The sequence below is a fragment of the Paroedura picta genome, chromosome 9 (assembly GCF_049243985.1).
Source record: "Paroedura picta isolate Pp20150507F chromosome 9, Ppicta_v3.0, whole genome shotgun sequence".
Lineage (NCBI taxonomy): Eukaryota > Metazoa > Chordata > Lepidosauria > Squamata > Gekkonidae > Paroedura > Paroedura picta.
Genome location: NC_135377.1, coordinates 85,133,783 through 85,205,871, shown reverse-complemented (window position 1 = coordinate 85,205,871; position 72,089 = coordinate 85,133,783). Strand labels below are relative to the sequence as shown.

The 72,089-nt window shown below is 44.1% G+C and overlaps 1 long non-coding RNA gene across 1 annotated transcript; it reads left to right on the top strand.

The window, feature by feature from the left end:
- Nucleotides 1–31,616: 31,616 nt before the first annotated feature.
- On the top strand, nt 31,617–38,460 carry LOC143844398 (uncharacterized). The gene is made up of 3 exons (XR_013233968.1): nt 31,617–31,751; nt 32,313–32,477; nt 38,375–38,460. It is a non-coding gene; the product is annotated as an uncharacterized LOC143844398 (long non-coding RNA).
- The last annotated feature ends 33,629 nt before the right edge of the window (nt 38,461–72,089 follow it).

Genomic DNA, 72,089 nt, shown 5'->3' with positions numbered 1-72,089 from the left:
TCCCAGCAGCCGGCTCAAGGTTGACTCAGCCCTCCATCCTTCCGAGGTCGGTAAAATGAGTACCCAGCTTGCTGGGGGGTAAATGGTAATGACTGGGGAAGGCACTGGCAAACCACCCCATATTGAGTCTGTCATGAAAACGCTGGAGGGCGTCACCCCAAGGGTCAGACATGACTCGGTGCTTGCACAGGGGATACCTTTACCTTAACCTTTATATGTAACATATTCAGTAGACCAGGTTATACCTTAAAAAATTAATCAAGGCACCTCTGATTGTCAACAACTGAACCGTAGAGCTTTAAGGTTTTCTATGATATTTAACATTGGTTAATCACTTAGGAGAATTGTAATTAATGACACAAGACTGATTATTTGTTTATGCAGTATTAAGACTGATATTGTTTGACTGTTTAATTAAGTACATTCACAGTTCCATCTTTAGGGTCAAAGATAACCGGTAAGTCCTGAACACAGGGTGATAATAAGAGCCTGTTACTAATAGTGAGCAAAATAAAGCAAGAAAAAAGTAAGCAAAAAGCATAAGGGACACTTACATTCAAGGCCAACTGTTTGCATGTCATATATGTCATATTTCAAAGCAAAACATTTTAAGAAGTCTCCCAAAGGGGGAAGGTTGCAGAGCTAATAGTGCATTTCAAAAGAAGCAGAGATATGGCAGTAGGGAAGGGGGAGAAAAATAAGTCTGCTAAGTTAGACAGTTATGAAGAGGTAGATGACTCCATACAAGCTCAACTCAAACTGGTCTTGGAGAGCCTAGATAAGCTCACTGGAGAAATCCTTGAAACCAAAGCGGAACTACAAAAATATTATCTGTAATCAAAACAGAAGCTGCTAACATATGGAAAGAACTAATGGATGTTAAAAAGGAAGTGCTCAATTCTAAGAAACAACTTACCTCCAGAATCACTGATCACCAAAAAAGTGTCAAAGCAAATGCAAAGCAAATCGAAGATGTGAAGACCAGAGTTAAAGAATCGGTGAAAGAGGTAGCAGAATTACAGGAGTGAAAAATATAGCTAAAGGTAGACTGGAGCTTTTGGAAGTACAAGGAAGGGCAAAGAATTTATACATCAGGGGAGCTCCAGAGGAATTTGGCAAAGAAGTTCTGAAACAAGAATTCAAAGAGTCTGCTCAGGAATTCATACATGAAGCAACTCCAAAGTTGTAGCCTGGAAAGATCTCCCCAGAGATACCTTAGTAACTTTCGAAAACAAACATACAAGAAACATGGTCCTGTATAGGTCTGAACTCTCCGAAGTGCAAGGAAAAGAAATAGCAATTTTCCAGGTTCTACCATTGGATACCCTTTGGAGGAGGGCAGATTTTTACTTCTTGAGGCAAAATTAATACAAAAGGAAATTCAGTATTATTGGGAAATTCCCTTAGCACTAGAGGTAGTACTGCCAGAAGGAAGAAAGACCATATATACTATTCAAGAAGCTCAAATACCAGTTGACAAGTTATCCTCTCCTCAATAACGAATAGAACTCAGTGACACTAAAAGGTAAGTAAAATAGGAAATTAGACCGTTAGACTAACATTATGGCCAAGTTGAAGATTCTTTCACTAAATAAGAATGGCCTCAACGCTCCTGCCAAAAGATCTTTTTTATCACCATCTGAAAAAGGAGGCAGTGGACATCAACTGCTTACAAGAAACTAAAATCAAGAAAGATCATGGACATCTTTTGGATGTCAAAAACCTAGGCCACAGTTACATAGCTTTTGCCAAATAAAGGAAACAAGGAGTGGTGGTCTATATAGTTAACTCTGATTTAATGGCAGACATCTTAGTACAAGACCTCAATTGCTGTTTCATTTTTCTAAAGCTGACTCTACCAGATGGAAAATACTGGACCCTAATCAATATTTACACACCAAACATGAGGAAAGGTTCCTTCTTTACAACTCTCTTTCAACATTATGAAAATCTTGTTGAGAATGAAGCCATGATCATAGGAGACTTTAATGCCATACTGGACCCACGGATGTATAAATCAAACTACATTAAAGGTCCTAGAATACCAAGGAAGGCCCTGCAAACTCTGAGGCAATTTGAGATGGTGGACCTCTGGTGGGAAAGGAATCCACTGAAAAGAAAGTTCTTCTCTGAACAACTCAAGTCTTATTCTAGAATGGATCAATACTGGATCTCAAGGATCGTAATGTTAGGAGTGGAAAATATTGAGATAATGCCAAACTCTTCCACTGATCATGCACCCCCGAAACTAGAAATGGGCTATGGGAGAAAAGGCTTGAGAAGATGGTATATGAATAAATTTCTCCTAGACGACACCTCAAGATAAGAAAAAGTATGAAGCTGAATTAAAAAAATTATTTCCACTTAACTTCAAAGCGGACATTAAACCTACAACAGTCTGGGAAACAAGCAAAGCTTTCATAAGGGACAGGCTAATCAGTTACAACTCCTTTCTAAAAATAAGAAAAGGGAAGAAAAACTGTAAGGTAAAGGTAAAGGTATCCCCTGTGCAAGCACTGGGTCATGTCTGACCCTTGGGGTGACACCCTGCAGCGTTTTCATGGCAGACTCAATACGGGGTGGTTTGCCAGTGCCTTCCCCAGTCATGACCGTTAACCCCCCAGCAAGCTGGGTACTCATTTTACCGACCTCGGAAGGATGGAAGGCTGAGTCAACCTTGAGCCGGCTGCTGGGATTGAACTCCCAGCCTTATGGGCAAAGCTTTCAGACGGCTGCCTTACCACTCTGCGCCACAAGAGGCTCTTTCTGCGCCAAAAGAGGCTCTTAAAAATAAACTGTAGAGCATTCTAAATCAGTTATGGATCCTTGAAGACAGCCATAAAAAACTCCTCCAAGACCTTATTAAGATCAATCAAAAACCGAAAAGTACAAAGGGACATGCTAGAAACAGAAGAAATGAGGGGGGAGGGGACTTTATGTCCTGAAACAGCAAGCCAGGGAAATGACTGGTATCCAGACTAAGACCCATTATGCACGGGGGTTTTAGCGCACATTCGGGGTGGAATGGCGGCGACTAAAATCACGGATAACGCACGGAGCCGGCTGCAACCGGCTGCAGCTTCGGTGCATGCCGCCGAAAAAGCCGCGTCAGTGAAACGCGGAAGAAAGCGCAGCTTCCGGGTGAGCGGGGCGCTACCAGAAGCGGCGCCCGGATCGGCACGTGCATAATCGGTTACTCTGGGTTTTGCCGACGTCGCGCCCCGCCCCGTGCATAACCGGTATGCGTCGCGTCTTCCCCCTCCGCGTTTTCCACGTGACCCGAAATCGCCGTTTCGGCGGCCGTGCATAATGGGCCTTAGAAAGGAAATTGGGAAAAAGACTATCCCTTTCATCAAAACTGGCAATCAGGAATATTGGAAAGAAGGCAAAATTCAACAATGCTTTGTCAACTTCTATTTAAAAAAACGTTATGATGCCCCAGAACAAAAAGATTCAAACCTGGATGAATTTTTTTTCAAAATATACCAATAAGGAAATTTACTTTGGATCATTAAAAAGTTTCAAATCAGAAAATCATGATCCAAAAAGTCACAGAGGCAATATCATCATTGAAATAGGTAACGCGCCAGGCTCAGATTTTACAAAAAAAATGACACATGCTGTTGTAATACCATTGCAATAAACAATTAATGAAATAATCAATCAAGACACCAGGCCTTTCCCTAACTAATGGGAGCAGGCCTACATAATCCTACTTCCAAAGGAAGGGGCAGACTTACTAAATCCACAATCTTATAAACCAATTTCATTGCTCAATGTAGATTTGGTAAAGATATTTACCAAAATTCTAGCAGAAAGACTTTGTGTATAATGGATGTGATTCAGCAAGATCAAACTGGGTTTATACCAAAAAGGCTCATGAAAGACATCTACTTCACGCTAAATGCTATGAAGCTAGCAAACTCTGGAAAAAAACAAACAGCTTTTCCCCCTCTAGATGCAGAGAAGGCCTTTGCTTGGGACTTCCTGCAAGTCACTATTCAGTGGATGAACTATGGCAACAATTTCCTGAAATGAGCACAGCTAATATACTCCAAGCAAGAAGCCAGAATCCTGGTTAATGGGAAGGTAACCGAAGAGTCAATCAAGATAAACAATGGAACAAGGCAAGGTTGCCCACAATCCCCACTCTTATTTAATATAACATTAGAAGTGCTGGGCAACAAAATAAAATAGTAAGCATAGGATTATAAGTGTAAGAACAGATAACCAATAATTTAAAATCAGAAGCTATGTAGACGATGGTGTCTTAATCATAGAAGACCCAGACAGATCAGTCAACAAACTTATGGATTGCTTAATGGAGTTTGGAAGAGTCTCAGGGTACAAGGTCAACAGAAATAAAACAAAATCTTCCTATATACTAATAACAATAAAAAATAAAGGATATGAAGTATTCTACAGGTTGTAAAGTTAACACTGATAAAATCAAATACCAGGAAAGAATCAACATCGGAACATCCCCACTCAAATTACCAGTCGAAGCCAAAATGGATAAGGCACAACAACACAGGCTTGGTATATTGAGATATCAGGACCTGATAACCTCAGAAGGAGGCTTTAAGAAACACACCCAACTGGTCAAAGAACATCAAAATCTAAATGGTTAGTGCATAAGTTTTTAGAATGGGACAACCAAGTAAAGAGCCCATACTGAATTTTAAACACAAGTTAAAGCAAATAAGCTACACAGCCTGAGCTGGATATATTAGGACTTATTGAAACTGGTTACAGAGGATGAAAATGTGAAGAACTGCATGGTCAAATGAATGCAGAACTTTGGGCAGGAAATCCAATTTGATGAATCAGAACAATTATGGTCCAAAAATCTAAAACTTATCAAATATCAACAATTAATAGAAGGTTGGTACAAGATGTTCTATAGGTAGTATATTACCCATAAGATCATAAAGAAAATTTCCCAAAAAACAGATGGTAAGTACTGGGGAACCAAAACAACATTTGGATCCTTCTACCATATGTGGTGGTCAAGTGAGGAAATTCAAAGATTCTGGGCAAAAATTCACACCCAGATGCAAAACGTCATGGAATGTAAATTTTGAATGCTTGCCAGATTCATGCTCTTATGCTTCTTACCTCCGAATATGCCAAGACAGCTGAAAGAACTGTTCTTTTACGCAACAGCAATAGCCAGGATAATAGTAGTATAGCAATAGAAGCAACTGTGTTGGCAAGAAATAGAGGCCTAGAGGAACAAGCTATAGGATCTCATCTCAATGGCAAAGTTGACTAGCCTACTTCATAGAGAATCCTTGGGAAACTTTTCAGAACTTTGGGGGAAAATTTGGAATGCAAGGGAAAATAAGCTATACACATTTTTTAAAAAATGCAAGAATGTGGAGATTTAACAGACTCTGAGGTGACCTAAGTCGGGAAAGTATAAGAATAAAAATATTTATAACTGTTGTTCTCTTTTTCTGCTTTGCTCCTCCCTTACTTTTGGCTCTGTACCCCCTTTCTTTAACAAATCTCTGATCAAATTGATTCTGGCCTGTCCTTCTCTTCCTTCTTTCCAGATATACCAGAGCTGAATCCGCACTGGGCTTTTTATCCCCAGTGACCCAGAATTCTTTTAAAAAGCCATCTACACATTACTCGATTTCCATTTTGATATTTAGGGCTTAAGATTTCCCCCCTGCAATGTTGATGATTGATCTGTGGTGACACTACCTTCCCCCACGATATCCAGGAGCGGATATAACTCGTTACATTTGAGAAAACCTCTCCAAAAGCCCCAGTATTAAGTGTAGATGTCATTGTTTTCCCAGTTTAACTTCCTACCCTATTCTATCAGTTATGATGTAGCAAAGCCCTCTGTCGCTGATTGGTCAGTTCAAAGACTGGTTTCTATCGGGTTATATGCCTGGTTCCCAGTTGCCATTCTCTCACAATACTTATTTTTTGCCCTCACTTCTAAGGTGACTGTGCTCCAAGCCCACACTTCTATGTGCCAAGATTTGCCTTTCAGATTGCTTGTCAGATCGATATGAATTCAGCAGGATCAAGAATGGAAAAAACAAATGTAAGTGCAGAACCAGCCTAGGCAACTCCACTCAATGATCTCAATGATTTCTGTGTGAATAAAGAGGCATGCCAAGCTGGAAAAAGAACTTAGCATGGTTATCCACTTCTTGCAAGGACATACTGAAACTTACAAGCAGCTGAACTGCATTAAAAGAAAATAAATAAGTGTTGAACTGGAAATAATAATAAGAAAAATATATTGAATTAGAAAGGCCGCTTCACACAAGGGCCAGATATTAAATAATGACTCTACCCCTCCCTCCGTTACTAGGCTTTGACACTTATCAAAATGCTATTATCATGTTGTAAATAGGTTAGTGGGTATATCAAATAACCTATACAATAACCTATATCAATAGTCTATTATTTATGTACTATTTGAAGCTGCATAATTACTAAACACATTCCAAATAAAGAAATATCTTTACAAATACTTTTAAACTGGAGAAGCCCAAACAGCTATCTCATGCAATTTTACTTCATAGTCTAGCTATATGCAGTAATTCTGTGCCAGACCCACGGTGGGGACAGGGAGCCCCTGCTACCCAACCTTACCTTTTCCCCGCTGAGCAGCTGATGGGTGGTGGTAGGGAATTGCTTCCAAAGCAAGGGAGGATCTGTTGGAATTCTAGTCAGCAAGTAATTTGTTGAAGTCAGCCTTGACAGTTAGAGGGGTTCCTCAGGGGCACGGGCTTCCTTGAGAGGTGATGGGTTCTCCTTCCTTGAAGGTTTTTAAGCAGATGGTAGATGGCCATCTGACAGCAATGGTGATTCTGTGGATTTAGATCAGATTATGAGAGTAAGGGTAGGAAGGTACGAGGCAGCAAATTGCAGTAAATAAACTGCAACTGATGTGTACCAATGATGTGTACCATATTAGGACCAATGATTCCATCTGAATAAGGAGGAGGAGGAAGATAAGGAGGAGGAGAATTGGTTCTTATGTGCCACTTTTCTCTATCCAAAGGAGTTTCAAAGTGGCTTGCAATCACCTTCCCTTTCCTTTCCCCACCACAGACACCCTGTGAGGGAGGGGAAGCTGAGAGAGCCCTGATATTACTGCTCGGCCAGGACAGCTCTATTAGTGCTGTGGTGAGCCCAGCTGGTTGAATGTGGGGGAGCGGGGAATCAAACCCAACTCACCAGATTAGAAGTCCACACTCTTCACTACTACACCAAGCACACATATTAGTAGGGATCCTGGCATCAGGGACTATCCTCATTGGGCATTGGTGTGGGATGGAGGGGCAGTGTTGCCACATCCAGGCTGGGAAATGTCTGGAGATTTGGGGAGGACAGGGAACTTAGTGGGACATAATGCTACAGAGTCTACCCTTCAGAGCATCCATTTTCCCCAGGAGAACTGATCTCTCTAGTCTGAAGATGAGCTGTAATTCTGGGGGGTTCCCGGTTCCCACCTGTGGAATGATATTCCTGTCAAGGCCCTAAGCCCCACAGTCTAGATGATGAGATTCTCAAGCATGCATATATTTTGCCCATTTTATAGCCCAGTAACGGCAGCAGCTTAAAATGCAAAGGAGCCCAGATTGCCTTAAGTGTAAGAAAATTTCATTAGAAGAAAATGCATGACATTTTAAAGCAGCTAAACACGGGCTGATCATAAAGGGGGGAAAAGAAATTATAGCCTCATTTGAAAGAAAGAATTGCTCTCTGCTTAGGCTCTGCAAAGCTGGAGGCTTCATTGTTATTTAGCATGTGATTCGCTTGTGCTTGCCCCTCTGAGATGATGGAGATCTTCCCATTCCCCTGCAGCACCGACAATTGCCTTTTCTAGCCTTGCCTTTTGTTTAATTAAAACCATTTTATTTCTACTCCGAGCCACTCTGGAGCATGGGACATATCTTCGGAAAAGGTGGGGAAGAATGGGCCATTTGAATAAACTGACTTTGCCCCTTCATTGAATAAATATATACATGCTAGGGGTTAAGCCCATTGTATTCAGGAATACAACGGGGGCTAGAGTGGGGGAGGGGTGGAAGAACTCTGCAGATGGCTTCTCCTTCACCCCAGGACCTGGAAAGGCTGCAGGCAGCTGTTAGGAAACTCACCAGAAGAGGCAGCTCTCACGCAGCAGGGATCTGCAGTCTCTGAGCCTCGGAGGGAAGTGGAAGGAGGAGGGGGTGGTCAGGGGTGGGGGACAGAAGGCGATTGGCTGGCTACTGGACAGACAGGTAAGCCAGTTGGAGGAGGACGCACTCAGGGGTGGGACAGCCAATCTGCATGGGCATTAAGCACTGAGTGGCACTTAAGCCATGAGACACGCTCCTCCTCCAAGCCCTTACCAGAAATATTACATGGAACAGATATTTAAAAAATGCAAGGTGACTTTTGCTTTTACAACTCAATGCAATCAATCCACATAGGATGAAATCATGTTTCATAGGCTGGGCTGGGCATTCACCTTCACCTTTTGTAACGGCCGTATTATGCTTTCACACCAGAAAAAAACAGGGATGAGGATCCCCAGGAATTACAGCTCATCTCCAAATGACAGAAACCAGCCCCCTCCCCCCCGGAGAAGCTGGGTGCTTTGGAGGGTGGACTCTAGGACATTGTACACTACTGAGTCCCCTGTCCTCCCCAGGTTTCATCCAAATGTGTTAGCGGAGCTTAAATATGCACATGAGAATAACAGCTGTTGCTTAAAGAGTCAAATAGTTTTATTAAGAAGAAAAAAACAACTTAAAATAAGGACAACCACTCAATCATTACCTGAGGAATTGCCATGCCCCCAGGCTGGATTCCTGAAGATTTTCTGGTAGGACCAGTGGTAAGTCTTGGGGCCTATCCGCACCAATTAAATTTAGCAAAATCCTTACCTTTCCCCAAAGTTGTGACACAAAGCATGCCTCTCTAAAGTCCCCCCCCCACACACACACACACACAAAAACAGGAACAAGATTTTTTTTTTTAAGTAACAAGAATTGTGATTCTATAAGGGGTGGAAATAAAAAGCATTATGCATTTATGATTAGATGCATAGGGATTTCAACAGAGAAGTATTGAATTAAAAAAAAATAGCAGGCATTGCGGGCACTTTAAAACATTGAGAAAGGGGATTGGCTGCCTGGCTTGATTGACAGATAGAACAGAGTTGTGTATAAAGCATTTTGCTCTCTTCTGCCATTTCCAGCAGGCAATGTGAAGTGTGAGGAGTGTGAAAAGATGGCAGATGGAAGCGAGACAGCAAGAAGGTGAATAATGCCTGTATGCACAATATTATTTAGCACTACGCCATTACGCTGGCGTAACGCTATTTTTTTCAGTGTGCAGAAGTTCCCTGGGTATAGAGTCTGTTGACATACAGGATTAAGACTGGCTTCATTTTAGGTGCCAGATTCTGAATGTGGATGTTAACTATCTGGATTTCCACTGTCTAACCTACCTTGTGTTTTCCCTATTGGCTCCCCAGCCATACTTACATTAAAGAAAATTACTGAATTCACGCAAAGATTAATTAAAAACAAGGGAAGGAACAGTTCAAAGCACTCTTCAACCTAAAGACCTAGAGATCGTCACCTAATGAGTAATGAGTGCTTTTAATGAGCATTCACCAAGTGCAGCCATTTATGAATAAACATAAGGTTTCTGCTATGATTATAGATTTGTTTTCTTCTCTGGACTTTTTCACCTTTGCACATAATGGAGGTCAAGGAACTTGCAAGCCTTTGGGCTTCTTCAGAGCAGAGTGTATTTTTTTAAAAAGCTTCTGAGGGAGAGAGACTTTTGTTGCTTTTTTTTGCTGTTTGACTTAATTGGCTACATTTTACCTCAGAATTTGTCTCTTCCAGTACTTTTTTGAGAGCCGCTTGAATGAGTTTGGAATCTAGAGTTTAATGGGCAGTAGATTCATGATTGTAAGCTGTGACTTCTTCGGGTAGTAAAAAGTTCCATGTAAAAATGAGTCTCAAAATGGGTGACTTTATTGAAAATGGATGCTTGTTAGTTTCTTCTTCCCCATGGGATTCAAATCTCCAACAGGTTCTGCCTTTGGGTTGGTAGAAATACTAATGCACCATGAGATTTTTGTTCAGCTGGAAGTTACAGTGGTGAGTAGAAGGACCAACCTGGGATACATGGTTATGTTTCCAGATAGAATTTCACTATCCTTGAAGGAGCAGTTCCATAGTTATGGGAGATTTCCTGGGACCGGGCTTCCTGATGTCTTTCCTAGGCAGAAAATGTCTGGTCACTGTGGTGCTGTCAGGAATCAGGCAGCAGTCAGCTAGTAAAGTCTGTGATAAAGAAGCTTCCAAGATCTCAGGTGTGGTGAAGATCCAAAAGAAAGTCTTTATTAAACAGAACAATACAAAAGGCTAATATGTGCCAAGACTCGTTGAACCAACATCTTGGCAGAGACAAAGGCACAATAGACATTAGGATGTACCTATAAGCAGGGGAGGGGGCAGGAGGGCCTAGGATGGCGGGAAAGTTGTTTTCACAAATAGATGCAAAGTTCCCAGCCGAGCCAGATGGCTCAGCTTTGATCTGAACTGTTACTTCTCTTGAGTCTCCAGCGAGACAGGCAAGGTTGCAGCCAAGCAAGAGAGTCTGACAAAAATGTCTCTCTGGGAAAATACACACATATATAGATGAACAAATAAGATTCTACTTGATGCGTTGTTATTTTTTGAAAAAAAATCACTTCTGACTCCTCGATTTTCTTCTTTCTTGATAAGGTGGGTAACAATTGCCTTTCTATCACCTAATGAATGTACGATTGGCTCCATCATGGGGATTACAGGACCCCGAGGGACTTTTGAATTGTCCCAATTTAACCTGCATCTTTAACGTCACAGAATCAACTTCCTGGAGCATGTGCAAAAGCCAAAAGCTATCTTAGAACTGGAAGTGATTTTAGGACCTTTTTAATTGTGGCTTCAACGGTGTTGTAAAAGTGACTAGAGGCTTCTTTAATTATGTTATTTTAATGCTGGCAAGTTTTGTGGGCACCAGATCTAAATGGGAGAGGTAAAGATTGTATTGTCTTCAAGCAGAGCTTTTCTCAATTTGTACCTCAACTTCAGTCTTTCCTGTGAAGGAGGCAAAGAAATTCCCAGGAATCCTGCCATCCCAATTAGCTCTTTTCTAGGGGGGAAAAAAACATATCAGACACTTTGTCATTACCGCCGTCTAATAAGAAGAGTCAAGTATCTCACGGGCCTCTTTCCTAAATGACAGTGTGACCTCTATGCTTTTACAGGTAATATGTGCTGCCTCCATTGATGAAGCTAAGACAACCTTTTAGGACCACTCATTTGATAGGATTCAGAGAGGCAATTAAAGATCATAATTAAAATGCACGAGGAGGGTCAGTCCTGCCCTGCTCTGACACCCGCCCTAATTATGTATCAGTCAGCTGTGGACAATTTCCCCAGCATGACTGTCATCCCCATTTATTATCTGGACCTCCCAATCAATTTGATTTTATGGTTTTATAAACATACAGACCCAGCCTTCTCAGGAAAAGAAAAATGTCTCTGTAGATTCCCATGAACAACTCGAGAAAGTTGCTCTCTAGCTTCCATATTGTAGCTTCCTGGTTCATGGCCAGGCTTTCGTACCAGTCCGTTAAACTTCATTGTTACTGGGAGGAGGCACAGTCAAAATGGTCTCTATGATATGAAACTGGGCTCAGCAGCCAGTAAAATGTTCTTGTGGGGGAACAATTGAAGAAGTGACCCCTTTACTGAAGAGCCCTTGACTATTGCCAGTGTGATATCCTGGGGATGTTATATTAAGACTACAATTGCAACCACGGAAGAAGTTATAGAAAGTGGGATTGAATACCTGGGACCCAGTTCTGGTTGCAAAATTATTTAGGACTGCATTTAATAAATCTCAAGAAGCTACAACTTTTTGCCTATTGGTTTCTTTTGCTTTGGGAGTAAAATTTTCTTGGCACATGTAACCCCAAGGAATTCACCCCCCTTCCCCACTTGCACCAGAAGCAACCATCAGTATATCAAAATCAATTGGGCTATGCTGATATAGATGTAGTTTAATAGACAATTAATACTCAGCATGGGTTTTTTGCTAAAAAAAATGCCAGTTCCCATATGTCAGGGTGTGCCAATTTTTACCAGTTTTCCTCTTGGGACTTGAAGGACCCCCTCCCCACAAAAGTGCCAGTACTCAGCACTGCATTTCTCTGTTTACACCACCAATTAGTTCTTCCCAGTGAGGACACAAAGTGGTTTACGAAATCATTCTCCTCTCTTCTGGTTTATGTTCACAACAACCCTGCAAGGTGGGTTAAGATGGGAGAGAGCAGCCAATGCGGTCACTCAGGTGACTTCTATGGCAATGTGGGAATTTGAACCTGAGCCTCCCAGAGCCAGTTTGGTGTAATAGTTAGGAGTGCAGACTTCTAACCTGGCGAGCTGGGTTTGATTCCCCATTCCTCCACATGCAGCCAGCTGGGTGACCTTGGGCCTGTCACAGCACTGGCCCATTATGCACGGAGTGGAAGGTCCGCATTTGGGGTGGAATGGCGGCGGCTAAAATCACCAATTATGCATGCTGCAGGCGGCAACTGGGTGCAGAGTCAACGTATGCCGCCGAAAAAGCCGCGTTAGCGAGATGCGGAAGAAAGTGGAGCTTCCCGGGACCAGGGCGCAACCAGAAGTGGCTCCGGAGTAGCCGAGTGCCTAATCGGATACTCTGGGTTTTGCTGCTGTTGCGTCCCGTCGAGTGCGTAAGAGGTTTGCTTCGCTTCTTCCTCCTCTGCATTCTCCATGCTGCCGTTTCAGAGGCCGTGCATAATAGGCCACTGATAAAACTGTTCTGACCGAGCAGTGATATCAGGGCTCTCTCAGCCTCACCCACCTCACAGGGTGCCTGTTGTGGGGAGAGGAAAGGGGACAAATGTAAGCCACTTTGAGACTCCTTCAGGTAGAGAAAAGCAGCATATAAGAACCAACTCTTCTTCTTCTTCTTACTTTCATGGAATGCTGCCCCTGACTCAACTTGTGGAGGGAATCAACTTTTTCTGGGGTCAGAAGCAAAAAGCACATGAGGGGCCCATTATGCATGGAGTGGAAAGCCTGCATTCGGGGTGGAATGGCAGCGGCTAAAATCACCAATTATGCACGCTGCAGGCGGCAACCGGGTGCAGAGTCAATGTATGCCGCCAAAAAAGCCACATTAGCGAGATGCAGAAGAAAGTGGAGCTTCCTGGGACCAGGGCGCAACCAGAAGCGGCTCCGGAGTATCTGTGTGCATAATCGGATACTCTGGGTTTTGCCGCCGTTGTGTGCATAATGTGTGCATAATCCTGTGCATAATCGGTTTGCTTCGCTTCTTCCTCCTCCTCGTTCTCCATGCCACCGTTTCAGTGGCCGTGCATAATAGGCCTAAGAGAAGCAAAAATCCAAAGAGAATGTAAGGAAGATCTCTGGCTTGTTCATGGATGGATGGATGGATGGATGGATTGAACCCATTGACATGTAAGGTTTATAGTGTGAGGTAGGTAAGGCTGAGAGAGCTCTGAGAGAAACTGCTCTGTGAGAACAGTTTCTAACAGGACAGTGACTAACCCAAGGTCACCCTTGGACCTTGGTAGAGGAGCAGGGAATCAAATCTATCTCACCACATTTGAAACTGCTGCACTTAGCCACTACATCAAGCTTTACAATTTGCTTTTGCCTGAAAGAGATGTCGCTAGCTAGAGCATAGGCAGAAAAAGCTGTTGCAGAAGGGTGGTGTAAGTCTTTTTTTGACTTGCTCTTTGACTTTTATGGAATTCTTTCCCTTTAAATTTGGACCTTCTGGTCAATGGCTTCTCAGAGCAATCCAAGGAGGAAGACACTCAGGTATGTCCTATGTGGAGAGCTGACTGTGTAGTTAATAAGGTTTGCAATTTCAGAAGAAATGACTACTTTTGTCTTCTGTGTTCTCTTTCTTTCTCCCTCTCCCTCCCCTCTCCCTCTTTCTATGTGTGAGTAGAAGGGAGTGCCACACATCCCCCATCCCCGTACCTCCAGGGAAACTGATCTCTGCAATCTGGAGAGGAGCTTTCATTCTGGGGGTTCTCCAGGTTCTACCTGGAAGTTGGCATCCCTGAGCAGGCAAGGGATGCCAGCCTCCAGCTGGGACCTGGAGATCTCACTTCTCGGATTTCTTGAAGCTTAAAGGGGTTTCTCAATGGTAAAAACATATATATAGAAAAGCTGTCATGGGGGCAGTAATTGTGAAACTCACTGTAAGTTCTTTCCATCCAATGTTTTCAATGCCACAGAGACCTTCTCCCCACAAGCGGTCCTTTTTCCTCCCCATCCCCATCCCAAGCAGCCCTTTCTTCAGGGGAAATGATCTCTGCAGTCTGGTTAAGAGCTTTCATTTTGGGGGTTCTCCAGCTCTCATCTGGAGGCTGGCATTCCTGAACATTCCTAATCTGAAGTTTCTTGAAGCCTGAAGAATGTTTCAAGGTTTTCTGATTGTTAAATATTTGAGAAAAGCTGACAATAGAGGCAATAACTGAGAAACCCACTGGGAGTTCTTTGCCAAACAATGTTTTCATGTTTGTTTGTAACATACAAGTGTTTTTTATTTACTTTGATATCGCACTGAATTGAAGAATATTTACTTTGATATTGCACAGAACTGAAGAACGCAAATTTTGCTATCCGTTAAACATTTTCATCTTAGGAAGAAACTGTGACAAGTTGATGAATTATTTGATGCTTACTGTTATTCGCAATTACTGCCACACAGTATTTCTCTTTATTTCCCACTTGGAGCCTGGCATCCCTGCACCTCCAGAGGTCAAAAGCCAGAGAGTCCCCCCCTCCCAAGCAGTCCTTTTCTCCAGGAGGACTGATCTCAGCAGCCTGGAAATGACCTGCAATTCCAGGAGATCTCCAGGTCCCAACTGGGATTGGCATCCCAAAATCCCTTTGGGGCATAGTGCCACAGAGTCCCCCCTCCAAAACAGCCATTTTCCCCTTGGGAGCTGATCTCTATACTCTGCAGATGACCTCTAATTCCAGGCCACACCTTAAGGTGGTGACCCCTGGGTGGGGACTGTTTCTCAAGTTTTGAAGGTGGGATCTCAAGGGTCTGGGGGGCAGGAGGAGTAAAGGCTGCCCACGAGTCCCATGGGACCCAGCATGGCCTCTACCTGCCTGCCTGCCTTTCTTCTCCCTCCTATAATTTACATTTTTGCCAAGTTGCCAGCCCCCAGGAAGGCCACTGTGAAAGTGTGAATCCTATTGTCCATTGTTTCTCTGGGTGCAACGGGCTTTGCCTCTAGTACATTAATAATTTCTGTTTTGCAAGTGACAGAAGAAGCAGGACATCAGAGTAAGCACTTCTCTTCTGAGACCCTTCTGGAAACATTGTCTGTATTTCCCTTTCAGTAAATCTCAACCACTCATCCTTTTAGCCCAGCACTGTGTATTTTGATTGGCAGTAGCTCTCTGAAACACAGGTGGAAATTTAGCTCAACAGCCTGATACATGAGCTCCTTTAACAAGTATTGTCAGGGATTGACCCAGGACCTTCTGCATGTGAAGCACAGACTCTTGAAGCCAATTGCAAATTGTAATGCCTGTGGGTGGCAACCCTCTCCACCTTGAGATTCTCAAAAACATTCTCCACTCTCGTCCTCGGCAAAGTTATATAATTTCCTTAGTCATTTCTTAGATGGAACTTTGACTTTAAAGGAAAAAAGAGTGCCAGCGAAGTAAATTGTCTCAGTGGTTTCTCTTATTTTGCTGACACATTTAAAGAATTCCAGTGGAGTTCTGAGACTCAGATTTCCTTTACAGAAGCCTTATCAAAATAGGCTGTGTGATAGGGAGGTTAGATTCCGTTTGTCAAGAGACATTCCTAATTGGTTTCTTGTTTAAAAAAAAAAAAGCAGAAAGGAAGGGGGAGAAGGAGCTGCTCTCTGGAGATTTGGGAGGAAGGGGAAATAACCATCCTCTCTGCATCTTCTGCCACCCCCTTCTGTGTCGTGGAAAAGATCTTTCCTTTTTTTCTTCCTTCCCTTTCACAATAAAAGCCTTGTTAAGTTACAGCCATTGGGAACTGGGGATGCCAATTAGTCAAATATGTCAGTTAACAAAGCTTTTATTCCACTGTATGCAAACAAATCAGGCAGACCCCACAGTCACCTGGCCAGTATGATGGCCAGCCAGATTTCAAGTTACCCTGCTGGCAGTTAACACAGCTTTTAATGTTTAATCTTTTTCTATATTAATATATTTTTACTCAGCTCTTCATCAGCCTTCGGGGCAAGCAGGGTCCTTGCCTAGTGTGAATTATCCAAAAGACATGCCAGACTGGAAAACCTGATTTATGTTGTTGTTGTTTAAGCCACAGCAAAAACAAAAGTCATTGGACGTCCATCATACCTGTGTGCACAGCAGAGGGTGGCATAGAATTGATCTCTTACTTAAGCGGCCCTATCTGTAACCATTAGCTTTATAATAAAGACTAGGAGGAAAGACCGTTGTATCCAGGACTAGAGCTTAACAGACACTAGAGCTTCACAGTGGGAAGAGGAAGGGGAGGAGCTGTCCAGGCTGTAAGGCAGTGGTTCTCAACCTGGGGGTCGGGACCCCTTTGGGGATCAAATGACCCTTTCAAAGGGACCACGGCAGGGCAAGCAACCCTTCTCTCCAAGGGGGTCCCAAAGTGACTGACATTGCTCCTCTTCTATTTCAACCACACAACAGCCTTGCAGGGTAGATTGAGATAGAGCTTTCATCTGTCTGGAGCAGTGGAAAACTGCAAGATTGGAATGGTGGGACAAGAGGTAGAACAAAACTGAGAAACCCTGGAAAGAAACCCAATTTATATACAATTATGAACAATGGGTCTTCACACCATTGGTCAGTTTTGGTTTAATTTCTGTGAATGAACACTTGCATAATTTTATGTTTGGGGGGTCACCACAACATGGGGAACTGTATTAAAGAGTTATGGTATTAGGAAGGTTGAGATCCACTGTTCTACCTACACCTGTGGACTGATAACTTTCATGCCAATGTATCTGAAGAAGTGCTAGTGCATATGGAAAACTTATACTAGGCTTTCTCAGCCAGAGTTCCTTGACAGCCCTGGAAGGGTCTCCCAAGTGGGTGGGACTTAATGAATGCTTAAACATATATGTGATATGAAGAGCCTCTTGTGGCGCAGAGTGGTAAGGCAGCTGTCTGAAAGCTTTGCCCATGAGGCTGGGAGTTCAATCCCAGCAGCCGGCTCAAGGCAGACTCAGCCCTCCATCCTTCTGAGGTTGGTAAAATGAGTACCCAGCTTGCTGGGGGGTAAACAGTAATGACTGGGGAAGGCACTGGCAAACCACCCCGTATTGAGTCTGCCATGAAAACGCTAGAGGGCATCACCCCAAGGGTCAGACATGACTCGGTAATTGCACAGGGGATACCTTTACCTTTATATGTGATATGACCATATATGGTCATGTGTGGCCGCCCGTCCCAAAATGGGCAGTGATAGGCCTGGAGGGGATGGGAAGGGGAGGAGTCCCGGGTGGGTGTGTCCACAGCTAGGCTTCCCAACCATATTCTGCATGCTTGCGCCACTTCTAGAATTTGTTGAAGCCTGAAGAATGTTTCGGGGGTTTCTCAATTTTAAAAATGTTGAGAAAGGCTGCTGTAGGGTTTTCAAGGCAGTTAACATGCAAAAGTGGTTTGCCATTGCCTGCCACTGAGTTGCAACCCTGGCCTTCCACGGTGGACTCCCATCCAAATTCTAACCACGGCCAACCCTGCTTAGTTACCGAGATCTGATGAGATCCATGTAACCTGGTCTATCCAGATCAGGACATTGAAGTGGATTATGAGTGAGGAAAAATGTTGGTATTGATGTGATAGAAGGGATTAGAGCAGCCTTTCTCAACTTTTTTTGCCTTTGAGAAACCCTTGAAACATTCTTCGGGCTTTGAAAAAACCCAGAAGTGGCGTAAACATGCAGAATATCATTGGGAAGTATAGCTGTGTACATGCCCACCTGAGCCCCTTCCAGGCCCATCTTTGGCATTTTGGGAGGAGTGGGAAAGTGAAGCAACATGGCCATATTGTCAAGCGCTGACAAAACTCACAAACAAAACTTCTATAAGAAGAAAGCTTTAATTGGAAGCAGATCAGTTCACTATAACATTCGAAGTCAAGTCTGTTCGATACAAGAACAGTAAGCACTTATCAATACTTTTCTCCTGCCCAAAACTTGAAGTTTCCCAAGGGAGGGAGGGAGCCCCTCACCCAGGTGCCATCCTAGGCTTCTTGCCAAGCTGTTGAAGTTAGCGCGGCCTTGGTCAGGCTGGCGCCTCAGGCTAGCTGATAAGATGTTTACAAGAACCGGGCAACATTGTTTCACAGTGGGGAGAATATGCAGTGTGAAAATGCAAGGATCAATGAAGGGGGGAATCAAAGGAAAACTACCGGCATGGGCTTTGGTTACATGGGAACGTTTCAGCAAAGACATAGCATTCAAGATGGAGTCAGACAGGTTCACTGAACAGTGATCATGGCAGAGAGCAGGGACTGTATATGTATATGGTCATATCACCCAATAAATGTTTAACCAATTTAATATATCTATAAAATATGAATTAACTCTCACCCATTCCAGGGCCCACAAGAAAGCCCAGGGCTTCACAAAATCCTGGTGGAGAATGACAGGATTAGAGGCTTTCTATGAAGAATGTGACTCACATAGAGAAAGAAAGAGTTCTCCTTTGAGGACTAGATTGTTTCTGGGTTACTATCCCGTGCCTTTCTAAAGAATAACATACTTAACCTTGGCCTTTCTGCTCTCACATCTCCTGCCCACAGCTTCCCTCCACAGCCAAGATTAACCTCCTTTCCACACTGTGATTGTCCAGGTCTCTTCTCTAGCCCACTGTGATAATCCCAAGTGTAGAAACCACCCACATGTTCCATGGGGAGAAGATTTGAATGGTCCCAGCGTGCCGAAGGTGAAAGGCATCACAGTGGAATTCGTTCCTGTCCTGAATTCCTGATAGATTCTCTCCCCCTCCCCAGTCAGACTTCTTTCAGGGACACAATTGATCAACCAAGCATGGAATGTGGTTATCAACCTTCAGCTGAGGCCTGGAGATCTCTCAAAATTACCACTGATCTTCACACGAAAGAGCTCAGTTTCCCTGGAGAAAGCAGCTTTCCAGAGGGTGGATTCGATGACATCACATACCGCCTAAGCCCTGTCCCCTCCCCAGACTCTGCCCTCCAAATGCTTTACCCTCAAACCTCCAGGAATTTTCCAGCCAGGATTTGGCATGCTATGTTCATCTGTCAGGCCTCTGTTCTGTCTTCTTTCTCGCACATCAGGGTGTTAAGTTGAATAAATGTGCTGCGTGAAAATGGAACCCCATTGGACAGGACAAAACTTTGAGTGCCACCGTCTTCCGTGTGTCACCTTTTCATGCCTAACATCATTTCCCACTGAGCTGTCCCTTTTCCATTCCTCTTATTGCTCTCGCAAATGCAAATGAAGTAATTATCCCGTTAAATTCCGAACAGGCGTTATTCATTTGAGAAATCTACACTTTGTAGTGCAAAGGAAGCATTCTCCCCACCTTTGGCACTTTCCAATAAACTCATTTTGATTTAAATTGATTGCTGTGGGATTATCTGGGATTCATTAAAATATTGCTGTATTGACATTCACTAATGTCTTTAATTAGGATTTTCGAATTCCAGAGTTTGGTATTAAACAAGTACAGATATGACTTCCAATGGTACAATGGCACTGCTTTGTTTTCTTATATATTTCTGTTGATCAAATTAATTGTTCATTGCTGGGAAAAGGATCGTGGAGGCATGTCCAAGCATTGCTTCCTGGCTGTCTTAGTTTCTCTGGGGATTGAACTGTTGCCCAGTTCTTCCCCCCATCCAGCTGACACTAGAGAAAATACCATGCTGTAGTCAGATGTATCGTTTTTTTAAAGGAAAAAGAAATCCAGATAATGCCTTTGCATTGCAGTAAGGCGTGATTACACAGAGTGCCTACCCACCCTCTAAAATCTCTCTCTCTCTCTCTCTCTCTCTCTCTCTCTCTCTCTCTCTCTCTCTCTCTCTCTCTCTCTCTCTCTCTCTCTCTCTCTCTGATTCAGGACTACCAGTGCAGACCATCAATTGCCCTACCGTTCTCATCTCTAGAGAGCCATGACCATTTCACCTGTCAGGTCCTCACAGAGATATCACCAGATAGTTTCCCCTTTTAATTCCAATCCCTCACTTTGGCCAATTTTGCATGTCAGGACGCCAGCAGTGCTACGCTGTGGAAGTTTATGATATGCAGCTTTTTGTGTCTCGAAGACCGTTTACGCACTGGAGGTTTCATGCTGGGATGCGGGCTGGAGTTTTAGTCATGGCAGGTTACCCCACCTCTTCCTGTACCTACATGGGGGAGCATTTTGCCTGGTGTGCCTCATCCGCCCTTGATTTGTGCTCCTGCACGGGAGCTGGGGCACTGAAGTTCCCAGTGCATAAATGGTCCAAGGGGGGCACATTTCAGCACCAGAACTGTTTTGATACTGAAATGTGTCCCCCCCACAGGGGGACACATTTCAGCAGGGCACCTGGTCTCCCATTGAAATATGTCCCCTCAGGAAATGCAGTGGCGGTGGACAGGTTCCGCCATGCAGAGGGATGGGGGGTGGGTGGGAAGATCATTTTGCAGGAAGGTGGAATTGTGTGGAATGCAATCCAACTTTCCTACAAAAATAAAAATAGCCCTGGCCTATCTCACAGCATGGCAAAGCACCACAAAGCTGACTGGGACATTTTTTGCCTCCTCTGTGAGGAGCTGGGCCTGGAAAGCCTTCAATGCCCAGGAAACAGAGAAGCCAAGACATCATGGCTGTTTTGAAGCATCATGCAATGGTTATCCATGACAATGCCTCCTTTTAGACTACATGGGAGTTAAAAAGTTTGAAAGGTAAGTCACCTGTGTTTTGTTCTTCACATACAATGGTAGGTTCTATCCTAAAACACTACAACAGGAATTTCAAGTCAGGCTGAGAAGATGGTTTTGTTGTAGCTGAGTGATTCTGCAGATGAAAACATTTCCACCCTTGGAGAGCAAATTTCATGCCTTTTTTCCCTCCTGCTAGGTGAACTGATTGACTTGGATTTGATAGAACATGTCAATGGATCGAAGGATTTTCACCTGCAGAGAATTATTCCCTCTTCCTGGTGCAGCCCTATATGCCCCTGATATGCTCTTCCTGAGGCCTCCTGTTCCTATTAGTCCCCTGTTCTCCAAGAAATGTGTTTCAGAGATAATCTAGGGCTTCAGTAGAAGGAGACATGTAAGAAAGGAAACATTCCCCACCCAGGGATCACCAATCTGTGGAACTGGTCTGTTGGATCCAGCCTGCTAGTTCACTTAGCATGGTGACCACCAATGGTTGTCAGGAGAAGCTGGCTGGAGTCAGAGTGGGGAGATAAGCAGAAAAGCAGAAAACTCATATGTATTACCTTGGGCTCCCGCTGGAAGGAGGGCAGGATAAAAATAGAAAACCCCGAGTCCACCTGAGTCCCCCACCCCATAAGTTCCATGGCAGAATGGGGACTTGAACCTAATCCCCACCATCCCAGCCATTATGTCTTGAACCTTACCATTGAATTATATCTAGTTGCATCCTCTCATCTGTTTGTGTTTTCCCACAAACTGATGAGAGGGTACAACTATACATAATTCATACCCATTCACAAGCAAAATGGGAAGTGATGTGTAGATGAAAAGGGAGGGGGCTGTAGACTACAGGAACCCTGGAGGATATGTAATACAGCTTCTTTGCAAAGTATTTTTTGATGGGGACCACTTATATTGATGGGAAATGTTAACCTCATTGTTCCATTAGAAAGACCTTTTGAACAAAGTTTGGGTGCCGTGGTACCTTGAAGACCAATAAAGTTAAATTCTGGGTATAAGCTTTCATGTGCATGTAAACTTGAGATCCATAAAATGACCTTGTTTACACTGGCTATTGTGGGTGGTTGGATGGAGGGTTTCATTTCATGATAAACTTGTTGATTGGGTTCAGATAAGTTTCTATACACTTTAACCCCACAAGGATTGATATCCTGTCTTTTTTCCATATTGCTCAGGCTACTGCTAATGTTCCCATATGTCTGCAAAGCTTTAATTTCTCCATATAATTACAAAACCAAACTAGTCATAAGCATTTGTTCTGTCCCTTGCTTGTTACACCAATGTACCATTTATGATTGTGAATTACATCAAAACATGGTATGTCCCATGCTTAACTTTTATGTCAGAGTCACTCATGCAGCCTTACTTGGTGTTTTATTTAGAACAGTAGGACTTACTCCTAAATGAAGTATGCTAAGGATTCACCTGTAGGGTTGGGTCATTATTCTTAAGCCTTCTGGTCAGTTCTATAAATTTATGCTGGATTTAAACCAATATAGAGAGGATATATTTGATTGGACATATTTATTCTCCGCTTAAAAAAAGACTTTAGATTGCAGAATATTCAGCAAAGGCTGAGAAATCAAACATGTGAAGGGCTTATTTGTAATGTATTGTTAAGCATGAGAGATCACAGTCTGAAAGAGAAAGGCTGCTATTTCCGTTCATTAATGCATTTCAATAAAATGAAAATTACCAGGTACAATTCATTGAGTGAGATAATGCATATAAATTGACCCAGTAATTGTTCTTCATCTTTTCCACTGAGGGGGAGGAGTCACTTTTAACTCTCTGTGTGTGTTTAGTTTAAAACCCAGTCCGATGAATTAACATGACAGGCACACATACAGAACAGTAATCAAAGTGTAAACCATTAGATGTAGTATTCTATATGTGTATACTATTAAAGACGTAGTATATTTATTTGTGCACTGTACTTGCCCATCACATGGGATGAAGTAGAAACTAGAAGTGATGTCAAATACTGATGTCAAACACTGAGTTTCGAAAATTTCACTTTCTTCAGTGACATTATTTACAAACTAGGATCAAAACCCATTTTAAAAATGGGCTTTGAAAGAGGTCCAACGGGTAAGGGAAAGCCCAATGGGTAAGGGAAAGCAGCCCCCTGCTGGTCCCCCCCCCCCACTGGCTCCCCCACCAGCGTCCTGTTGGGCTGCAAAGCCCTCTCGCAGCCTCTGCCTTGGACAGGCCATGCCCACTCTCCGCCCACTTAGCCCTTAGCAAGTTATTATAACAGTGAGCCTGCTGTTACAGATAGTTACTGTAAAGGTGTCTACATGGTAAAAATACGGCTGAGGACATAGGTACACCCATCTTCTGAATCCAGATTTCTTCCATTTTCAACCCCACTCTGAAGTGAAGTAAGCAGTGTCCCTTCAGATTTTTCGCATCCCAGGTAAAAACCAGCCTAGTGTAGTGGTTAAGAATGGCAGCTTCCAATCTCAAGGTTTGATTCCCCGCTCTTCTACATTATTATTATTATTATTATTATTATTATTATTATTATTATTATTATTATTATTATTATTATTATTATTATTATTATTATTATTAATTATTATTATTATTAATTATTATTATTATTATTATTATTAATCTCTCAGCCCCACCTATCTCACAGGCTGTCTGTTGTTGGCAGAGGAAAGGAAGGTGATTGTAAGCTCCTTTCAAACTCCTATGGGTAATGAAACACGGGGTAGAAAAAACAACTCTTCTTCATCTTGTTAAACATTTTCCAGGAAAATCCTGAAGTTGAATGAATGGTTATCATACTGGTCTTTCTGGATCCAGCCCCAGATAGCTAAAGGATCATGGCTGCCTGCTGTTCCCAAAGGTATTTCTTCAAGAGGGACATCTTGCAGAAGCCATTGTTTGATGAGTCCTATGTGCTTGAGCGATATACTCACCTTAATTCTGAGATTGTATCCATGCAGTCCATTGAATATACAGCTTCATATTCATGAAGAATCCGGAGAACAAAACTGATCTATATGGCAATTCAGCTGTGACTTGGATGGTCCAGGCGAGTTCAATCTCATCAGAACTCAGAATTTAAGCAGAGTCTGTCCCTGTTAGTATGTGGGTTGGAGACCGCTAAGGAAGTCTTGGGCTGATTCTTCACTTACTTTGTTTTTTTTGCGTTCAGATTGATTTGAACTCAGGTCTTCCTCTATCCTCCCCAATGAAACAGAAAGTGTTCTGCACTCGATTGGGAAAGCTCAGAACGGGGGAGGGGGGAGCCAAGCAAAGCAGGAGACTCTATCTTTTCTTGAACAAGGGGGGGGGAGGATTGGAGATAGCAGAGGAGGGGAAAAAACAAGAGGCTAATCTGCAGAGAGAAGTTAGGGTATCTGGAGCACAGTCACTTTAAGTGGAGCCTTGCAATCAGGAACCAGGAAGACTATGAACTAATGCCCTGAACTAATCAGAAAAGACTCCTTTGCTACCAGGCACAGAAGTTAATTTGGAAATAGCAGAGAGCTGCACATTTACTCATGGTAGTTTCTACTCCAGGTTATTGTAGGGGAATACCCACGAATCAATCATGCTTGCTGCAGAGGGAAAATTTAAAGTTCCCAAAATTAAAGTGGAAATCAAATTCAGTGTAGACGGGAGGGATTCATTCGAACTTGGACTGGGTAAAAACCCTATGCAGACTACACCCTGGTTTCTATTCAGAGACAGCAATGGCAAACGATCCCTCTTCATCTCTTGCTCTGAAAGCCGTACAGCAGTGGTCCCCAACCCGCGGGCTGCCGCCCGCTGCCGGGCCGCGAAGGCCTCAGCACCGGGCTGCGGCTCCTTCTTCCCTCCCCCCCCAAAGCGAGAAGCTCACCAGGCTGCAAGCAAATCGGTCACCAAAGCAGGAGGGGAGGGGGGAGAAGCTTGCAGAGCCGCAAGCTAATTGGCCGCTTTAGCGGCCGATTTGCTTGCGGCCAGGAGGAGCCGGGAGGAGAGCCGTGGCCGCCGGCATGGCAGCGGCGCAAACGCGCGTGCACGGCAGTCCGCACATGCACGTTTGCGCTGGGGCTGCCGCGCATGCGTGGGCCCGTGGGCCACCCTCTCCCCCCACTACGCTGCAGCGGTCCGCAGCAAGCGAAAGCTTGTGGACCGCTGCCGTACAGGGTCAACATAAGTCACTTTCTGCCACATATTGCAATTCTAAGGCCCACAAAGATGGGGTTTCATTTTACTTATGTTCCATATCCAGTTACATTCCCCGTGACTCTCTGGACCCAGATTTAATTTAGCAAATATATCAATGTTTTAAGCATTTTCATTACTTTTTCATTTATAACTCACATTATAACATATAAAAATTGCATGGGCTTTGCTCGAAGTGTGAGATTTAATATCTGGAGGGCAAAAAAAAAAAGTCATCTCCCCTTCTAGAGTGAAGTTAATTTTTGTTTCAGCCATTCAAAAAATGTTTTACTTTTTTAATTATTGGCCTAAGTTTTCATAACTTCATCATCACACTGAAGCTGCCACTCTAACCCAACCTTGCTAGAAAGAGTGGGTTATTCAGTAGAGCATGTAGCCCAGTGCAGTGCACCTTACACAGACAGGTAGCATAGAATGAAGACCATCAGGCAATATTTAAGGAAAGAGTGGCCAAAAGGAAGAGAACTTCTACAAAGTTATCTGTGAAATCTTGCCTTGTCAGTTAAAGGAACTCAGAGGTCTGGAAAACGATCCTAACTCATTAGCTGCTTAGGACTTTGAGACCAGATTTGGTTCTTAAAATAGCCACTGTGGTTAATTGGATGACTTATTTGATGCAGAGTCTTATGCTGGGGCATCAAGTGCAGGGACCACGATGCACAGGACTCTCCAATTTAGTCACGTCAGCTGCACCTGCAATGCCTGCCGTCCCCAACACCATCCCATTGCCACCACCTATCCTCAAAAGCCAGACCTTCCTCTAAGAGCCTCCCTTCAAGTGCATCTCTCTCCTCACCCACCACTGGGCATTGTAACAAGCCTGAATGAGTTGCACTGATGTCGAAAGGGGGGTGGAAGAGAAGCACAGACCCAGTGAGTTGCCCTGGTGTAAAAGTTTGGGAGGAGGGGGAGGACAGCCTGCCCCAATGAGTTGCCCTGGTGCAGAAGCTGGGGAAGGGGAAGCAGAGCCAACCCCATTGAGTTGCTCTCAACCAGTCCTTTTCTCCAGGGGAACTGACTTCTGCAGTCTGATGAAAATCTGGCAGAATACATTCACCATCGCTACTACTCCCAATTATGTTCAGAAACAAGCGATGTTGTTCTTTGGATCCTACATCCAGAGCTCCTTTCCTGGAGCAAGTCTTTCCTGCCACTGCTGAACTGTGCCGCTGAAAAATACTGAACAATCCTAAACTTTGTGTCTCAAACTTAAAAAAACAACACACACACACACACACACACACACCAAAACTTTAGCACATGGAAAATTCGTCTTTATAATTAGTGGCATGGCTTTTAAAGTAAATAGCTGTCTTTGAGTGTGTTTGCAGTTAAGTAAAACACAAAACTCAAGGGCATGGTCTACATTTGTCACACTTCATGCCTTGTTATAGCCCGTAGTCAGGATGGCCACCTGTTCCCATAAGGAGCTCTGGAAATCTGGAGCTTGTATTTTCACGCTGTGCCTGGTGTTGATGCCATAAACACGTTTTTCCCTGTTTGCCAGCTGCAGGTTTATGTCTTGGCCTCTCTTGTTCAAAAGACTGCTAATGTGAACATCAAACGCTGGGGATGTTTGGTGAGTTATTTCTGTACTTCCCCAAGATTGTCCACACCTGGGGAGAGGATATATGGAGCTGTGGGGGGAAAAAAATCTTTGGACCTTCTTTTTCATGCAAGTAAAGAGTTTTTTTTTTTAATGATATTTTCATGTGTAAATTATGGGATGGGATTCTGGACCATCATCTTATAATGGTGTTGATTTTACTGGGCAATATGGTGATTAAGAGCAGTGGACTCTAACCCTGCAAAACAGGTTGGATTCTCCGCTCCTCCATGTGAAGCATGCACGGTGACTTTGGGCCAGTCACAGTTCTCTCTGAACTCTCTCAGCTCCACCTACCTCACAACATGCCTGTTGTGGAGAGAGGAAGGGAAGGAGATGCCATGCCCCAGCCGGCTGCAACACTGGCTGACTCTGAGGAAGAGGCAGGTCTGAGAGTCTTGCTAAGGCCAGTCCCTGATCGTCAGACACTGCCAATAGATTCAGAAGCCCCACAGCTGTCTAGGAAATGCAGCCCAGATCCTGAACCACAACTAGGCACAAGCACCCAATCCCTCTAGCCTTTGGACATCACGCCCGACACCAAAGCCCCTTCAGCAGCTGGCTGCCCATCCTTATCTCCAGACTCTAGGGAGCAACAGCATAAGAAGTAGTAGTGCTTTGCTTTGAAGAAAATGGGAAGAATTGCAAGGTTAGCTGCTCAGGGCAGAAATGGCCTCTAAGAGTCTTTGCAGAACTCAGACTGAATAGCAAGCCAGCTGTTCATAGTTGCACATCCAGTTTAAAAAGAGGTTGGGGGCATAAGTCTGTTTGTTATGCTGCAACATCTTTCCTACCAAGTCTGCAGCCCCCAGCTCCGGCTCTTTGGCCTTGACTTCTTGGGCCCTGCTTCCCTGGGTGACCTTCGGCCTGGGACTTTTGACTGTTGACTCTCTTCTTGTCCTTATTGGGCCTGGTTTATGTGAATGATTGCTTTCCTGATACTGACCTCAGCTCTTGTTCTGTGACTGCATTTTGTCTACTCCCTTCAAGACTCTCTGGCTGGCCACATGTTTCTCCCTTCCTGTGCCTGGAGACTTGACAGGTGAATACAAACCAGTTTGGGACTCATTGAGGTAAAGAAAAGTGGGTATAAAAACATCCGTTTCTACTCCGTTTACAACACCAGGGCCCATTCTGCACACATAGGATAATGCACTTTCAATGTGCTTTGGCATCTGGAGTGTGCTGTGCGGAAAAGGAAAATCTACTTCTAAAGTGCATTGAAAGTGCATTATCTATTTTGTGCAGACTAGCCCCAGTTCTCCCCCAAAGACAGTGGCTTTCCCCCTCCACCCACTATAGTATCAAAACTGGATAGAATTAATCCCTTTGACAGAAGGGTCTGATTGTTAAACCCTGTATCAGATTTATAGAAATGATATTAAAAAAAATAACAGAAGAAACTGGCAATGGCAACAATAAAAATAAGTGATGTGCTTCCAACAATAGCATTGAAAATGAAAAAGGGCATATAGATCTGCATAGAACTGCTGTGACAGGTAAGGAGGGGGAAGGTGAGGGGTGTGTGTGTGTGTGTCTGAGAGGGAGGGGTGAAGGATCAGGCAGGAGAGGCAAGGGGGGTAGGGGGAAAGGTGTGGGGGAGGGAGGGATTGAGGGGGGATGGACCAGGATCAGTAGGGGCCAGGAGAGGTAGGGGGAAGAGGCAAGAGGGGAGGAGGGGGGCAGGATCATGGAGTCCCACAGCAGTGTGATAGTTGGACTCACACTATAATTTTTTCCTCTTTTGAACAATTCACCCTTTAATACAGAGGTAGCAGCAGCAGCACTGAACATCTTGGTGCTGCGGGAATGCAACCAATAGAAATCACCATGTAATTGTATATGTGCAGCAGTCTTTTCTTTGCAGCCAGAAACATTTCCGCTGTTCAAATACAGGCGAACATGTTGTCACATATTCAGCCCCTGTGAGGTGATCACGCACCTCTGATTTTGATCAGAATGAAAGGTGTCATTTGGGAGCACAACAGCAATGGCCTGATTGCCGGTACTGGGCGCTGAAAGATAATGGCTGCGCTGAAAGATTAATTCTGCCCGGCATGGCTCTTCCCACCAGTAGCAGTGTCAAAGCTGCAGCAGGTGAAATTTTGTCATCTGTCGGATTCGTAAAAATACCAGTACCTCCACGGTCTGCAAGCTTTCTCAACCAAGATTTCTTGACAGTTCTGGAAGGGTTTCCTGAATGGGTGGGACATAATATAAGTAAATATAAATTTGCCAAACATGTATTGGGTGATGTGACTGTATATAGTCCTGTCAAGCCACCCACCTCTCCAAATGGCCAACGATGGGCCTGGAGGGGTAGGAAGGGGAGGGGCTTGGGTGGGTGGGCGCCCACCATCTTTTGCACAATCACACCACTTCTAGGGATTCTCAAAGCCTGAAGAATGTTTCAGGGGATTCTCAAAGATAAAAAAGTTGGAAAAGGCTGATATAGAGCCTAAGAATCAGCTTATTTCAGTTTTTCTGGTAAGCAGTGGAAAAGGAAGCTCCATACAAAATTAACTGCATCAAAACTCAAGGTCAATTTATACAGATTTTCAAATCGTCTTGGAAACGGTAAAGTTCACAGAACTTCTTATGACTTTGCAAGTAAACTATCAATGACGGCACTGCCTCTCTGATCTCTTATGATAACTTGCAGGTCTTGCTTGCTCTATCTTTCTTGTGTATATCCTACAATCTATACCACATCTTTGCTTGTTCTACCATTCCGTACCTCACAAGATTTTACATACAGCAAAGTAGCCATTCTGGGTGTAAAAGGGTCTATAAAAATAGTCGTAAAAACTTGTGATATATGAGAGCGGGAAAGGGGAACGGCAGTGGAGGTTGATGCTTTAGGAACTGATGGAGGCTCCAAGTATAAATGATTTGTTGAAGGGGCTAATTAAAGAAAGGGTATTTGGAACACATAGTTCAAAATGGTATGTATGACGTCTTGGACATTAAATACAAAGTCAAGGTCTCCCAGTTACAGGATCAAAAGAAGTGATATGCAAGTCTGGAGTGGGTGGGCGAATGGTTCTCACTAGCAGAGCTGGGAGAATGGAGGACTATAAGCGAAGCAGAGCATTGTTTATTACTTCTCGACAACAGATTGCTGTTCATTTTGTTAAACAAATATAGACAGGAGGGATTGTGGCTCAGTGGTGGGACATCAGCTTGGCTTTCAGAAGGCCTTGGCTTCTATTCCAGGAAGACCTCCTCTTGAGGCCCTGGAGAGTTGCTGTCACTCTGAGTAGACAGTATTGGCTCTGATGGAGTGATGGTCTGATTCAGAAGAAGGCAGCACCAGACATGTATGTCCATGTCGATGTTCATGAGATGTTTTAGTTCTCCTACATGCATTCGTATGATTTTGTTAACAACTGGGCCGAAGGCTGTAGCCCAAATTATACCCAGTTTTGAATAAGCCTTCACAATGTTGAAAGCGTATTTTGAAATGGAATGAAATATAATTGGGATACTTCTAGAATAATTATTATCTTAGAATAGTTTTGCTTGCTTAAATAAATGGTTTTCAAATCCAGTTCTACAGAACCTGGTGGGTGGGAGGGGTTGAAGAAGTAGGGTTCTTCAAAGACAGCATTGATAATGGTGAGCATGGTTCCCTAAAGATAGATTGTCCATGATAATGTGAATCTCCAGTACAGCAGTTTGCTCTGGCATTCACTGTCATAGAATCATAAAATCATAGAGTTGGAAGGGACCTCATAGATCATCTAGTCCAACCCCCTTTACTATGCAGGACACTCACATCCCTATCACTCATCCAGTGTAACATGCCACCCCTTGAACATTCACAGAATCAGGCTCTCCATCAGATGGCTATCCAGCCTCTGTTTAAAAATTTCCAAAGATGGAGAACCCACCACCTCCCGAGGAAGCCTGTTTCACGGAGAAACCGCTCTAACTGTCAGGAACTTCTTCTGGATGTTTAGATGGAATTTATTTTGAATTATTTAATCCCATTGGTTCTGGTCCATCCGTCTGGGGCAAGAGAGAACAATTCTGCTCCATCCTCCATATGGCACCCTTTTAAATACTTGAAGATGGTTATTAGATTCTCTTTCGGTCATCGTTTCCTATAGAGCAGTGGTCCCCAACCTGCGGGCTGCGGCCCGGTGCCAGGCTGCAAAGGCCATGGCGACGGGCCGCGGCTCCCTCTCCCCGCCCCACCCGCAGTAAAAAACTTCCTAGGCCGCAAGCTTGCGGCCCGGGAAGTTTCTTACTGCGGGAGGGCGGGGAGAGGGAATTAGGGCCGGACGCGCCCGTGCGGGCGTGGCCCGATGTGCGGGCGCGGCCCGAGGGTTCGGCCCAATGCGTGGGTGCGGCCCGCGGGCGCGGCCAACGAGTGCGGCCCGATGCGTGGGCGCGGCCCGCTGGCGCAGCCGATGCCCTGCCGGTCCCCAACCTCAGAAAGGTTGGGGACCACTGCTATAGAGCACTGGCAGAACTTGATAATGACCTGTATAAACTAGAAGAACACCCTAAAAAAAGTATCCAAATCCTCTATAGAGTACAAAGTATACAAGGGAGACATACATAAGGTTGTCATATATTCATACTCTTCTTAGTATTCATGATTCCCCTTCACACACTAGAAGCAAAAAGTGGGAGAGGGCTAGAGAAAAGTGACCCTTAGAGTGACACAAATATTCACTTGGGATGAGATGAAGTAGCCATTTTTTGTTTTGTTTTGATTCGGTAGGATGGCACTTCTGTTGCTTTCTGCCCACCTGATTTTACGGTTATCAGTGATTCTTTTGTTTATTTTACGGGGATCTTAGACCACTTATAGAAAAAAAAACAGGCCACAAATATATTAGAAAAATCCATACAGTTCTGGGAGAATATCCAAAAGTGAAAAAAATAACTCCTGGGTTCATTGCACAGAACAAGAAGCTAAATCAAAGTGGAGGTATGGTTATGCTGGATGAAACGGTAAAGTCTTTATCTGCTGGTGGATGATAGAGGGATAGCCAAATCTCCTTGGGGAGGTCATACATTATCTTGACTCCAAAATGCCATTTCCTCAAATCTAATGCAAGCTTTCAGTCAGTCAGAAACTGAGCTCTAAACCACCCGGCACTTCCTTCCCTTGGGGTAAACAAGAGTAACATATTACAAAATATAAGAGCATTCCTGTTGACCATTTTGAGTGTTTCAGGTTTCATAAAGCAAACTATAAATATGCCAATTGTCTTTAGTGACTACTTTGCCTCATTGTATTCCATATGTGTGTATTACTGTCCTCTCAAACCAGCAGCTGAGACTTTACAACTGAGCTGCTGCTGCTATCCTTCTTGACCGGCAAGAATCCTTAAGGGGCAGAGAAACACTTCCATGCTTGTGATACTGTCCCTTACAGAACTCACTATTTCAATAAGGTCATCTTGACAGACTGTTTACCAGCACTTGGTAAAACACTGATGAACATCTGGGATAGAACAGTAACTGATTCCTTCATAACAATGTTTAGGATCACAACTCTTGCCTGTTCCGAACACTCTTTGGCTGATGCAGTAGTGGGACTGGAGAAGATTTAAATTGCCTTGTGAATCAGCTAGATGGCACTCCAGCCTAAGAACGTGTTGTCCACTCTGCCGACCACCAGCAACGTGGAAAGAACCATTGGGAAAAGCAAGTGAGATTTAGCAATGACTTGCCATTGTTCAAAGATTTTTTCCTTTGCAGTGGTTTTAGCTGAAACTGTGGATGTAGAATTAAGACAAGAGTTCTGGGTATGGTCCCTACTTTTCAAGTCATTTCCAGCCTTCTGCATTTCTCAGATCTCCAACCCTGAATCCCATCTACTGCATGTCTTTCTGGTCCTCAGTTGTGTGGTCCCTTTCAGAGAAGCAGAACAACTCACAGAACTGATGAGGTGTGACCGATCCTTATCTGCTGATTAGTGTCATTGGTTTGTGAGGACTTCTGTCTGATACCAAGGAAGAATTTCATTCAATGAGTATGCTGCCTTTCATTTTGATGGACTAGAGGGGTCATCAACCCACGGTCCATGGCCTGGTGGCGGGCCGCAAAGGCCGCAGTACCGGGCCACCGGCAGCCACGCCTGCCTCCCCCCACCGGCAGCAAGAAGGAAGGGAAGAGGCAGGCGCAGCCGCCAGCATGGCAGTGACGCAAGTGCGCATGCGCGCTGTTGCCGCGCATGCGCGTTAGCATCCCCTAGTGGCGAAAACGCGCACACGCAGTTGCCGCACATGTGCGTTAGCACCACCTGGTGGCAAAAACATGCATGCACGGCAACTGCGTGTACAAGTTTTCGCAGCACCCGGGCCATTGGCTCTTCATTCACTCCAGAGGCGGTCCCTGACCTGAGAGAGGTTGGGGACTGCTAGACTAGACTAAATTTGAACCAATTTAGGTAAGGGGTGGGGGGAAGACAATGCAAGTTTGCTGTGCTGTCTCTCCAATTTCACCCTGCTCTTCTTGTTGGGGATTTCATATTTATTACTCACATTAATTTCCCCTGACCTGGATAGTCAAGGAAAGCCAGATATCATCAGATCTTGGAAGCTAAGGAGGGCTATCCCTGGTTAGTATTTGGATGGGGGACCTCCAAGGAACACTAGGGGGTCATGATGCAGAAGCAGGCAATAGTCAACCATCTGTGAATGTCCCCTGCCTGGTTTCCAGACAATCCTCAGATCTTCTGGCTACATCACACACACACCATTCAATAAATAAGTGATACTCCTGGTAATCTTCTTTCCATAATACAGATTCCTAATACTGAGCCCATGGAGAGGGGCCTTCTATGCTTCAACCATCCCTATTTTCTTTCCCCAACTTAAAAAAAAATCAGATTATTCTTTTGCACTAAAATAAATACAACAACTAAAATGTATCATTCCGTCATTCCATTCAGATCACTGACATCTTCCTGGCATCTTTAAAAAGCCATTTTGATGATAATTGGTGGGCAGCAACAGCCTGCAATGGGGGCAAAGGTCAGGGCAGGGAGAAAGAAAAAAGAAGGAAGAAGGGAGGGAGGATCTGCAACCATAATCCTATTTCACTGTTTATTGAATGCCCCATCTTGTTGATTGTATCATCTCACATTGTGTAATCAACAATACACCTAAACATGGGCATATTTAGTCCCCCCCAAAAAAAAGAACAGACAAGGGAAACTTGCAAGAGACAACAACCACTTCTAGCACACACATCACATCTTGATTAAGATCAACCCGTTTTATAAAATTACTAGCAAGAAAGCCCATTGCAACCAGGAATGCAATGTGCACTAGGACCCAGGGGACACCGGCAGGTGCAGATCTCTCTCTCTCTCTCTCTCTCTCTCTCTCTCTCTCTCTCTCTCTCTCTCTCTCTCTCTCTCTCTCTCTCTCTCAGCAGAAACCATAGGAGGTAATCAGGGCTGGTTTGTAGCAGGGAAGCAAGGGTCATGTGCAGTTTGGGGCTTGTTTGCAGTTTGTCTCTATCTCTCTCTCTCTTGCAGCAGGAGCCATAGCAGGTAATCAGGGCTTGTTTACCTGTGTGTGTTTCTCAGGCATCTGTGTGTGTCTCTCAGGCATCTGAGTGCAAAGTGGCTAGTGTCCAGGAAAGGAGGGTGGGAGCTGGAAAGGGAAGGCCATTCAGGGTGTGGCCAGCAAAGTTGGCCACACCCTTATTGGCCCTATTCCATTTTGGACAGCCAGAACACTCTCCACCCCCAGAGCTGTTTCACAACTATTAAGAGGAACAATGGATAAGGATCCCCCCCCCATGAAGTGTGTTTGGCAGACTGTTGAAGGAGGCAGGGATAGCCAAGGATAGCAATATGCAAACCCCTTACAATATAATTTAGTGCAATTTTGAGACTCACTAAAACCAACATATCCTCGTATTCAGAGATGTTGCAGTCTAGTTGCCACTTAAAGAGTTTGCATATTGGAAGATAATTCTCCAGCTGTTGAAGAAGCCCATACTTTAAATAGTTAAATTTGGTAATTGTTGAAAATCAGTAGAGTTTATTGGAAGCTTTCCTGTGTTCCTGGACAATTCCAGTGCATATGGAATCATAGCAAGCCGAAAAACTGTCAGTGTGCACCAACAGTATGTTCTTTGCAAATCTTGAATCTTCACTAATTGTTCTTTCCACCTACATTTTGGTCTTTATGCCATCAAAAACTCCATTGGCCAAACGTTTGACTTATTTCCAATTCAGCAAAACTGATGCATAATTCAGATAGCAACTTTTATTCCCATCAAACTTCCTTAGGTTATATTTTGTTTTTAAAATTTCTGTGCAAACCAACAATTGTCAGTTGAGGATAATTAAAAACCAGCAATATTAGATATATGGATTGCATCCCATTTAACTGACTGTGCATGTTCAGTAATAATAATAGAAGCATTGATTTGGAAGGGGCATAGAGGCCATCTAGTCCCATCCCCTGTCAATGCAGGATCAGCTTAAAGCATCCATGAGAAGTAACTGTTCTATCATTACTTGAAGGCTGCCAGTGAGGGGGAATTCACTGCCTCCTTACACAGTCGATTCCACTGCTGAACTACACTGTGAATTCCCCCCCCCCGATATTTAGCCAATACTGTTCTAAGCATAGCTTAACCCAATAACTGTGGGTCCTATCCTCTGCTGCCAACAGGAACTTCTCCCTGCCTTCCACCAAGTGATAACCTTTCAGTTACATAAAGGGAGCAATCATGTCCCCTCTCAACCACCGCTTCTCCAGGCTGAACATTCCCAAGTACCTCAGTCTTTCGCTATAGGGTTTAGTCCCCTTGTCGCTCTCCTCTGCGCCCTCTCAATTTTGTCCACGTCCTTTTTGAAGTGAAACCTCCAGAACTGCACACAAGACTCCAGGTGGGATCTGATCAATGCAGTATACAGAGGGACGATGACATTTTGCGATTTTGATGTGCCTCTGTTGATGCAGGCCAAGACTTCATTCGCCTTCTTTACTGCTGCATCACACTGTCTGTGCAGATTTAGCTTCAAGTCCACACGTACCCAAGGATCTCGTTCACACACATGGTTACCAAGAAATGTATCTCCCACCCAATCTGCATGCTTCTCATTTTTGTGACCCAGATGTAGGTCTCTGCAATCAGCCTTACTGAATTGCATCTTGTCCTTATTTGCTCACTTTCCCAGCATGTTCAGATCTCACTGAACTCCATTTGTCTTCTGGGGTGTTCGCTTCTCCACAAAAAAAAAAAACAGCCCTTAGAGATTAGCAGGTATTGTACTGAATTGCTTGAAATCTTTGATTCTTGCATAGACAAGAGCAGCCAGATGTGCCACCTAGGCAGATGTTGCCACCTCTAAACTCCTTTGTGACCCTTTTTAAACACTTGAACATGGCACCACTTTTTGATTGTGGAGCCACCTTGTGGGTTCTGGTCTCTCCTTTTTGTTGCTGCCTTAGATAAGCATCTTTAAATCTACTACCGGAAAGAGGTTCCCAAGACCCTTGAGGGGAAAACTAGGGGACACAGCTTTGGTCACTTTGGGGGTTCTGACAAGGTGACACAGGAATGAAAATATAAATTCATTAGTAACATGCCAGTACTCAGATGCCATAATCTTCTTTTTCTCCAATGATCCATGTTTTTCCATGCTCGAGAAGGAATTGCACCAGTTGACCGATCCTTGCTTTAAATATGCAGTGACAATAGCAGCTCTTAATAATGACTGAGACTATGCAAGCTCACAAGAAATTGGGCTTTTCTGTATTCTCATTTTCCTATCTTTGTTTCCCCCCGCCCCCTTCCTGTTGTTGCATGATGTTTCCCTCTGTTCCCCATGTGCTTTGCTCCCCCTAGGGGTTGTTTCAATATTACCTCGGTTCACGTCTGTACATGGGGTAGTTCTTCAAATGATAGCCAAAATAATTGGGTAGGTTCATACAACAGCAGACGATCTTTCAACACCTCTTAGGAACTTTACCCTGTAGTGCTTTAAATGTTAGAATCAGGGGAATTCACATCAAGCGCGGGATTGAATCAGGGACCAGTGTGCTACGAGTTAATATGTGCTCTACTGTTGAGACTAGAGAGTACTTTCTCAGTTGTGTTTTAAATTAAATGAAACTTCCAAACAGTCTTCAAAGACAGCAGCATACAGAGTGCACTGCAGTAGTCTAGGTTTGATTAGAGCAAGGATACCTGTGACAAAATCACGTGTTTTTCTTTCCTGAGATAAGCCACAGCATACAAACTAACACAATATAGATAAAGACAGGTAGCCCTGTTAGTCTGTCCGTAGCAGTAGAAAAGGGTGAGGGTCCGGTAGCACCCTAAAGACTAGCAAAATTTGAGGCCAGGTATGTTCGGGAGAGTAGTCAGGACTTCCCCAGAATATATATACAAGGCCCCAGTGGTATAGTGCTTCAAAATATATAGCCCATTGCAGAACAGCTTCCTTTTATGTGATCATTAAAATAAAATAATTGCATGAGTGAGAAACGTTACACTGGAAATGTAAGTGAGATTATTTAAACCTACAGGGCTCTCGAGGGGGTTGTCATGACAGTTCTTGATTAAACCTTGAACTACGATTCCATAGTTTATATTTAACTGTTGTGGTATTTATTTCCATCTTCTATGCTACATCACAGCGAAATCTGACTTCCCATCAGAATGTGTGTTTGTTTGTGTCCCTTTGGCGGAAATATCCAGAGGACTTTGATCAGAACCCCGTTGCAAATAATAGGAGAAATGAATGTTCTGATTTGGCTCATTAGAATGTTTTCAGACTTTGAGTCTAATTAGCTGCCCAACTCTACAAAGGGGCAAGCCCTTTAAATTACTCGCTGGGTATAAATAATATATTAATTAGTTTCATAAATGTGCCGAATCCTTATAAGAAAAAAAATTATAATTGTTTCTTTTTTCCCCCTTTCTCTCTCTCTCTATATATATTTCCCCCCAACCCCAAGACTAACTTAATGGATCCATCAGAACAAAGGTCATTTGGCAACTTTAAGATTAACCAAGTTTTACTCAAGGTATAAGCTTTTGTGTGTGTGTGTGCACATGTCCTCAGATACATTGATATGGAAGTTACCAGTCCATACATATAAGTAGAGGGTAAGCTGCAAATTAAGTATAATAAAAGGTATTTGACAGATGCAATGACCAATCGGCAATAACCAGTTTAGTTGCTATGGTCACCATTTCTTTGGATTGAATTCCGTAGGAATACTTAGTGAAGGAAATACAAACATCAAACTCTTCTTAATTGTGAGAATAATTAACTGAGATCCTGTTGGTACGTTCCATCCATGCCACTGGACTCAAATGTTCTTCTGTTGTTTCAGACCAACATGGTTACACATTTAAATCTATCTTTATTAATGGATCCATGATAGAGTTGTATATCATAAGCAAGGGGCACTGGGATAGAAAGATTAAATGTATTCTCTTATTCAGTTGGCCCCATCATCTCATTGGTTAGATGTTGAGCCTCTTTCACCCTTGCTTACCTTAGACTTTAGGAGTGAGGCATGCTTGGAAAGGACCTTATTTTCTCTTTTATTTTCCTCTTTTCTACAGGATGTCTCTTCTTCTCACTCTTACCTGGGCTTGGAGCTGTAGTAATTTACCCTTTTGAAATGAATCTCTTTGCAAGTTAAATATACCTACATTAATATGATATACTAGTAATCAAGCCCGCTGCAGGCAAATGCAGCGGGCGCTAGGTACTCACACTCGCTGAGTCTGCAGGCTTGTTTTTGCGGCGGCGGGCAAGGCGGGCTTGTTTTTGCAGCGGCAGCGGGCTTGTTGTTCCGGCGGCGGGCTTCTTGTAGCGGGGGCGGGCTTGTTTTAGCGGCGGCAGGCTTGTTTTTGCGGCGGCGGGCTTGTTTTTGCAGCGGCGGCGGGCTTGTTGTTCCGGCGGCGGGCTTCTTGTAGCGGGGGCGGGCTTGTTTTAGCGGCGGCGGGCTTGTTTTTGCGGCGGCGGGCTTGTTTTTGCAGCGGCGGCGGGCTTGTTGGTCCGGCGGCGGGCTTCTTGTAGCGGGGGCGGGCTTGTTTTAGCGGCGGCGGGCTTGTTTTTGCGGCGGCGGGCTTGTTTTTGCGGCGGCAGGCTTGTTTTTGCGGCGGCGGGCTTGTTTTTGCGGCGGCGGTGGACTTGTTGTTCCGGCGGCGGGGTTTTTTTAGCGGGGGCGGGCTTGTTTTAGCGGCGGCGGGCTTGTTGTTGCTGCGGCGTGCTTGTTTTTGCGGCTGTGGGCTTGTTTTTTCGGCGGCGGGCGCGGCGGGCTTCTTTTTGCAGCAGCGGGCTTGTGTTTGCGGCGGCGGCGGCGGGCTTGTTTTAGCGGTGGCGGGCTTCTTTTGGGGGCGGCAGCCTGACGCGGCGAAAGGCGCTTCGCGCCTCTCGCCGCGTCAGGCCGCCAGGCAGGGAACCCCCGGCAGCCGCGCTTCGCGTGACTGCCGGGGGCTCCCTGGGGCGGGGGCCTGACGCGGCGAGAGGCGCATTGCGCCTCTCACCGCGTCAGGCCGGGAGCAACTGCGAGCCGCGCTATGCGCGGCTCGCAGTTGCTGGGGCTGGGAATCAGAGGGACCAATCGGCAGGCGCTTTGCGCCTGCCGATTGGTCCCTCCGATTGTCTGTCGTGAGGAAGGGTCCAATCCGGACCCTTCCTCATCACGGACTAATCCCTCCTCCACACCCCTTAACGAATTATTTAGTCCGTGGCGCCCGTGGCGCCACGGGCGGTTTAAAGATGTTAAATGTGTTTCTCTTTTTGTAAATAAAATTTCTTTCTCTATTTATTACTGGAATCAGATCATCTTTGTAAATTGCCTGAACACCATTTCTCCTTAACTGGGAAACATGGAGTATTAGGGGTACTGCACAAAGAACCCGTGCTTTCATGGCAAATTATTTTTTAAAAATATACTTTAACCCAATCACTAGCTGGTTGCCCTAGACAACACATTAGCAAAGAACTGGATAAACGAAGGCAGCCACTTACAGGGTTTTTTTGTGGGTTTTTTTAAACCTGAGACTCAAATTATTTTCACTTCACTAAAAAATAACAACCACCCAGCGGCTTAGTGCCTTGCCCCCGTTCTGTATGCCACCATCTCCCTCTGATGCCTGCTACTTAGAAACCAATGTGGAGATATCGTCGGGTTTAATCAAGCTTCCGGGAAGAAGTGACAGCTTTGCCTCAGTGCACCCCCGCAGCCCACCCCCAGCATCTTGACTGGAGATGTTTCCATGCTCATTATTTCCACTGTGGAACACTGCCTTCTATCAAGCGAGCCCATGACCCAGCCAGCCCCAGGAGCTTTCCGCTGCCGGATCCTAAGCCCTCCACCACAAAGACTTGCTCACAAGTCATACAATCCAAATAGCCAAGGGGTGAATGAAAAAAGTACAGGGGAAATACAGGAGTTTCCAAAGAACTGTTTAATTAGAAAACAGAAGAAAGGTGGTGGTGGGGGGTTTCTAAGTATTTGGTGACATCAGCTTAGCGTGCACACACATACACACACGCACGCACACACACACACACACACACACTTCTTTTGCTTGTGGTGCATTTTGAAGGTTAGGGTGGCAGCGTTGCAGGTGATTATTTTTTTATTCATCCTTGTATATTTTGTGGAAGTTCTTATCAGAAGGGAAAAGAGGTACCTCTAGGAAACTTTGGAAATAATATGGCGAAACAATAGAGCAGGCTTTCTCAACCAGGGTTTTGTGAAACCCTGGGGTTTCTTGACAGCCTTGGAAATGGTTGTCGAATGGGTGGGAGTTAATTAATTGTGTGTGTGTATATCTGTCCACCTAAGAGCCTCTTGTGGCACAGAGTGGTAAGGCAGCCATCTGAAATCTTTGCTCATGAGGCTGGGAGTTCAATCCCAGCAGCCGGCTCAAGGTTGACTCAGCCTTCCATCCTTCCGAGGTCGGTAAAATGAGTACCCAGCTTGCTGGGGGGTAAACGGTAATGACTGGGGAAGGCACTGTCAAACCACCCCGTATTGAGTCTGCCATGAAAACGCTAGAGGGCGTCACCCCAAGGGTCAGACATGACTCGGTGCTTGCACAGGGGATACCTTTACCTTTACCTTTATATCTGTCCACATAATATATTTCTGCTGAGGCTTTGGAGGAGGAGCGTGTCTCATGGCTTAAGTGCCACTCAGTGCTTAACACCCACTCAGGTAGACTAGATGGTCTAGCCCAGCAATGCACTTCTGATGTTCTTATGAAGGCCTCTGCTTCTGTGCCCTCTTCTTGGCCTTCCAGGGGAATTGGTTGCCCACTGTGTGGGACAGGAGGCTGGACTAGATGGACTCCTGGTCTGATCCTGCAGGGCTCTTCTGATGTTGTCATGAAAGCCTGTCCTGTTGTGGCCCTCCAGAGGAACGGATTGGCCACTGTGTGAGACAGAATTCTGGACTAGATGGACTAATGGTCTGATCCAGCATGGCTCTTCTGATGTCCTCACCTTGATTCTTGCTTGGCTCTAACTTCAGCTTTTCAATGATGAGGCCTTTGAAGTTTCTTCTAGCTCTGTCAGACTTCTTTTTTTAAAGAGTTATTTGCATAAAAGATGGTCAGGCTTTTAAATGGCTCACTCAGGTCTCCAATAACATGAGCAATCTGCTTCCTCTGAAATCTGTCCTGGTATTTCACTTGCTCATAGTAGTAGTAATTTATTTTATAAATCTCTTAGATGTCAAGAAACTTTTTTTGCCGGGTTGGGTGACGGAAATACACTTTAAGCTACCGGCTTTCCAGTTGGGGAGATTTTACCTGCTGTTTCTTTGCTCACGAAAACAGATATAACAGGGATGTTCAAGTCACATGCTGTGCAAATATGTATAATCATCTCCCGGCATGCCTCAATCCTAAACAGAATTTGGCTGTAGCCCTGCACTTATTCTTTTGAGGGCAGGGGGAGACTGGGTGGTGAGAAGTTTCTATTTCTCCTTCTCCCCCTATGTCCTGTTGATATTATGAGGGGCAGGGAATAGTTACATATATTGCAAACCTAAAAGTTTGCCTTTGTAGGCATACAGATTTCAATGTATTTAGGGGGTGACTGTTCTAGATTGTACTGATAGGGACCCCTGACTGCCATGCAGGGCTCAGCCACTGATAAGCTGATAAATTAAAGCCGCTTATTCCTGTAACCATCATTACATCCTCTGGCAGCAAATTCCACATTTGAATCACACTCTGCGTACAGTAGTCTTTCCTTCTGACCATCCTGAACCTCCTGCCCATCAGCTTATTGGATGCCCTGGAGTTTTAGTATTTGGGGAGAGAGAGGAAAAGTTCTCTTTGTCAGCTCATGCATAATTTTATCTTATCTGCCCCTAGTTGTCTCCTTTTCCTAATAGGAAGCCTTCCTCATAAGGAAGGTTCTCTGATCCCCTAATGCCCTCTGTACCTTTTCAACTTCTACAATGTCCTTTTTGTGATATGGTGGCCGGGATTGTACAGAGTATTCAAAATGAGGCTGCATCACGGATCTGTACGACATATGATTGAACTGGCCTGCTTTTACCTTGCAACCCAAACTTCTGGCTTGCCCATCCCCCATTCTGGCTGGTTGCCAACTCCAGGAGAGTGGCAACAAGGACTCCCTCTTGTTGTGGTACACAGCTGGAAGAACCAGGACTCCTAACCATCCCTTTCACTCCTGAGGCTTCACCTCTGTGTCTCCCACAGTCCCAGCATGCGAGTGACATGGGGACAAGTTACTACATGGGCACACTCTTTCAGAGAAGAAGCTGCTTGCCAAGTTCCCTCTCCTGACTTTGGTTCTCCCTTTGCACTGGGCTAGTGTTTCTGAGATGGGGAAGAACTACGTGGATCAGAGAGCCATGACCAGCTTCAAATTTATAAAAGATTTACTAAAAGAACAAGGTTCATAAGCAGATCTTTAGCATAAAGGTAAAGGTAAAGGTATCCCCTGTGCAAGCACCGGGTCCTGTCTGACCTTTGGGGTGACCCCCTCCAGCGTTTTCTTGGCAGACTCAACACGGGGTGGTTTGCCAGTGCCTTCCCCAGTCATTACCGTTTACCCCCCAGCAAGCTGGGTACTCATTTCACTGACCTCGGAAGGATGGAAGGCTGAGTCAACCTTGAGCCGGCTGCTGGGATCGAACTCCCAGCCTCATGGACAGACAGCTTCAGACAGCATATCGCTGCCTTACCACTCTGCGCCACAAGAGGCTCATAAGGTAATCCCTGTGCAAGCACCGAGTCATGTCTGACCCTTGGGGTGACGCCCTCTAGCGTTTTCTTGGCAGACTCAATACGGGGTGGTTTGCCATTCCCTTCCCCAGTCATTACCGTTTACCCCCCAGCAAGCTGGGTACTCATTTTACCGACCTCGGAAGGATGGAAGGCTGAGTCAACCTTGATCCGGCTGCTGGGATCTATCTCCCAGCCTCATGGACAGACAGCTTCAGACAGTATTTCTACTGCCTTACCACCCTGCGCCACAAGAGGCTCTTATATCTTTAGCATAGCACAGAACAAAAGAAACTGGATGAAATGCAATCCTTCTGACTCTCTGCTAAAACATATGCTTTCTGATGTTAGTACTGAGCAGGCGCATTTGCTTAAGGGCTTCCCGAAGTTTCATGTCAGCTCCCCTTGCAGCCACATGTTCAAGATGGCTGCTCATCTCTTCTCCCTAGAGCAGGCTCCTACTCAGATGTTCATCAGGCGAAATACCCCCTTCCTCCCCTGGTGAGCCATAGAAATATCTTCCTGTCCCCTCCCGCAGGAAGCTCCTCTGTCCTAGGAAGTCTGGTAAGCAGAAACTCTCCCATCATGCACACACTCCAGGGGACTGTTTCCTGTCTAAGCCAATTAGACCCTCCCCTCTCTCCACAGCACAGAGGGAAAAAACATGTGTCCCTTTGACATAGCAAGGGGAGCGGCATTTTGCTACACCATTTTGCCGTTACCCTATCAACTGTTTTATTTGCAATCCCTTTCCTAACAATCCTTAACCCAACATTGCAATTCTGGGAGACCTTTGAGCCCCTCCTGGAGGCTGGCAACCCTCCTCTCAGTGGACCAGCAGTAGGTCAGAGCATACTGTTAGACCATGGCTGCCAAGAAGTGCTCTTTGGATCCACCTGCTGATTCCTGACCATTTGGGAGCTCTGTGTGCAGGGAGGTGGTCAGGAGATCAGCTTCTTTTGTCACTGGGTATCATTCACTGCCTTTCCTCCATAGGAAGTGTAGCTGTAAAAACACTCCCCAGTTAAGTAAAAACTTGAATTCCTTGAGCTGGACTAAATATAAAGCTTTCTAAGGAATTAAGAAAATAAGAACTGGACTGGGGTAATCGTTACAATCTTCTAATACCGACATGTTAGCAGTCTCTGGCCTGAAAGAAGTATGGCTGGCCTCAACCAGAGCCAAGGTCATGGCTCCAAGCTGGTGGAATCAGTTGCCCATTAAGACCAGAGTATGCCTGGTTGTGGCACATGGTGTCACATGCTATGCTAAAAGGAAGCTAGAGAGGTGTTGATCCCAGTTGCCCCGCATGATCCTGGACAACAATTCTGTAGTGGTTTGGACCATCTGCTCTGCCATCCCATTCGAGGATGGGTGGTATGGAGCAAATGTTACTTGGACTGCATGGGCCATTGGCCTGCTCAACCATGGATTCTCTTATGTACTTGCCTATCTATCTGATCTGATAGACTATACCTGTCTATCTATCTGATTGTTTGTCATTTGAATTCCATATACAATTTTGGGGGACACAATACACCCAGATCTACCAAAAACATCAGCTGAAAACATAGAATTGAGATCCCCCCCTGGGTGGGGGGAGAGGGAGGGTTTGACTGGTGGGGAGGGGTGGGATTTTTAGGGTCTTGGTTTTATTTTATCCATTGTTAGCCACCACGGGCTGGTTGGCCAGGAGCAGTGGCCTATAAATATGACCAATAAATAAATAGGCAAGAAATAAAATTGAGAACCTTTGTCCTTTGTTGTGTTATGTCAGTATTCAGAAATATCCCGTTCTTCGTCATCAACATTCAAGACTTTCCTTATGTTCATTTTAAAAGGATTTTGTTACCAATCAGCTGTTGGTTCAGTATCTCTTTCCCGCCGGAGACATGGCTCTAGGGGAGGAGCAATGCCTTTTGCAGTTACAGCCAAAGTTATTAATCTCCTTGCTTCAAAACAACATTATTATTATTATTTTTGCCCTGCTAGCAATAATAAAAACAATTAAATGGGTTGTTGTTACAATGTAGCAATAATTAAGATTATTTTTATTTACCAAGCACCTTCCCTGCCGAGGTGCTCAGACTCCTGTTTGACATCATAAAAACGTAATTAGGGAGCCGTAAAATATAAAGAGAAGCAGAACTCGTTAAACCCCAGACAAGTTGTGAATGCTAATATGAAAACGTCTCAGTGTGGCTTCCTGGAACTTTTGCACCAGAAGTGCCTGCAAAATTAACCCTTCGACCATTTCTCTCCATGCACATATATCCTTTGACCTTCTGCAAGTGCTGATTCATGCATGAAAGCAGCAAGCCTACTGAGTTTGAGAAAAGAGGGGAGCATCTTATGGTTAGCGTTACCAACCTCCTAGTGGTATCTGGAGAACTTCCATGATTACAACTGGGGTTAAAAAACCTTTGTTATGTCTTTGTAAAGTATTGTCTCAGGGGTCAATGGTTTTTTGCCATCTGTGGAAGTTATTGTATGTTGATATTGGGTTTTTTTAATGAGATTTTATGGGGGGGGGTTATTGTATTGTATGGATTTTTGTGTAAGCCGCCATGAGCCATTCTCTGAGAGTGGCAGGCTAGAAATCCAAATAATGATAATGATAATGATAACGATAATGATAATGATAATATATTTTAAAAAGAATTTTACAAAGTTCACCACCCCAAGGCTATTAGGAAGGGATCATCTATAAATCTAATAAATAATAATATTAATAATAATAATAATAATCTAATAAATAATAGCAGTAGTAGTAGAATGAGACTAAATATCTTTTAATGTGTGTGTGTTGGTGTGTGAATAAACTAATAGCTTAGTTCTTTGAAAATTATTGTTGATTGTGATACTTTCCTTGCAAAAAAAAATAAGAATAAACATCCTTAATCCTTCTTTTAAAAAAAGAAAGGAAAAATACGGATAATTGCTGTGCTTCTTCTGAAAAGGCCAGAGCTTTGCGAGACCCTGACGGTGGCGGCAAGCAATCTGTTCCCAAATGCACCCTCCGCTGCATGTAATGAGCGGAAAGCAGTTTGCAATCCAGAAGTGATTGAGTAATGAAAGGATTTAGCATGGAAAGATGAGGGGGAAGAATACAAAGAACAGGCCTTGTTATGAACAAGAATGTTATTTGAAGGAGGGTGTTTACTTAGCAGCCCATAATCAAGGCAGGAAAGACCTACCCTTATTAAAGCGAAAACATTTATAAACGATCTTTTCCCTAACAATATGATTGTATTTAAACTAACTCAAGGAGTGTTTCTTCCCCTCAAGCTTTGAAGAGTGCCAGGCAAATGGGGTGGTGCCTTCTATGACATGGGCTGACTGAAGTAATAAGAAGCCATATTAACTGAAGAGAGAGAAGGGTGGGGGGAAGACCTTGCAAATTGGAAGATTTTAGCCATTAAGCATGGATAAAAAAGCAAGCAATGTGGGGGAAATCCAGCTGTGGAGGATGAGGATGAGGGTGATGTTTCATGTCTTTTCCTGCACCAAGACAAAAACCTCTCTGCCACACAATTCAAAACTTTATAAGGTATCACAAATGCATTATGGGATATACTGTAACAGTCAGTTTTGCCAACCTCCGGGAAGCACCCGGACATCTTGTCTTGGCAGTAGCATATGTGAAAAGGATCAAGGAGAACATACATTGAACATGAATCAGCAGTGTGACTCAGTGGCTAAAAAGGCAAATGGGATTTTGAGCTGTATCAAAGAGAGCAGGGGTAGTCAACCTGTGGTCCTTCCGATGTTCATGGATTACAATTCCCATGAATTGTAGTCCGTGAACATCTGGAGGACCACAGGTTGACTACCCCTGAAACAGAGTATCATGTCCAGGTCACGGGAGGTGTTGGTATCGCTTTACTCTGCTCTGGTTAGACCTTGCTTAGAGTACTGTGTTCAGTTTGGGGCACCCCAATTGAAGAGGGATGTAGGCAAACTAGAGCATGTCTAGAGGAGGGCAACAAAGATGGTGAGAGGTTTGGAGACCAAGACATATGAAGAAAGGTTGGGGGAACTTGGTCTGTTTAACCTAGAGAGGAGACGACTGAGAGGGGATTTGATAACCATCTTCAAATATTTAAAAAGGTGCCATATAGAGCAGGGGTAGTCAACCTGTGATCCTCCAGATGTTCATGGACTACAATTCCCATGAGCCCCTGCCAGCGAATTCTGGAAGGGGCTCATGGGAATTGTAGTCCATGGACATCTGGAGGACCACAGGTTAACTACCCCTGATAAAGAGGATGGAGCAGAGTTGTTCTCTCTTGCCCCAGAGGAATGGACCAGAACTAATGGAATTAAATTAATGCAACAGAAATTTCGTCTAAACATCCAGAAGAAGTTCCTGACAGAGCAGTTTCTCAGGCTTCCTTGGGAGGTGGTGGATTCTCCATCTTTGGAAATTTTTAAATAGAGGCTGGAAAGTGATCTGACAGAGAGACTGATTCTGTGAAGATGGCAGGTTACAGTGGGGTTGTGAGTGTCCTGCATAGATCAGGGGATTACCCAGGAGGCCCCTTCCAAATTATTTTATAATTCTATCTGCTGCTATCAGGATTGCTCTCCAGGTGATCGAGATCAGTTCCCCTGAAGAAAATGGCTGCTTTGGAGGGTGGAAGACATGATTACTGCCGAGGTTCCCCTCGTCTTCTAACACCACCTCCGTTGGTCAGGCTGAAAGTAAAACCAAGATTGCACTAGTGGAACTGAGAGTGCCATTAAAGACTTTTTCCAGGAGTTGAACCTAATCCTACTGGAGGAATTAGTTATTCTGTTTAAAGGGTTGGCAGAAGTTGACATATTCCTATGAATATAAACTAGGGGGAAAAGTTAGCAGTTTTCTTCCACCTTCAATGTGTGTTGACTCGGAGCTGGTCGAAAAGGAGCTGGTCGCCCGCACATCGGGCCGCGCCCGTGGGCCGTGCCCCCGCATCGGGCCGCGCCCACGAGGCGCGCCCACAGGGGCGCGGCCCGGCCCGGCCCCAATTCCTTCTCCCCGCCCTCCCGCAGTAAGAAGCTTCCCGGGCCGCAAGCTTGCGGCCTGGGAAGTTTTTTACTGCGGGGGGGGGGGGGGGCGGGGAGAGGGAGCCGTGGCCCGGCGCCATGGCCTTTGCGGCCCGGCACCGGGCTGCTGCCCGCAGGTTGGGGACCACTGCTCTAACCCACAACCCCTGGAGGCTGGCACCCCTATGTGGCAGCCATTTTGTGGTTAGTTCTGCCTCCCCCAGCAGCCATTGTTAACAGACTGCCTAAAGTGTCAGTAGGGAAACTGAATTCCCCATACCTCACTATCTACTGCAGTGCTAGTATAACCTCTTCTTGGATGAGTTCTATAGGGCTAAGCCAATTAGTTCACAAAGGTTGCATTCCACCTTGCTAAATTACTGTCATCTGGACAGCACTTTGCAAAATTCAAACTTATGAAGTCAGTAGAAAATGAAAGTGTAGCAGACTATTACTGGGTTAGGACTGCAATTTTCTCAGGCTGCTGAAGAACTCCAAACATAATAATTCAATTTAGCAGGTTTGGCTCTAACCTTTTGAGGCCTAGGGGGTACGGCACTGAATTTCTCCAGGTCTATTAAATGCTGGGTAGTCTCACAAAATGTTAATTTCAGTTCAGAAACAGGGAGAATATCCCCTATGTGCCATGCCCCCTCTGGGGGTACCCAATGCTTCGAGGGAGGAGGCTTTGCATGACTCCAGGTCCAGCATGGCATCAGATGAATAGTTGCTAAAGGCAGCAGAACCAGAGACCAATCCTTAGGGAAACAACTTGAAAGAGTCTGCAGAATGAGGGCTGAAGAGCAGGGTGGGGGTGAAGAGTTACACACGGTCCAAGCGTAATATTGGTTTGGGTTTTCGACCCAACCTCACTGGGCTCGCCACATAGGGCATCGAACAGCTCAGCTCAACGGAATGGCACAGGCAGGCTAGGCAAGTGGATTTGACAGTCCATTGCTGGAGCATGGAGTTGGAAGCATGCTGTCCAATCTCGGGGGCATGGAGCACAGGCAGCCTTGTCAGGGAAAGATTGAGACTAGCTGTAGCCACTTCATACCAGGTGTGGGGAGTTTTTGGAAAGGGGCTGGATCCAGGCTCCTCCAGGGGTGCAATATGTGCAAATGTAGCCTAGTTGCTTGGACATGCTATCTGCTCTGACAGCGAAACTCTGCTGGACTGCTGCTCGATTCCCGACCTCAACTACATTCCTGGATTTGACTCTGCTCAAACTTTCTGTGCTCCTGCTCCTTCCCTGGCTCCCCCCATCAAGCTCCTGGTTCCTCCCACTTCACCCTTGCCTTTCTGTTCCACAGCTTCCACAGTTAAAGACCCCGGACTGGACCTCGGCATTTCCTTGGGAACTTACTGCATTATGGACTGCTCTCCAGTCCATAACTTGACTCTTGGGTGTGCTTATGGACTGAGCTTTGGCAAAGGACTTTGGCTCAGCATTAGGCCAAGGGTGTTTGGTGATTGGACTCTGAGTGCATCCACCTGGCGGGGCAGCACACTATGGTTCCTAGCTCCCTCGACCACCAGCAAGACAGCCGGATCATAGCGGGTTACAAAATCAAATAAATAAAATACAGTCCCCTAAAAAAGACTCTAAACCATAGCAGTTAAAAATAAATTCCAGCAAGAACATGATGGCGGACCAACCCTCTACCAACCCTTGCTGGGGACCAGTGGGAAACAGCTGGCCACCATTGATAGAACATGATGAAATACCTTTCCTCCTTACTCCACCTTTGGGAGGGCCCCACAGATCTTATCTTTGCCCTGGCCTCAACCATAGACCTGGTGGAAGAGCTCTGTTTTGCAGGTACTGCGAAAAGCCAGAAGCTCCTGCAGGTGGCAAGTTGTAAGTGGGGGCCAACCCAGCTGGGAAGGCAGGGGCTTACCTTGAAAGGTGGCTGAAGAAGCACTGAATGAGGTGTGCACCTTTCTATGCTTTTCCCAAGTGGACACTTCCCTGGTGAGTGGTTTCTATGGCCAGGAGACCCATGTTCCCGGCTGGGAACTGGGAGAGGGGGCTTCCTGGTGCCATTTTTGATCCCTGCATGGTGAATGGAGGTCACCCTTACCCTCTCCCTCTTCCATGTTGGGCCAAAACTCCTTCAGGATGGGATGTTGGAATAAACGGCTGTAACACCCTCCCTGCCGCTCTGATAGCAGGGGTGGGAATAATAAGAACTTCCGCCATGTTGGGATTGTTTTAAAGTCTTTTAATGGGTATTTTAATGGGGATAGGACTGTTGTGACCCACCATGAGCCTACGGGGAGTGGCGGGAAATAAACAATAACAATAACAACAACAACAACAACAACAATAACATGTTTAAAGCCAAATTCAGATGTGTGTGCATCCTGATTGGAGCCCCTAAGATGATAGTCAATATCCTATAACCAAAATGTTAAGCAGTCATTCTTCCTGAAGAGTTAATAAAATAGGAATTTCATTTCATAGTGGTTGTTAAAGATTTGGCACTTTTAAAAATACTTCCAAGGGATGTCTAATTCAAAGCAAATGTTTTCCAATTATTACTTGAAGGCTTCATTACCTCCCATAATTCCTTGTTGTCTTTGGAGAGATTTACTCAGGTGAAAACTTCTTTTTAGCTCTGCCTTGTTAGATACTCAGTTGAATCAGACTTTGGAACAATGCCTTTTCTTTCCTGAACTAACAAATGGCAAGCAAGCACTCTGAAAAAGTGATATCATACTGATTTTTGGTCCTTGCGTGGATGTTTTGGAATTGAATTTTGACAGCATATCATGTGAGGTTTCCTTGACTCTTTGTTTAAAATGAAATTTACAGTCATTGGAAAGTCAAATCACTAGAGAAAAGAGGGTTGGATTCAGACATCTTTTCTACGCAACCTCTCTTTCTCTTTCTCTTTCTCTTTCTCTTTCTCGCACTATCCTGGATACGACATTTTCTTCCTTCTTATCTTCCTCCGTCTACCCTGGCCAGTACCCCCGTTTCCTTCCTTCCTTCCTTCCTTCCTTCCTTCCTTCCTTCCTTCCTTCCTTCCTTCCTTCCTTCCTTCTCCTTCCTTCCTTCCTTCCTTCCTTCCGGTTTTCTCCAGAGGAATTGATGCCTGGAGATCAGCTGTTATCCCTTAAGCTCTCCAGCCCCCCATCTGAAAGTTGGCAACCCAGCTTCCTGCTCATGGTGGAGGCATGAGGCATCAGACCCAGCCCTTGATATTAGAATCTGCTGCTTTTTAACCCCTTCACCATGCAGGACCTCAAGTTCGAGTTGGGAGCAGGGGGAGGAGGACCAGCACCCAAGAAAGACACAACGCAGGCAAGTGGCCTAGTTCCTGTAGTGTTCCTGGGTGCAATGGGCTTTGCCCCTAGTTGACCTATAAGAGTTTCTTTCAGGAGTGTGAGGTAGTCCTTGCTGCTCACGTATGAGTTGATGAACAGTCTGGATCAGGGGTGGACAAACTGTGGCCCTCCAGATGTCCATGGACTACAATTCCCATGAGCCTCTGCCAGCACTGGTCTAGATGCTTGTTTCCAAACCCCTGCCCACAAGGGAAGGTCAACCGAGTTCTAAAGAGAAAACCACACTGACCACAAAGCGACGGATGTTTCATAATTTTCTCAGGTTATAGAAAATAAGACGGTTTATGTTTTGATTTATCAAGATAATCCTCATGGCTGCTTCATAAAGCATAATAGGAATAACTGATAGGTTAGACTAGAACAGCATTTGGAACATTGCTGCCACCTCCATTCTGGAAAATGTTTAGTATGCTGTTGGCACCAGTTTTTGCTGTTCTCCTTATTAGTGAGTGAGGTGGCTCCCATTTCATATTAAATGGGAAAAGGATACCAAAATATGAAAACACCTTCCCTTGTGAGATTTCTTCCCCATTCAGAACCCATCTGAATCCTGGGTGCTTTTCAATTCTGTATGCCTTTTAATTTGTGTATTTTAATCTGCAGGTTTTTAAAATTTCATTAATTGGACTGGGACACAATGTGTCCTTACTATCTGGAGGCTGTAGTGTTAGCTGTCTTGGGTCTGAGGTGGGATAAAAAAATTAAATCAAGAAATATCACTTAGTCTTTGACCAACTGCAAACCTGAACAAAAAAATAAACAATAAAAATAATAAAATATAAAACACACATGTACATATACGTAAAAAAGAAAGAAAAAGAAACAGCAATTATATGGATTTAGGTATACACACCAGAACAAATCCTTTTTTCTTCCCTCACTCATGTCAGTGCTTTGTGTTAATTAATGTTTTATAGATAGTATGAGCTAATAAAAGAAAATCACAAAAATACCTAGTAATTTTAATAGGCTTCTTTCACCATTGTAGAATGACAGTTGGATACTTTGTGTTTCAAAGGAGGTGTTTCTCATGAGGGGAGAAGGGCCAACAAGCTTGAGGTACACGTAATGAAGATGAAGAAAAGTTTATTTTTATATGCCACCTTTGTCTACCAGGAGTTTCAAAACAACATAAAATTCCCTTCCCTTTCCTCTCCCCACAACAGACACCCTGTGAGGTGGGTGAGGCTGAGAGAACCCAGATATCACTGCCCGGTCAGAACAGTTTTATCAGTGCCATGGCGAGCCCAAGGTCACCCAGCTGATTGCATGTGGGGGAGCACATAATCTAACCTGGCATGCCAGATTAGAAGTCCGCACTCCTAACCACTACACCAAACTAGCTCTCAGCCTTTACCCGTTGCATTTTTGCTTGATCAACATCTCTAGAGTAAACAGAAATATTGTGCTGGCTCCAACTCATTGTTCTTTGATTCCAGCTGTTTAATATGAGTAATTATTTGGTATCCGGAGTATAAGTAAAATTTTGTAAGCGGTTTTTCATGTTTCCTTGGTCTTTTTCACATTGTTATTTTTGCTGCTTGTGTGTCCCTATTGCTTTGGTGTGTTTGTGAGTGTATGGGGGGTGGGGTGGGGATTCTGCACATTTTTTGCTAGCTCTAGTGGTCAATTCAATAGTGGTCAATTCTAGTGGTCAATTCTAGTGGTCAATTCTAGTGGTCAATTCAATTCAATATTACATTGTTGTATATCCGGCATATCTCCCTGAACTACAGGTTTTTATGCCTGGTATGATGCTGGTGATGTTAGCCTGACTCTTGGTGATCCTATGGCATAACTGCTGCCACAATTTCTGATTCCCCACAGCTTATTTTAGTTGTGTAATGTTCTGGCCAGTGTCCATTTTGATTGTATCTAGCCACCACATTCTTTGTTGGTCTGATACTGACCAATCTTAGCATAATTGTTTTCTCCAATGAGATGGATCACATGATATGGCCAAAGTAAATGAACCAGAGTTTTATGATTTTGCTGCCCAGTGTTATATCAGGCTTTATGCACTGTAGTATTTCATTTGCTCGTGACTTTTGGAACCCAAAGAAGCTGTCTCCAACACCAGAGTTCAAGTGAATTGATTCTTCTCTTGTCTGATTTTTTCATCATCCAACTTTCACAGCCATTAGTGGCTACTGTAAATATGATAGATCAAAGTAATCTACTTTTGGTAGTCAGACTTATATCCTTGCTTTTCCATGTTCGGTTCAAACTCATCATTGCTGAGTGACCCAGAGCAATTTATTTTTACACTGCAAATTGCTACTCACATCAATTTGTCATCCAAGAAAAATGAATTTTTGAATGCATTTGATCTCTTCATCATCAATTGTTATTGTGACATGTCTGTTTTTTACAGTGGCCATCATTTTTGTCTTTTTAATGTTTAAGAAAAGGCCAAATTTCTTGCTTAATTTATTGACCTTTGTAATCAGCTTTCAGGGCTTCCCACAAGTTGTTGCGATAAAAATAATCGAAAGCTTTCTTGTAGTCAGTAAAGCAATCATACATTTATGTCTGATATTCCCGTGACATTTCCAAAATCCAGCACAAATTTGCTATGTGATTAACAAGTGCCATGTCCCCATCAAAAGCCAGCTTGGATATCTGGTAACTCCCTCTCAATGGTTGTTGCTATGCGTTGTTGTACGATTTTGAGCAGGATCTTACTAGCATGAGCAATGAGGGCTATTGTATGGTCATTGGAACAGACTTTTGAGTCACCCTTTTCTTGTCATTGGATAAACATAGATCATTTCCTCTCCTCTGGCCAGTTATTAGTTTCCCAGATTTTCTGGCACAAAGTTGCCATAGTTTGGATTGGTACGCATCTCAGCAATTCCATGGGTATGATGTCAATGCCTGGGGCCTTGCTGTTTGGCAGTTGACTCAAGGCTCCTTAGACTTCCTTCTCAACAATTGCCAGTTCAAGTTCTATTACTATTTTTCATTTTGAAGAGAGCAAACTTCCACTATAAATGTGTACAGTTCTTCTGTGTATTCTCTCTACTTGTTCTTGATGCTCCGTTTGTCAGGCAGTTCCTTCTTGTGTTTATCTTTTATAATAGTTTTGTAAACAGCAAATGGCATTCAGAACCTCTTTACTTGTGCGGAAGCATATATCATGTGTCCCTTTTTGCAATTGTCTTCTAACTGTTTGCATTCCTAATTCCCGTAAGCTTCACTGTCTGTTCTTCCTGCCATTTGAAAATGTCAGGTATATTGCAGTGTAATATTGAATCAACCACTAGAGGGAGCAAAACACATGTGGGAAAAAAAAACAAAAGCAATAGGAATATACAAGCAATGAAAATAAGAATGTGGCTGAAAACTTTTTTCTTTTCTTTTTTCTTTTTTGTAAAATCAGTTACTAAAAATGGGGGAGGGAGCTTCTACATTTATGATCTGCCTATGGGATTCCTGGAATCAACCTACTGGGAATTCTTGGACACTACTGGAATAAGAACAGCTTTTGGTATGATCCTCCAGAGTTATTATGGAGAATGGGGAAATGACAATGGACCAGTTAAAATGAATCTAGAATTAAACCTTAGAAACTATATTTCTCATTCCAAGTACCGATATTCTCTCTCTCTCTCTCTCTCTCTCTCTCTCTCTCTCACTCTCTGCATTATTATTCAATGGAAGAACTTTTAGTTCTGCACACAGTAGATTTTTAAGCTCACTATTTGAAAGCCCTTTTTAAATTTGGTTGTAGATAATAGAAGAATTCTGACTATGAAGTTGGCCCCATGAGAATGGAACATGTCCATTTATGGCTGGAAGCTGAGAACAGCTGAGTCAAATGCAAATCAGAGAAGAGATATGGGGAAGCTGACCTGCTCAAGTGCCTTGTAATATCTTGGTGGTTTGGGGTGTATGGAAATCTACCCATAATTATACATTATTCTTTTGCATCTCTTTAGGTATCCCCTTTTGGATGTGCCTATTTTGGGGCATATTCTCTCCCTTCTACTGTAAATGATATGATGAATGAGTAAAAAGTTTGAAAACATTTTACTCACATTTCCAATAACTGGGGCAAACAGATGTTCCTTAGACATAGGAGGGTGTCCAGGAGAGATGCAACAAAAAGCCATTCCATTTAACTCTACAAACCCACTGATAGATAAATAGTAATAATTTCCCCCCTCTGCCAGTGAATCAGCTGGAATGCCACAAACTGTACTTCTCAGAGGGATATATTTGAAAGCAACCCATTCTCTTTCCCAGAGTAGTCTGGGAGAACAAGTCACAGCTTTTTTGGTATTCACTTTGATTGTCAATATTGCCTCAAGGGTTAGTGGTGGAGACAGGATGACTTGTCTTCGTTGAAGACCTTGTTGCCAGGATGAAAGCTCCTCCCTGACAGGCATTTGGCTTTCAAGTAGGCAACCTCAGATTACCATTTGGCCATGTCCAATCACAGATACATGAAGGGGAAGCAAGGAGGACTGAGCAGAAGGCTGACATAACGTGTCCTTTGAGAAAGCATTGTCACCTCAGGACATGTTTCACTCCGCTAAGGACTCACCTGAGGCAACAGGGATTGTTCACCACTCTAGTCCAGAACCAAGGCTTCGTGCCTCAGTCTTTATTTGTGCCACTTCAGTTTCACAGGGAAACATAAGAGGTTTTCTTTCTGCCGACACTCTGTTTGTGTGATGAGTATAAGGTTTGCGGTTCCCTCTTAGCTGCTTTTCTACAAATTAGATGATTTAGGTAATCTCTGAGAGCTGCATGGGGAGAGCTGCATGGGGAGAATCTCTGAGAGCTGCATGCAGTATGGAAAGATAACTGTCCTGTGAATTCTAGGCATTAAGTGGCATTGCTTTTAAGATGAATATATATTTGGCATTGGCTACCCTGTCTCTATGCTACCTGCCATATTTTCCAACAACCCTCTGTGAACATGAACGTAAGGTGAGGTTAGAATCATAGAGTTGGAAGGGTTCTCCAGGATCATCTAGTCCACCCCACTGCACAAGGCAGACACTCACGACTCCCTACCCACCCACAGTGACCCCAATTTCATGCCTAAGTGATTCCCCTCACCAAAAATCTCCAGAATCCAGCCTGGCCTGGAGGAAATTCACTTACCATTGCACAGTGGTGATCAACAATTCCCTGGGTATGCAAGGAAGGGCCACAAGAGACAAACACAGGCACATCACTTCCTGACCACCCCCTCACAATCTGCCTAAGTTCACCAGGCCCACTATTTAACAACTGAATTAACTGTTAAGTATTTAATTATGTTCTCTTCATCTCTGCATTCAAAAGCCTCTGCCAAGATTTCCTCCACTAATGCAATACTCTTTTGCACTTTACAGTGATGCAGAAACAAAATTCACAGCCTGACTGTGCAGATAGGAAAAAGCTTGATTCTTAATTGATGTGGTTGCCAGATCAAGTAGAACTTTCATCTCCAGCTTGGTGTAGTGTTTAAGAGTGGGCGGCCTCTAATCTGGAGAGCTGGGTTTGATTTATTCTAATTGTTGATACACTGGATTGTGTTTTAACTGTTTTACTGTGAGCCGCCTTGGGCCGGCAGTTGTCGGGAGAGGCAGGATACAAATATAAAAATAAATAAATGAATGCAATGCAATACCCCATTCTTAAAATTAAAATTAAAATGCCCCAGGTGGTTCCACTGTGATGTGCTGCACTCCAAAGCTACCTGGGGCATTTTTTTCTACCTTCCAAGATGCAGTTGTTGTGGTCGCAGTTGGGGAGGATCCAGTCTAGGACTGCCTGATTCTTCCCTTCTCTATGACCCAGGACCAACATAGGCCACATTGGTGCCTGGGGCTTTTTTGCAGAATTATCCACAATTTACAAGCAGAATTATTCACAATCCCTTGCCATGGGTCAAATGAGGGCTTGAGTGGGGCCCGGCCTGGAATGGCCCCAGTCCGGCCCTGACATCATGCGGAACCAGGAATTTGCCCTGCCATGGGATGAGCGGTAAAATGGGGCAAATTCCCGGTGTGGAAAAAGTCAGGAGAATATCATTTGAAAATATCAGGAAGCTCCTAATCTAAATGCAAATGTGCTAACTACATATCTCTTCTGATCCCCCTGATATTCTTCTTGTGCTGTTACCTCATGTACATTATAGAGCTTGCATATCCAGGCATGATAGATGGAAACATCAAGACCATTTTTATCATTTCATTGTGTCCGCTTTGCTTCGCCCCCTTCCCCAGGATTTTAAAGCTAGATTTGTATGGGAGGACATTTAATTGCAGCTAGGCTACTGTTCTATTCTATTCATTTTTTAATTTTTGAAATTATTATTAGGTGTTCTGTTTGTGTTTTACTCCCTTTTTCAGAACAAGGGCAGGATATTTATTTACACTGTGCCTCTCATTCCAGAAGTGCCTTATATCAGTGGTAGTCAACCTGTGGTCCTCCAGATGTTCATGGTCTACAATTCCCATGAGCCCCTGCCAGCATTTGCTGGCAGGGGCTCGTGGGAATTGTAGTCCATGAACATCTGGAGGACCACAGGTTGACTACCCCTGCCTGATATCATTATTCTCTCCTCCACTTTATCCTCTCAAGAACCCTGTGAGGTAGGTGAGGCTAAGAATGTGTGACTGTCCCCAGGTCACCCAGTAAGATCCTATGGCACAGATGGGGACATGTCCCTGGATTTCCCAAATCCTAGTCTGGCATTTTAACCACCATGCTGGGTCTCTTTTTCTCATTTCCTTTTTCTGAAGAAATCGTATGTTATAGGCCATTGTACAGGACAAGTTATTAGATTTTTTTTAAGTCAGAAAAATCTGTAAGAAATAGAAAAGTGATCTTAGTATCCAGCTGTCTCATGTTTACTGAAGCGGTCAGAGAAGAATGCGCAACCCCTGCTTTTTGCTATACTCATAATGTATTGCATAATGTGGGTTTTCTACATGAGGGCCATTCAGGGCTGAAACATCCATTGTATTTCTTTTATTTTATTCATTTAATTTATATACCACTCCTCGCTGTGGTATCTTGGGGCTGTGTGACAGGGGTCACCAGTGGACATGTGGAGCGCAAAGAAAGAAGAAACAGGTGGAGCCTGAAGCACTTTCTCCCTCTTTGTGAAGTTAGGAGCCATGTGAAGTGACAGAGAGGCGTTAAAGCAGGGGTCTTCAACATTTTGGAAACTGTGGGCACTTTTGGAATCCTGACACAGCAGGGAAGTTGCCACCACAAAGGGTGCCACAAAATGGCTGCTGCAGGGGGCAGAAGCAGCCACAAAATGGCCGCTAAAGCTTTCCTCCAGACATGCAGTGTAAATCCTTGTGCTGTGGAGGCGGCTGATGACAAAGACATGTTTTTTAAAAAATCAGCACAGCCAATCAAAGCTGTCATGGCTGCTGACTTTGCCAAGATGGCTAAACTGACACTGATAGTCAATGGAAGAACAGAAGAGGCCTTTCAAGAACAATGGGTTCCTTATCTGAATTATCTAAGAAAATAAATCAAAAGGGGACTGAAACGGGGAATTAAGTGTATCAAATGAAGAGCATAACCTACTTTTTTTCTGTATCAATAATGTAGATTACTGTATTGTATTATCTTCATCTTGGAAAATAAAACAAAAATTTTGCTAAAAAAAAAAGCTGTCATGGCCAGTAGCTCCACATACTTTCTAAAAAAATCATGGTGGGCACCATAAAAAGTGTCAGTAAGCAGCACTTTGGGAATCTCTGCTTTAAGTGTTAGTTTCTGCATGACCATGTAATCGAGAGTCATATCAGGAACCCGCAGACCTGATGTCTACTTTGTCCCAAAGTGCACCTTTCTGTCCCATTATCCTTCCCCCTTTTTATGTTGTCCTTCTCCCTGGAAGCACTTGGCTCGGCACGTATCATTGTGCTAATCCTTGCAACCGCTATGCTTCATTTGTGCAGCCTCTTAGCATAAGGTACCAGCAACGGATGGGCTGGCCATGAGCCAAGTTTGACAATTCATGGCTGCAGCATAATTGTGCCAATGCAGTATGCTGGTATTGCCTACAGAAGCCATTTGCTCAAGTCTCTTTTGGTTCTGAACATGTGCTTGTTCGTTTGTTCGTGCCTTTGTGTTTGTGTGTGTTTTGTCTTTCCTTAACCTCTTTTCTCTCTGAACCTGAACATATATTCAAGGCATCAGTCTTTGTGCAGGCAGTTACTACTGCTGTTCATCAAGCATTTATCTATCTGGGATAACATTGTTAAAAAGAAAATCACTGATAAACAGCCGGCTGAATTGTACAAAAATCACACTCAGCAGGATGAATATTTCATGCCAGGAGAGTGATCCTTATTTATTTATTTCTGGATCAGCTGAATATTTAACAAAAATGCAGAGGAAATATTTTTCCTCGAGCTCAGTTTCCATTTTTTTTGCAATTCATTACATCTAATTTATGTTTCATTCTCTGTATTTTTCTGCTTCTTTGTCACTTGACCCTTTTGACTACATATCGTTGTAAATGAGATCACCGCAAATTATTTTTTTGCAGTGAAAACAAATTCATGTGGACTGATACTTATCACTTCAAAAATGGCGGCATTAAATGTCTTCATAAAAATAAATAAATAAATAAACCAGCTCATTTAAAACCCCCGCGCCTCTGCTGAATACTATCCCTGTCGGCAAAGATTTATTGCGTTTAATATATTTTAAAGCTATTGCATAAAAAGCCATTTGTCTTTGGGGAATGAATGCTTAAACATGGAAGCAGACGAAAGAAAAATCGTTTTGGGTTTTGCCAATTGTCTCTCCTCCCTTCCCCGGGAACCAAGGCCATATGGTTCATGCCTGAAAATAATACCAGTCACATGACACATAACAGTTGAAGACAATTTTCATGGCAGATATATACCTTTTCCTAGCTGCACAAGGAAATTATCCTCATACAAATTAGGTGGTCTGTTGACATAATTAGTGTTGCCGGATCCAGGTTGGAAATATCTGGAGATTTTAGGGGTGGAGCCTAAGAAAGGATGAGGTTTGGGGAGAGGAGGGACTTGAGTGGTGTATGCACAACAGTTTTCTCCAGCAAAAGTGATCTCTATTTTCTGGAGATTAGTTGTAACAGCAGGGTATCCCCAGAGCTCCCTGCCAGGTGGGTAACCAAAGAAGAAGAAGAAGAAGAAGAAGAAGAAGAAGAAGAAGAAGAAGAAGAAGTAATAGTAGTAGTAGTAGTAGTAGTAGTAGTAGTAGTAGTAGTAGTAGTAGTAGTCTCAAAGTGGCTTACAATCACCTTCACTTTCCTCTCCCCACAACAGACACCCTGTAAGGTAGGTGAGTCTGAAAGAGTCCTGATATTACTGCTCAGTCAGAACAGCTTTATCAGTGCTGTGGTGAGTCCAAGGTCACCCAGCTGGCTGCACGTGGAGGAGCAGGGAATCAAACCCAGCTCACCAGATTAGAAGTCAGTACTCATAACCTGTACACTATTTTCCTAACCACTACACCAAGAAAAAGAAGAAGAAGAAAGGTTTTTTGTACCCTGAGAAAATAAGAAAAATGGACATGAGAACTGAGCAAGTCATTTTTGTGGGATATCTAAAGGATATAGAATCCTTAATCCATTAACTGAGACTGTAAAAATATGCGACACAGTCTACATTGCTGAAAAAAAAACAAAAAACTACAATCACAGAAACCCCTCCACATTGGTGTATCCAATGACCATCTACTCAAACTCAGGATCTAAGAGGCCAAAATTTTAATTGAACAAAGACTATGGGATAATCTCTTTACAGTCAGATAGAGCACAACTGCAACTTACATAAGAAACTTACACAAGAACTTTAAACAAGCAACATATCTGCATCTTTTGGTTTATCCAAAACATTGCAGAGCATTCATCCTAGCTCAACTCCATGCCCTTCTTTCAGTTCTTATGGAAGGAAGATATGCCCAAACACCCTCTGTCCCATGCCAGGTGGGAGTGGCAGAAACTGTAGGACAAGTGTTTTTACATTGCAAATTCTATCAACACATCCAAACGCATCCTAACACCAATATTGAACTGACATCAAGGCAGAACAAATAGCTACTAGGTATTTATGTGTCTTGCTGAAAGGCACAAAGATATTTCTTGCAAAGCAGCAAGATTCTGTGCCATTGCTTGCCTAATAAGACAGAAAAATGTACCATAACGTGATTTTAGAATGGTACATATTGTTGTGTCATCAGTATTTTAGTCCAATTGTAACTGATCAGTAGTTTTGAATAATAAGGAAGCTATTTGACTTCCTGCCAGTATTATTTTAAGTTGAATCTCTGATTGAAAATAATAAAAATGATGATGATGATGATGATGATCACAGAAAAGGTAAGAATCCACACTGATGGGAAATTAGAGTACATAACTAGAAGCAATTCATTTGCTGAAGCACCAGCAGAAACTCAAGAGCCAGAAGTATAATCTGATGAGGTCAGATTATCAACTAGAGCAAATAAGTGAGCACCACCAAGAAGACTCACCCATCTTACCAGATCAGAGGCTATCGCAGACAGTGAACCTCAAGGACTATGAACACTAGAACTCGAGAAGAGATGTTGGAATATGCAAGATCTGCAGTGTGCATGATTCAGAATAGAAAGAGTATACTGCAGAGGGCATCATAGGAGATGTGTATTTCACTTAGTTAAAATAGATACTTCCTGATGATTCCTGATTGTCTAAACATGAGACATCATGCTCTTTTGAGCAGACTTCCTCTCTGCTTGCCTCCAGAACAACAGTTGAACAGACAGAGTAACTGCAAGAAACAGTTGGAAGAGCAAATTAGGTCTCCTCTCTCCTCTTGTGGCGCAGAGTGGTAAGGCAGCCGTCTGAAAGCTTTGCCCATACGGCTGGGAGTTCAATCCCAGCAGCCGGCTCAAGGTTGACTCAGCCTTCCATCCTTCCGAGGTCGGTAAAATGAGTACCCAGCTTGCTGGGGGGTAAACGGTCATGACTGGGGAAGGCACTGGCAAACCACCCCGTATTGAGTCTGCCATGAAAACGCTAGAGGGCGTCACCCCAAGGGTCAGACATGACTCGGTGCTTGCACAGGGGATACCTTTACCTTTACCTTTACCTCTCCTCTTTCACTACATATTTTTCCTCTTCATAAATAAAACTATTTTATTCTTTAAGCAGTTTGGTACCACATGCCTTTGCATATTCAAACTCTGCCAACAGTTCCACTGCACCATGGGCACTTCTCCAGTTCCTTGAAGCAAGAATTTAAAAAATATTTCAAAAATTTCCATAACAACAATGCTACAATGCTGATTCACTTCCAGGCTGCAGCAGAAGTAGCATCACAACATTTCTAGGAATTCGCTTTTCGACATAGAGATGAATGCTCCTGGCAGTCTTCAAGCAAAGGTTGGATGCTTTAGGATACTTTGGACTGATCCTGCATTGAGCAGGGGGTTGGACTAGATGGCCTTTATGGACCCTTCCAACTCTATGATTCTGTGATTCTGTGATTCAAACAAGAAGAGGAAGAGTTCAGTCTCCTCGGCTACCTTATGGCTATTCACTGCATGTCAGGTGAATTTCACTTCTAAAGAAGCATAAAATCAACCTGGTTAGAAATAAGTCTCAAAAGGCTATGATAATCATAGTGGACTTGAAAGTACTTTCCTTAGACTTTGTCTAGGTAATTTTTATTCATAGTCTTTGCCCTGATGACAGTCAAAAACCACATATTCTAAAAGCAGTTTGATAGTTATTTTGCATCACACTGGCAAGTTACCAACATTTAATATGAATAGTATTCCTGGAATCAATACGTATGTTCAAGATGACTCACAATTCAGATTTAATGAATCACAATTATTCAGTCGGGCTGTAAAATTAAGAGGCTCCCATTCTGTCCAGCCCTGCCCTGCCTCCAAGTTGGGAGACCAAACTTATGAGTCCCCTTCCCAACCTTGACAGACCAACCGCCATAGACAGGACTTTGATCTCACAAGCAGTGCATTTCCAAGTCAGATTATAAACTCCAAAGAAGTACCAACCAATTAGGCTGCCAACCTCCAAGATTTGGCACACCAACTTCTACCTCCAGGATTCAGGCTCCCCCATCTGCTTTGCTGTTTTGGGAGCAAAGGCATGTGTCTCCACGAAAACACCTCTGGTATCTACCCAGGAATGACATCAAAATGCTCTAGGAATGTCTATGGTAAAAAGTGAATTCCTAGAAATGTTGTGGTGCTACTTCTGCTGCAGCCTGGAAGTGATGTCAGAATCAGAAGACCTTTATTGGCATACAAAGAAAGGTGACATAAAAGCATTATAAAGCATTAATTGCTCTTCAGTTACTGGACCTCATAGCCAGCTGTACAAACTTGGCAACCGAATCAATTACTTGAGAGCTTTTTTTGTTTCTTAATCTGTAACCGCTCCTGTGGAGCGGATAAAATAAAGCAGTAAGGGCTAATGGGTGGGAGATAGGGTGGGCCCTGTCCGTGATAAAAACTCGGAGGGGCGAATCAGGAGCTGCAAAGCGGCCCTGCTTATTTCCCTCCGCCCACCAACGGCCCGCTGCCTGACTGCCCACCGCCAACAGAGCCCTTGCCGCTGGCCCGCCACAAGCTGCTCTGGCCGCCCGCCCACCCCACTCCCCAGACCTCCGAAGGGCCAAGCGGGGCCTTACCCAGGGACTTCCCTGCCCACCAGCCCCACGCTGTCCAGGCCACTGCCCTTCTCTGTCGCTGATCTGCGCCCGCTCACACAGCCTTCTCTCCCTACCTGTGCCTGCCCATTTTTATAAATTGGCTTTTTTACTAGTAGGAAAATGATCTTAGTCTCATCATCAAGTCCTTGTAGTTTAGAATAAAGTGGGTTGATGAACTATGCACCAATAATGGTGTAGAACAGGCAATAGAAAAACACATGTAGGATGGTTTTCAATTACAGGGACTGGAAATTATGTTACACTCTTTTTGTGTGGATCTGTAAAATATGTCCCCAGCAATGCTTCCCTGAAGGGCTTAAAACGAAATGCACAGGCATATTGATATTTTGGAATAAGGTCCCCACTGCACCATTGTTGTAGGTCCCCCCCTTTCAGCTCTGTTCCTACTACTTCTCAAAGATGCCTGTTGTCCTGTTGTCCTGTTCACAATTTTGTGAGTAACTTGCAAGGCATGCTTTTCTAGTACACCGAGGAGGAATGCCAAAATCGTAATGACCGGAAAGACATGGGTTCCCCTGTGACTTCCGTGACCGAGCTGCAACAGAAAATTCACCATCCTTATTTTCAGATAACTCAAACATGAAGTCTTGCCTGGAGGGATGCGTTGCTGCGGAAGAGGCTGTCGGAAAAGGTAGGAGCCCTTTCACCCCATTGTGCACTGGCTGTTTCTAACCGACATGACTGATGGAGTCTCTGCTTCACCCATTGGCAGCACATGTAAAAGTCAGAAGGACAAGGGTGAAAATAAACTGGCTGGACAGTTTGTTGGCAAGAGAAGAAGAGCAAATCCTCAACTCCTGGGCTGGCAGGGTCGCTAATCTCCCGTTATCCCTACGCACAAGAATATTCTGGCTCCATCCAAAGCTTCAAATTAACGGTTTTAACTCAAAACATGTGCTGCACATTAGCTGTGTCTCAGCACACCTGTCCCGCCTTGCATTCTTTTGCTGGTTGTCATGCGGGGAGGACTAGTGAAAGTCATGATGCCGTAGCAGCTGGCAATTGGGCTGTCCAAATCTAGGTTTCAAGAGAGGAAGCACACCTGATCCAACACAAAAGGAGATGTGATTTTTTTTTTTAAAAAAAGGTTTCTTGGCTAGCAGATGGTAAAGGGTTATGAAAACTTCCCCCGCGCCCCGTGAGAGCCAGTTCGGCTGCCTGATACTTGTTTAAAGTGGGGTTTTCCCAGGCTCAGATTTGAGCCTTCTGTTCTTGGCTTGCACAATGATCTCATTCAGTTTCTTTTTTCTAAAGCATTGTCATCAATGTATTCACTGAGATGCCTAATTGAATTTATTTAATTAATTGATCAATATTTTCAACCGCCCATCTCTGCACCCAGGCTCAGGGTGGTGTAGTCTACAACGGCATGAAAATCAGAATATTAAAAAAAATGTAATAATAAATAAAATTAATCCATCCCAATCCTCCATCTCTGTAAATCTGGGTGTCATGGAGTTTTCGGGGGGGGGGGGGTGAGGAAATCATATGCAGTTCATTTGAGTGTCCTGGTCCCAGTATAGTGGAAAGACTATATTTCAAGCCCTGCAGAACTGTGATAGTTCTACCAGAGCCCACATCTCTGCTGGCAGCATATTCCACCAGGTTGGGGCCAGATCTGAAAAGGCCCTAATCCTGATCGAGGCCAGTCACACTTCTTTAGGGTCAGACACCAACAGAATATTCACATTAACAGAAGAAGAAGAAGAAGAAGAAGAAGAAGAAGAAGAAGAAGAAGAAGAAGAAGAAGAAGAAGAAGAAGAAGAAGAAGAAGAAGAAGAAGAAGAAGAAGAAGAAGAAGAAGAAGAAGAAGAGTTGGTTCTTATATACTGCTTTTCGCTACCTGAAGGAGTCTCAAAGTGGCTTACATTCGCCTTCCCTTTCCTCTCCCCACAACAGACACCCTGTGAGGTGGGTGAGGCTGAGAGAGCCCTGATATCACTGTTTGGTCAGAAGTGTTTTATCAGTGCCATGCTGAGCCCAAGGTCACCCAGCTGGCTGCATGTGGAGGAGAAGAGGGGAATCAAACCCAGCACGCCAGATTAGAAGTCACCTCTTCTAACCACTACACCAAGCTGGCTCTTAAAGATCTTAGAGTTCCTCTGGGGGCATATTGGTAGAGGCGGTTTCTCAGATACACAGGGCTCAGCCAGTCCAATACCTTAAAGGTTAAAACCAACATTTTGAATTTGATCCAGAATTCAACTAGCAGCCAACATTGCTGCTGAGATGTTCAGTAAAAATAAAGAGTTTACCAGGGCCTATTCTGCACACAATAGATAATGCACTTTCGATGCACTTTCAAAGTAGATTATCCTGTTGTGCACAGGAAAATCCAGCTGCCAAAGCACATTGAAAGTGCATTATCCTATGTCTGAGGAATGGGCCCTGGTACGGGGGCAGTGTATTTCGCACTCCCTCTCATCCAATAATTTATCAGGTTGTTTATGGCTGGCAGTGAAGGAATCCACAGACAACTTTAATAGACGGAAGGAGGGAATGGAAGAAGAGGGTGGCTTCAATATTTTTTATATTTTTCTTTGCTTGCTGTCTAGAGTGTCTTCCTGATCTCAGTTGTCCCCTTTATTCATCCCCAAAGGCGGTTCAGTACAGAGTCCCAGAGCTGAAACACTAGTTGTCTTCTGGTGACATTTTGATTTACACTGCAGACAATGCATTTGAACAAGTTTCCTGTTCCTTTTCAATCAGAGCCAGCAATGTATCATAGTTCAGTTCTGTCAATGATGCAGTTCCACCAGTGGAACTTCTAATATATTTTTCTGGCAGCCCTGAGAGTTGACTAACATGGATTGTGTAGTGGTTAAGAGCAGCAGATAATAATCTGGGGAACTGAATTTGATTCCTCACTCTACCACATGCTGTGAACCGGGTGACCTTGGGCCAGTCATAGTTCTCTTACGAGAGTTCTCACAGGACAGTTCTGTTATAACTCTCTCAGACGGATTCCACACAAGGAATTTGCCCCTGCACAGCCTCTCATTCCTCGTGGGTTTTATTGCTGCTTCTTCATGATGTCGACAGTAACTCCATGGGTACGCAGGAGTTGACGCGAGTTTTAGTCCTGTTTGCTTTGCTATAAGGGAAATTGCAAAATCCCGCTCCCCATTTCTTGTTGCGCTACACATTGGAGTGCAAACAGGAGCAAGCCCGTTTGAAGGGAGAAACATGCAACAATCTTGGTAGCATTGTGCTCACCATGACACCCACCTTCCCCTCCCCATTTCCGTGTTGGATTTTCTTTTTAAATTGCACATAGCTATGGGACCACAAAGTGATGTGCTCTCAGTTCAAATAAAATGTTCTCTCCAGTGTGCACAGTAGTATTGAGATCAGGCAGCAACCCCATCTAGAACACATTCCTGTTGTGTTTTCTGGCAGTGGGGGTATGAATGGGGATGGGGGCTGATGAAACAGCCCTTAACTTAGTGTCCATGTTCTGTGATTTAAATCTTCATTATGAACACACAACCATAGGGGTACAGTTACCATGGCCAGCCTATCACAAATCTACCCAAACATAAAAACAGACCATTATACAAGAATCCTGAAATGAGATCTAAATAAATATTTTTTGTTGTGTGTGATCCTGTAGCAATGCAGAAGTGTATTTTTTAAAATTAATTTTAGGACTTGGAAGGGATGGAAGTTTGGGTCCCCAAAACCACCACTGTGAAGGGATTTGTGGCTTGCATTGATTGACAACCTGAGGAGCTAGAGGAAATCTTCAGATTGTCCACGCTTCCAGCTTCTTCGTCACCTTGTTGGGAGGCCAAAAGCCATGATGAGATGGTGAGATAATGCGGGAGAGTTCTCCTGTCAGGAAGCATGCAAATGTGTGGTTTACTATTGCACATTTGCAAGCAGGAGGCAGCACACATTTTAGGTCTCCATGCGGAATCGGTCTCAGCCTCCCCCTACCTCCTCCCTCACAGACTGCCCATTCTGGGGAGAGGAAGGGCACAGTTGTAAGCTGCTTTGAGATTCCTTCAGGTAGTGAAGAGTGTGGCAAATTAAACACTTCTTCAGTCTCCTCCTCTCCGTACCATGAACCATTTTCTTAATTCAGACCCCTTTGACATTATAGATAAACTGAATGTTATCCATTATTGGCTCAATTCAGAGTAAAGTTATACCTGGATGGAAGTTTCATATAGCAAACTTCATCCCATTAACTAGCAGTCTCTGATATGCTGTGGCCATCAGTATTTTTCACGGCCCCTTTTGGCCACACAATCTTCCTCACCCTTCTCTCCGAACGTTCAGAGTTGAGCATTGTAGCACTATACTGATATAGTCTCTGAATGGAGTCAGTGGTTCCACTTGAATATTTAAGTGCAATATTGGTTTAGTGCTATAGCACTCAACTTAGAACCTTTGAGGGGGGAAAGGAAGATGAAGACAAAGACGAAGACGAAGATGAAGAGTTGGTTCCTATATGCCACTTTTCTCTGCCCAAAGGAGACTTAAAGCGGCTTACAGTCGCCTTCCCTTTCCTCTCCCCACAACCGACATTCTGTGAGGGAGGTGACATTGAGAGCACCCTGATATTACTGAAGAAGAGTTGGTTCTTATATGCCGCTTTTCTCTACAAGGAGGAGTCTCAAAGAGGCTTACAGTCATCTTCCCTTTTTTCTCCCCACAACAGACACCCTGTGAGAGAGGTGAGGCTGAGAGAACCCTCATATTACTGCTTGGTCAGAACAGCTTTATCAGTGCTGGGATGCTGCACGTAGGAGAGTGCAGAATTGAACCCGGCTTGCCAGATTAGAAGTCCGTACTCCTAACCACTACACCAAACTGGCTGGGGTGGTTGTGCCATGAAAAAGGGGCAGGGGAAATGTGGCATTGTAGGGATTGCTATGGACATTTTAAATCACACACCTCAGCAACTCTGAAGCACATTGAAGAGGAAGAAAAAAGTTTCCCTCAAAAATAGCCCAGCCCTGCTTTGCCATCAGGATGCAAGCTGCTTCGTATGAACAGGTAAATAGCATCCATTGGCAGCCGGTTGTTAAAGTGGTTCTGTCTGAACTGACACACAAAAATCTGTGAGCAAACTGCTACTAAAACAGATTGCAAAGGCTGTCTGAAAGGACTTCAAAATGGCTGCCACAGGCTGCTTTAGCAGACGGGGACTCCTAACTAGTATAGCTGGGATAGTTCCTTAATCCTCCTTTTTTAAAACCTTATGTCAATCCATCTCTTACACTTGTTTTAGGGAGTTGAAGTATGTTTCTAATAAATTCAATTTGGATCAAAGAGAAATTTGAAGAGAGGACAGGCGGCCAGGTAGTTTCTGCCAGATTTCAGAATTTCGCTTGGTGGATGCTCAAAGGCAGCGTAATGTCTTTCCAAATCTTTCTGCACTTCTACGTAACATAAAAGAACCATGAAGGCTGAAGATCCAAAAATAAGCACAGGTTTGTCTTCGAGGAGAAATGAAAGAGAATTTCCTCTTTTAAGGGCAGAAAAGAAAATAAGAGGAATCAGCGAGTATATGTTTTAAAAGTGAATTTTTCCATAAAGAATCACCTCCCTATTGTAATGCTATTCCTAACATACCTGGATTTCCCTCCATCTGTTCTACATAATATATTTCTGGTAAGGACTTGGAGGACGAGCGTGTCTCATGGCTTAAGTGCCACTCAGCTCTTAACACCCACTCAGAACAACTGTCCCGCCCCTGAGTGCCTCTTCCTCCATCCGGCTTGCCTGTCTGTCCAGTGGCCAGCCAATCCACCCTCCATCCCCTACCCCTGACCACCCCCTCTTCCTTCCACTTCCCTCCAAGGCTAGGGGGCTGCAGATCCCTGCTGTGAGAGAGCTGCCCCTGCTGGTGAATTCCCTGCCCAGGAGCCTCCAGCATGCAGCCTTTCCAGATCCTGGAGGGAGGGAGAGGTCATCTGCAGAGTTCTTCCACCCCCCACCTCCCCATCTAGTGCCCGTTGTATTCCTGAATGCAATGGGATTGCACTCCCGTTGGAGTCCCAAAGCAGTATACAAACACTTTTCCCTCCCTCTCTCCACAACAGACACCCTGTGAGGTAATGTAGGTGGGGCTGAGAGAGCTTTGACAGAACTGCTCTGCAAGTACAGCTCTTAGAGAGCTGAAACTAGCCCAAGGTCACCCACCTGGCTGCATGAGGAGAAGAGGGGAATCAAACCTGTTTCTCCAGATTAGAGTCCACTGATTTTAACCGCTACACCATGCTGAGAGACGTTTTCCATCAGGAGTATCCATGGCTTGTGTAAACCACTCCAAGATTTGGGAGATGGAGTGGAGGATGATAGAATTTGGGGACGGGAAGGTGCTCAATTCTTTGAAGCTGCTATTTCCTCCACATGAAATCTTTCATCTGGGGATCAATTGTAAATGCAGGAAGACTCACACTCATTTGGAGATCGGCAACTCTAAGCACGTCATAACACTTTCTAGGGCTGATTCTGCACTTACTTTTTTATTCTGTTATGGATCCTGCTGAATCCAGATCAATTTGAACTAAGGTCTTCCTCTATCCCTCCTTCCCCATTGAAACAGAGAGTGTTTTGCACGCGATTAGGGAATCTCAGAATGAGAAGGGAAGGCAAGTACAGCAGGAGGCTCTTTCTTTTCTTGAACAGGTGGGGGAGGATTGGAGACAGCAGAGGAGGGGGAATAAATCTGAGAGGAAAATCTCTGCCAAGAGAAGTTAGGGCTTCTGGAGCTTCTGCTTAGAGAAGTTAGGGCTTCCCTTTTAAGGGAAGCCTTGCATCCTGGGAACAACCTGGGAACAAGGAAGCCTTTGAACTGATGCCCCATCAAATCAGGGCTCTTCTACAGCATTCAAGTCTTGAGGCAGCAAATTGCTTTAGGGAAAAGCAGAAGGCTGCACCTTTACTCATGCCAATTATTCAAATATCGAGGGTTATATCCACTCCAGAATATTGCGGGGGAAAGGTAGGGTCACTCCAGATCAATCATGCTTGTTGCAGAGGGAAAATTTAAATTGCCTAAAATCAAAATGGAAATTGCATTCAGTGTAGACAGCTGGGATTGAATCGACCTGGGATTGGAATAAAAACAGATTCAGCCTAGGAATCAGTGTTCTGCATTAGCTCACATAATTAGAATGTGTACCTTTGTTTGTGGGGTGCATTTGCCTGATGCCATAAGAATTTTGCTGGTGGGAGTTAATTGACATGTGCCAGCAGTAAGAAGTAAAATCAGTCAGTAAAATATGCTAAAATATAGAACAGGAAGTTGTGAATCACTGGAGAGTTTTCATTACCTTGAAGCTTTTTTCAGCTGTCCAGGTCCACACATGGCTAATGTCTGCCTTACCCAGATCTCAGTTAAGAGTTCTGTCTGCTTGGATAGACTCAGCAGAAAACAGATCTTCTTCTTTGCTCCCTTGAGTTTCATCACCTCTCTTTCCCCCACCATCTAACCAGGCTAGATCAGAAAAGCTTTTCCTGGAGATTCTTCCTGGAGTTCCTTTCTGAGATGTCTCTAATATTATATTCCTCAAAATCTCCGATCCCTGCTTGGAGAGGGGTGAGCTGGACCCTCCTATTTTTTCTAACTAGACCTGTTAGCATTTCTTAAGAGGTAGCTGAGCTGAACCTGAAAAGCCATCCATTGACTTCCTCTTTCCTGCTTGTTCTCTGCCCAGAGTGAGAAAAACTCTGTGAAGGATTTGCTTATTTTTTTCACAAAAGTTATTCACTGTCCCTATCAAACTTGGTTTCCCAATGTTATAAAAAAAATTCTAGTAGAGGTCAGCTGAAACAAGTAAAGATGAGAAAAATGCGTGTGCGTGTGCGTGTGTGTGTGTGGGGGGGTGGAATAAAGAGAGACAGGAAGTAGGTGCTATAAAGAGATACTCACACCAAAGTTCTCAATGAAACAAAGAACTAGGGAGCTATAATCATTAAGAAGGTGAGCTATGTCCCTGAATGATCCGAGATCTCTGGCC